Here is a 72089-nt window from a genome sequence, read left to right on the forward strand (position 1 = left end):
TCAACATTCTCAAACTAAACACATAGAGATTCGACATCACTTCATTTGGGAGCTTGTTAAATATGGTACTCTCACTCTTGAGTTTATTCACACTAATGATCAGAATGCTGATTTGTTCACCAAACCTCTTAATAGCAAATGGTTTGAATTCCTTCGCCAAAACATTGGTGTTATCTCTATGGATTGATCTCTTCTTCTCATCCTCCTTCCTCTTGCATTTGCATCTAGTTTTATGTTTTACCTTATTTAACATGTTTTTGTTTGTTTGTTTCAGTTTTGCTTTATTTTTGTTTTTCAAAAAAAATTAAAAAAAAAATAATTGAAAAATCAGAAAAATATAAAAACAGTGTGTGTTTGTGTACATTAGTACTTGTATACTTTGGATGGTCATTGAAACAAAGTTTTCTAAATCTTGTATCTCTTGTAGCTTAGATGAGCATCTCTATGCACAACTAAGCAAGTGACTTTGTGGCTCGTGTGTGTGATGAGTAAAATTAAGTAATCTTTTATACTTAACACTTATATCACTCTTTTTGAAGAAAAGAACTAAAAAATCCTAAGAGAAAGGCATAACCACTGTTACCCTCCAATCATGAAATGACATCTGTATGCTTCGACATAGCAAAAGTGCAATGTCAAAAGCTTAACATGATTGAGTATTTCTTTTCTCTCTCTTATATGCCCATGTATGATATGCTCAAAAGAAAAAAATATGCAAAGAAAAATAAAAGCAAAAAGAATCAAAATGTTTTATATATGATTGCAAGCGTGTCTTCTAGGAGATGTGGGAGTTATAGGATGTACCTCAAAGGCGATAATCACCATCAATTAGTTATGATTGTATGGGAGTTAAATTGATTTTCTCATATCTCAAATCATCATAACATGTAGACACTTATGCAATCTTGCGATATTTTCACACACAACAAGCAAAATTCTTTGCAACTTTTGATACATGTGCAAGTACAATGTGATTTGGCCATCATAAGGAATACATGTGTTAATGTATACTCACTAAACGGTCTTAACTTGTTTTTGAAATATAAAATTGGTTAGACTTGTTTAGTGTGTGTGTGTGTGTGTGTGTGTGTGTGTGTGTGTGTGTGTTTTGGATCCAAATACTTGACATTTTTTTGTTGAGAGATGTTTTTGAAAGCTTGAAATGTTAGTTAGATCTTTGGTTGAGTAGCTTGCTTGATTACATTCATTTTTGTATTTTTCTCTTCTTTGAAAAACTATTTTTACAAATCTCGACAGCTTTCGATAGCTAGCTATCCATCGAGATCTTTGATCTTCCTTTCTCGACAAAAGTTAACACAATCTCAATCATCGAAGCTTTCTTGAATTTATCTTGATAGCTGCTTGACAAATTCTCGATCCATCGAGAAAGTTTCTGTCTACTCGATAAATGCTAGATAGCTGTTCGATCCATCGAGGTTCTTTGGCCATCGACAGATTCTCGACAACACCTAAACAGATTTATTTGTCAAGAATTAGTGCTCGACAGATTCTCGATAGCTCTTGATCCATCGAGCTTCGGTTTTCTATATATAGTTTATGTGCGAATTTTTTTTTTTTTTTTCATTTCTCTCCAATCTCTCTCAACAAAAACACTATTTTCTCTCTCCCAAACATTTCTCACTCAACCTCTTCACCTTCCCCACTTGTTTTTCGGCCCAAACCTTGTGTTCTTCATCTGGTATGATCTCTTTTCTCTCTTTTATCATGCATTTCATTCATTTAGACCTAGGTTTTTTGGGTTTTTGAAAATTTTTGGGGTTTTCAAAATTGATGAGGTTTTTGTGAAATTTTTGGGTTGGCTTATGTTTAAATGATCCTATTTACTCATAGATTTGGATTGGACTAAGCCCATGATGATTATTTTGTTGCATGTCAGATGTTCATACATTTTTCATGCATACGTACCTTTCTTTTAATTTTTGTTATTGATTGGTACTTTTCTACGTGTCTCTCTCTTTCTCTCGGATAGTCTGCGCATGGCACCCAAGCGCAAAACTACTCCGTCTTGGAACCCTTTTCGTTTCGGGGCATCTTCTTTTTCTGATACTACTCATTTTCATGTCAAGTTCCGTAATAATAAAGCCCGTCATGACTTTTAGGAGAACTTCTCCAAACGTGGCATTCGTTCGAAACGTCACATTATTCTATCAGATATTTCCGATACTGATCTATCGACTATCATTCATAGGCAAGGATGGGAGTCACTTTGTGAGATCCCAGTGAGTTGTCCCACCGTGATCATACAGGAGTTCTACTCCAATATGCATGGTTTTGATTCGTTTGTACCTCATTTCATCACTTCTATTCGAGGTACTCGTATTGTAGTCACTCCGGAGCTTATCTCTGATGTGCTACACGTCCCGAGTGTATCGCATCCTGATTACCCCGGTTGCCATCGTTTGCAGACTGCGTCCAAAGATGAACTCTCATCTCTCTTTTGCAAGACACCTTCATCTTGGGGTAACCATCAAAACACCCCTTACTCGAGCTTTGCAAAAGGTCCGAGGTTCCTTAACATAGTGATGACATTTGTTCTTTATCCCTTGTCTCATTATAACTCTATTATTGAGCTTTGTGCTCACTTTTTACTTTCCCTCATTGAGGACCTTACTATAGACTTTCCCTCTCATTTCATTCTCTCTCTCGTGGATGTTTATAGAGATATGACAATCTGTGATAAGCTTATTTTTCCTTCTGCTATCATGAGGATCATTTGCCATGCGTCTGTCTCCTATCCAGAGTTTGCTCACTTCTCTATCATGGGTGCCATCAACAACACGTCCATTAGACAGAGCAAGACCCAGCTTCAACCAAAGCGGCCCGAGACGGTAACTTCTCCAGTCTCTTCCGCTCCTTTTTCTTCCGCGAGTGGTGTGACCCTTGAAGCGGTCATGGCGCAGCTTTAGTGCATGGATGCTCGCCTTGACACTCTCAGTGATGAGTTATGTTAGGTGAACACATGTGTCAGTCGTATTACACAACGACAGGCTCGCCTTGGTGGCTTCATAGAGTATCCTTCTCCTTCTCCCGAGGCATTTGAGGACGAGGACAATGATGGTGACTTCGATGGTGATGATGATGATAAGGATGAGGATGCTTTTTCTTCCGGTGACAAGGAGATGACTGCTTCAGTGACTTGCCCTTTGTCATTTGTGACAAAAAGAGGGTGTGATTTTGGGTATGAGAGTAGTCATGTACTCAAAGGGAGAGTTAGTATAGGAGATTTTTGTTAGGGGGAGTGTTTTTTTTTTTTTTTTTTTTTTTTTTAAAGTGATGTAGTGAGGACTTTTTATATCTTTTCTCTTCTTTCTCTTTTAGATACATTATTTTTGTACATCGGTCTTGTGACTACTTAGTGGTAGCAAACCTTATATTTATTTGATATATATATTTGATGAGGTTGTTATTACATTTTTTCACCTATCTCTTCATGTGTTGTTTCTTTTCTCTCTTTATGCACATGCTTCTTATTTATTGTATGCAATCTTTTATATCTGTTTCACACTAAGATAACGTTATGAGTTTTGTTTAAAGTGTTTCAAAAATGTAGGTTGTCAAGGTCTTCCATGCCATGAACTCTCTTCTTGCAAAGTTTTTTAAGAGTTTGTGTTAGGATAGATTTTATTGTATTCAACAAATGAATATGAGTTGAGTAATTTATGACTTCTCTCATATTTTATTTGTTTGTTGTGGTTTTGTCACGGTTGCCAAAGAGAGAGATTGTTAGGACATATGTGGAACATGTTTAGAACATATATCATTTAAAATTGGCTAACCCTTTGACAAAACGCACTTTACTTGTAATTTGGTTGATCTAGGATGTGTTTAATACTTCAAGGAACAAGAATTTAAGTTCAAGTATTGAAACCATGCAAATATGTCCAAGAATTAAGTGAAGAAGTGTTGTTCTTTAAAACTTGACAGATATCTCGACAGATGTATCTATCGAGATATAAAATGTGAAGCTCGACAGCTGTATTTATCGAGAATTACAAAAATCAGTTTTTCAAATCTGATTTCACACATATCCATTTGTATTTATATAGGGTTTTTTTTTTTTACAACACTAGACATATATAAGGATTATTTTAAAGACCATCTCATTTGATGAAACTTGATGCAAAAGTTTTATGCAAGCATATTGTGACTGGAGACATATGCCTTAATTCATCTTTCTCTTGAAGAAGCTACTGCGTTTGTACATTGTAGGGTTTTGTAATCAAGAAACTTCTTGATTTTCATCGTGTGGATAAACTAAAGAACTTTGCGGCCAACATCCTTCTCAAGTTGGTGTATTAGTCACATGCTTGGATCCGTGCATCGATTGGTTAGTTACGTACTGGGAGCCGTGCATTGAAAAAGAGAGATTGTCATTACATTACAAGTCCAATTATGTATTGGGTTAAGGGTTCAAATGTAGGTTGGTATAAGGTACTGAGATTCCTTTACTTGTAACCGCTTGCTTTGATTATAGTGGATTCTCGGGAGTAGTGACCTTAAATTCACCTGGTGGGATTTTTATCTTGGTGATTTTCCCCATTCGTAAACAAATCACCCATGTCAAATTTAATTTCTGTTGCGTTTAGTTTATTTGGTGATTTGTTTGTGCTACCATACTTATTGCATGTAATTGAATCTAATCAATTAACTTGACTAATTAATTGCTTAATTTACCAAAAAGGTCAATACATTCTTGATCTATCATGTAGGTAGGGGGTAGTAGGTGGGAGTGGAGCTTCCTAGAAGCTTCATTAAATATCTCAAATCCCCAAAATATTCATTTATTTACAAAAGAGCTTAAATCTGAATTTTTAAAAAAAATAAACAGTCTAATCCCCTTTATTTATCTTTAAATCACAATATTAAATTCATAACATTGATATAGACGGTTAACAACACAATCAAGCAACAATCATTCTCTAACATCCGAAGTTACATTAATTCCACACATATACTCCTTTCAGAATTTCGAGCAAACTATATGTTGATTCAATCATTCTAACGATATGAAACGCAGAGGAGTTTTGGTCCATAAAAATGTTATATCCTGCATGTGATTCAGAATAAGTTCATAGATAAAACAGAATAAGTAACAAGAAGAAGGACAAGACGAACGAGAAGAAGAGGAACAACATACTTACTGGATATATTCGACATTAATTTTTGCTTTCGGAGAGTGTGAGATGGCTGCAAAAGCATTACTCGACATGAGGAGGGTAGAAGGGCACGGCGATTGTGGGCAGTAATCCACCACCTTAACATCAATGGTACCGTCCTTACATGGTTTGTTATTTCCACTTAAGCACCTCAGCCTATAACGCCTCCCACAAGCAGCACCATTATCCCACAATCCCTCACTCACTGCCACAAAAAGATTTCCCGGAGGGAACTGCTCTTGTTGATTTCCGTTGCACCTTGTAGCTGTATTAAGATATTCTAATGAGCATTTTAATTAGCTGTACTACAAAGCAAACTAGGCATTACGCGCATGCTTTGACCTAAAGGAAATGCAAAAAGTATTGCCTATTCAATACTCCTAAAAGTTTATCCCTGCGAGTTACCAAAAAGAAAAAAAATTTTAAGTTCTAAAATCTTTTCCCATTATGTACTACTTGAGATCGATGTATGGAGCATCAAGAGCCTAGTAACTTATTAGTGGCTTTATTTGCTCTTCTTTATGAGTGAACCAAAATTGAAGTCTCTCTCTTGTTATTGCAACTATCGAATTATATTATATGAAAAATATATATATGAGCAAAAACTGCGTAGTATACTTACGCATATATGGAGGACCATAAGAAGCAGCTGTGCATATGTCCCCAAGAACTCGGCTTATTAAGCCAAACACAATTGCCATGATCACCAAGTGCCTCATATATAATTAGCAAAGGAAAACATCAAATAAGTTTTGCTCTACAATACATTTGCTTCGTGTCAAATTTATATAGCTGGGATCTTACAATTAATTAAATAATTTTCCATGTACCTTTATAAATAGACCCCACCCTCTTTTGTTCAAAATATACTGATAATAATTGCTTTCTAAAAAGAATTATATTGAAGTAGTGAATCATTGCCCTCTTAGCTGTAAAATTGGCCACTCATCATAATGTCTCATTTGTTTAATTTGAAGGAGATTTAAAATCTGTGATTGACAGATCTGCAGTACCATTCTTCCATTATCCCAAATTTTCTATTGAAAGTTACGCCCTATTGCCCTTTACTTCTTTTTCTTTTTTTCTTTCTTTTCTTTTTACCTTTTTTTTCTTAGATAGAATTTTTATTCCACCTTAATTTAAGTGTAGATTGTTGGGTGCACTGCATCATGGTCTAGCTCACACTTTATCTTAGCTTATTAAATAAGCTTATTGAAAAATTGGCAAGAAGTCAGCAAAGCAAATTGAATTTGCTGGAGAAGCTTGTTCGAAAGAGAAGAATTGGGTTCATCTTTTCCTCTCTAATTATGTACAAAATTTCAACAGCATTTATGAAGGGATGTACAAAAGTCAAGCCACATAAATGAATATGTGATGTTAAACCTGTGAGACACGTTGGAAGGAAGAAAGAAAAGAAAAGGCAAAAGGCAAGGGTCATTCGACTAAAGGAGAGCTGAAGAAAAGAAATTGGTTGAAACAAAGTCAAGATAAGTTAGCTTGTATTTATTGTGACTTGATGTGGAGAGTATGAAAGGGAGAAAAGAAGGAAAAGATGAAGAAATAAAAGGAGAGGCCATTCGGCCATTTGAAAAAGTGAAGAGAAGAAGTGAAGTTCCAAAGTGTGAGGACTGGTGCAGTCTTGAAGACCTGCATGAGTGAGAGCAAGCAAAAGAGAAGAGAAAAATAGAGAGGGTAAGAGAAAATACACAGTGAAGAAGAGAACTGTGAGTGAAAAGAAAAAGAGAGTTTTTCTTTATTCAAATTGTATCTCTAAGTGTTGTAATCTCTACTTAATATAGTGAAATTATTCAGAATTTTTCCCGTGATTTTTCCCTTCAAGGAGAAAGGGTTTCCACATAAATCTTTGTGTTCTTGTATGGTTGTGCTTCTGCTATGCTTGCTGAAATTTATTCACAGTTATAAAGAATTTTTCCTAACATATATGTGTGTGAAGCTCTCTCTTAAAGACTTAAACTTCAGTCCTTACCCCCCACACCCGACAAACACTTATATTTGTAGAATGACCATTACACTAAGGGTGTGCGATGGTTTTACTTCTTCTTAAAAATCCCCATTTTACTTAGAAATTATGCTTTGTATTCAATGACCTTAATTAATTTGCTCACAACTTAGCTTATTAGGCTTCTTTTGTAAATGGGATGGGCCTGTAGTCATTTCTTCTTTTCTTAATTGGTTCTCTTACCCATTATTTAGAGATGGACATGGGTCCTCTCCCTCTCCTTTCTTTTAATATAATCCTTATTTATTTGTTTAAAAAAAATTATTTATACACTATTTTTCCTATCTCTTGCAAGGTCTCTAAAATATTAAATCAATAGAAACTCAACAAAATTGAAATCACAAATTGTTTAACAAAAATATTGTAAATGTGTAGCATGATCAACTTCCCCTAACAACTTGAGACTTTAATTTTTGTAAATCAATATCCTAAATGGTAGATTGTCAAAATTAGTCACCTAATCTCCCACATGACTACACACTAAATAATCTATATCTCTCTTAACACCAAAAATTAGATTACAACTTTACTTGTTCCATGCATTTCCTTTTCTTTCTTCTTCTTCTTCTTCTTTTTTTTTTTTTTTTTGAAACCAAGTAAAGAGATTTTTTTTTTTTTTTTTTAATACCAAGTAAAGAGGTTTAAACTGAACACATCACAAAATTAGGAGTTTGTCTTGCTGACACAGTGAGCATCATTTTTGTTTTTAATTTTTATGTTTGAATGATGATATTTGATTCACTATATGAAATTAATATTGGTTTTGTTAATATTAAATAAATTTTATTTAATTGATTTTTTGATTGTATAAGGACATACTTAAATTTATTCCTTAGGAGTTTGTGAGAGACTACAACCTCAGCCCACTAAAGGTTTCATTGGCCAAATCCATGTGAATGAGTGAAATCGCGTTATTGTCTCAAAATGGTAATTAGAATAATGCTACCGTTCCCCCTAAATGCAGGGTTTTACATTTGAAGTTGCCACTTATTTTAATTAAAGAAAAAATAATAATAATAAGAAACCCACAATGAAAAATAAATTAGACCTTTTATTAATTGAATTGAAAATTTACATTTGATAGAAAGATAAAAAGAAATACATTGCATTGGTCCTAAATACAGTCTAAGATTATACATGAGTTTGATTCCTAGTTACATTCTAGGCGCAAATACTATTTTACTCCTTACATTTTGGGGTCACAGTCAATTTAATCCCTACATTTTTGTAGTAGTCAATTTAATATCTGCTATTTTCAACTTACAATTAACTTGGTCTCTACCGTTAACTCACTAACAGAAAATACCTACGTGGCAAAATAGTTTGTGTTGTTGGCACACAATAGCTATAATAATAATATAAAATCATATAATTAAACATTAAAAGAGCCACCTAAGCATTTTAATGAAGAAAAAAAAAACCATATCAATTTTTATAAGGCGTAAATGCACTTTTAGTCCTTACATTTTGGCTTTTTTCTATTTTGGTCCTTATATTTTTATTTTACCACTTTTAGTCTCTAAACTAATTAACGCGTGACATTTAAATCCTTATCGTCACCCAACTAACAGAAAAAACTGACGTGACTGACAGCAGAATTTAAAATATTATTAAAAATCCATCTAGTACTTATCCCTCATGCCACATGAGCTTGCCGCCCTTTTAGTTCACACTAATTTATATATAAAAAAAGCCACGTCGGATAAAATAAAAAAAAATTATAACCTTCTTATTTTTTAAAAAAGAAAAGAAAAGAATTAAATTAATTTTGTTTCTTCTCTTTTTTTTTTGGGAAGAATATGAAGAACCCAGAAACTTCTAACCCGTCAATCCCTCCAACCTTCAAAAATTTAAAACACCTTCAACAAACCCAAAGTCCTTACATAATTAGAATCTCTCATGCTCATTACAAACCCAAATTTACCCAAAATAACAATTGGAATCTCTCAAGCTCTCTCTCTACGGGCTGACTGAAGGTGGGCACTCTCTTTAAATCCATTACTGAAATGACGAAGCCTTTGGTGGTGAGGTTTGTGAAGTCGGGTGTCATGGGTTTGATCTGGGTTTGAGATAGAAAGAGGCTGAGATTGACTTGATCTGGGTTGGAGAGATGCTGTGATCAGTTGCTAACGGCGGTATGGCCGGCGACAGCGCGACGCAGGGCTAGTGACAGTGAAGCTCGGTGGTGGAGTCGAATTTGATCGGTCCGATCTCGAAGATTTTTCGATGCGAGACGTCTCGGTCTGCCACGTGGCGAATGTGGTGAGAGAAGGGAGGGACCTTGAGAGCTGTGGTGGAGGTCACTGTTCAATGGAGGTCTAGGTTTGGAGGTTTCAGATTGTTAGGTTTTGCTGATGGGTTTCGGATCTGGGATTCGAGTTTGGTTGTTCAAATCTATGATTTGGCGGTTTCGGATCTAGTTTGGGTTGGGTTTTGTGTTTGGTTTCTCTGGTTCAACACTTCAGCATTTCGATTTTGCTTCCACTAGAATTGATTACTCATACCTTTGGTTTAGGATTTGGGTTTAGTTATTGGGTTTTCTTCATTTGAGCTTGTTTGTACTAGGAGTTTGTGTAGATGGAGGTAAGCGAATTGGGTTGTTGCTGGTTTTGCTGAAGATGGATTGATGGGTTTGTGTCTGTATTCTTACTGGATTTGTCTGCATTTGTGTTTGTGGTTGTGCTCTTGCTTAATCTTGTGTTTCTTTTCTAAGAAAAAAAAAAAAAAAAAGAGAAAATGTCAAATTAAGGAAAATGTTCTTATTCTTAAATCTGGATTTGTGATCTTATTGGTCTTAAATTTTAAGGCACTCTTACATCTCAATTCATGTGATTTTTTGTTTTTAAATTTTTTTATTTAGTTAAAATTAATAAATTATTATTTTTAATTTAAATGCTAATATGATATTTTTTAATGTTAAAATAGATTTTTTTTTAATTATTATTTTAATGAGTCGTTAGTCACATCAATTTTTTATGTTAATTAGGTGATAGTAAGGACTTAAATATCACGTATTAATTAGTTTAGAGACTAAAAATTATAAAATAAAAATGTAAAAACCAAAATAAAAATAAAAAAAATCAAAATGTAGAGATTAAAAATGTATTTATGTTTTTTTATAAAATATATGAAAAAATTAATTGAAAGAAAAAATTAAAGAAAATGAATTTTTAAAAATCCTTAATTTCTTTTATTTTCTTTGGTATTCTTCCACTTTCTTAAGTACCATTGCCCAGCAAGAAACACAACAATATATCTGTGATTTGCACTGTGCACACACACTAAAAACAATAGACTGAAGACAATAGGATAACAAAAATTGTTTTTCTCTAGTTCACACTTTGCCCACATGGGAATCCCGCTGTTCTAACTCAAAACGCCGCTGTCACCACCACCATGCTACCACGACAACCACCACCATCAGATCACAGTAGCACCCAACACATCCTGGCTCCGTTTGCATCAGATCAGCCAAAACAATAGTAGAGAGGACTATATGCGGCTGCTGTGTTGTGAGGAGGGCTAAGGCGTTGAAGAAGAAGAAGATTGTATTAATAATCTATATTATTCTAGCTGAATGTACCCATCAGCCATTGTTAGTTGATTTTGCTAATAAATGCTTGCTAATAAATGCTCAATTAGCTTCTTCTATATATATGACAAAGAAAAATATATGCTTCTTGTTTGGATCTGTGTATGATTTTGATAACGGTGTGAATGTTTGATTAGTGTCTAGTTTCAGATTATTTTGTTGTTTTCTGGGTAATGTGTTCAGCAGCTAAGAAAGTGCGAGAATACAAATAGATATTTAGATTTTTTTTTTTTTTAATTTCTTTCAATTAATTTTTTCAGAATTTTTTTTTCAATTTGACATGGCTTTTTATTTTTCATTAATATGTTTAGGTGGCTTTTTTAATGTTAATTACATGATTTTATATTGTTATTATAATTATGTGTGCGCCAACAATGTAAATTGTTTTACCACATAGGCATTTTCCGTTAATGGGTTAACGGTAAGAACCAAATTAATTGCAAGTTGAAAATAACAGTGACCGCTACTAAAATATAAGGACCAAATTAACCGTGACCCTAAAATGTAAAGACCAAAATAGTATTTTCACCTACATTCTAAAACATGAAAATTACATGGATAAAGCTAGATCTATGAACCATTGATCTAAGATCAGAAGTCAAGTTACAAAGTAAGAACATTCACCTTGTCCGATGGACCGATCTTCAAGAATGCAGCAGCCATGGATTCATGTCATGCAATCAAAACATCCAAACATGTCAAAGAAATAAGAAAATAGCTTGTTATTGTGTGAAAACAAATAGAATGATTAGGGTTTTTGGAAGAGAGAGAGAGTTTTAAGCATGTGAGTTTATTTCATATACCCTAGGTAAATCTAGCATGTTCGAAGGTTCATCCCCTATCATCAATCACAAACAACATAGTATATCATAGATCTAAATTTCTAGGATCTAAACTACTCGGTTATAAGTTTATACCCTCATGCGATATTGGATTTCAAGGGTGGCTTTGAACATTCTTGAGGCTTAAATTGTGTGCAACATGTTCTTCCTTCAAGCTTAGAATTTAGGTAGCACTTTGAGTTGATTTGATTCCTTAATTTAGATCAAGGCTATTGGATGGGATGGGTGGCACCTCCTTGGACTGTATCTTGGATGGACTGCACCTCATTGGATTAGATTGGATAAAACCTCCTTTTGTTTTTTTAGTTTTCTTGCTCTTCGTGTTCTTCAAAATTTTGGGCAGAGTGGTAGCAAATCATCGAATTAGGAAGCAATCTTTGATTTGGTTACTATTGAGAAGCTCATGAATTGATTGAAATGATTAGCAACCACCTTTGTGGCTTTCTCCAAGAACTTTCAAAGGATTTCAATGTGCTTTGTGAATAAAGGGGTCTCCTCAATTTATAGAAGGAATAGAAGGCCTTGGGGAAGAGTTAGGACTGTGCAATATAAGTTGGAATTAAAAAAAAAAATTGCATGAAAAACAAATTTGGCGGGAACTTGGGCTTTGAATTCGGCCTCTAAGTGCCAATAGGCACTCGGCGCCCTCATCCAAGTGCTGATTCGGCACTTGGACCCAGTTTTCGCCTCTATTGTTAATTCAAGTTTTGACAAATATTTTTCCCTTGTAGATGAGTATTTAAACTAATTTTTTTACTTTAATCCTAAATTTTATCCTCATAAAGCATTAGCATTAGGGGTTGTAAACCCACCCCCCCCCCCCCCCCCCAAATTGTTATTTTATAACCCACAAACACTAAGACTCACCTTTACTCGGGCTTATAAGAGCACCCACAACAGATGTTGCAAAAAAAATATATCATTTTACTACACCAAAAGCCTACTTTATTATTTTATCACATTATTTTACAATATCTCATTTATCAGATATTCTATCATTCAATTTTATACATTAAAATAATATTTACTACACATTAAAATAATATATTATCTCCTCCTTGTCATCACCATCAATAACAACAACGACACATCAACCACTGCCACAACAACACCGACCAGCCACCACCAGCACAACCACCACTTCGCCACTACGCATGCCCAGCAAGGTAGCAACCACCACCACCCCACCATCACACACATCCCAGCAAGGTAGAAACCACCAACAAAACAGGGGAAAAAAAAAAAACCAATCATCAAGCACAACCACCACCTAAATGCCAAACCACCACTGATTCAGCACCAATTCAAATAAACAAATAGCCACCAATTCAAACAGACGAACACAGCCATCGATTCATCATTTCATCAAACAAACACCAACAACAACCTTCACCGATCTAGCCACCGTTTCAAACAGACAAACACCAACAATAACCATCACCGATCCAGCCACCAAGTAACCACAAAACCACAAACCAATCAAAACCCACTCACCTCTGCCGTGAGTCTATGACCCACCTCGCCACAACCCAGGTTGCCACGACCCACCTCACAACGACCCACCTCACCGCGACCCACCACGCCACCATACCCACGACCCACACCGTCACCTGACCCACACATAGAGCCCACGCCAGAATATACCCAGATCGGAACCCATCCTTCACTAGAGAGAGGGCGATTAGACAGAGAAGGAGGAGAGAGAGCAGGATCCGGAGAAGTGATAAAGTGGCTCAAAGTGGGATGAGAGGAAGGAGAAAAGAGGATGGGCACTAACAGAGATGGAGTGGCGGAGAAAGAAAAAAGAAAAAGAAAGAGAGAGAAGAAAGAAAGTCAAGAAGGATGAGAGAGAATGAAGAAAAAACTTTCTTTTTTTTAGCATTCTCATCCATACCATTGCAAAATGCAACGGTACTGTTCATATGTGGCAAAAATTATGAGATTTAGAACATCTGATAAAGGGGGTTTTTTGGTGTTTGGGGTGCCAAATATTTGACATCTAGTGTGGATGCTCTAAACCTAAAAAATTTTACAACTCTCCTACAATGATCTCTTACTTCTAGAACTCACTGTTCATGTGCTCTAAACATAAATTCTTATAATTTATTCAAATCTCTCTTTCTATCTGTCTCTCTTTCTCTCTCTCTCTCTCTCTCTCTCTCTCTCTCTCTCTCTCTCTCTCTCTCCTCCGTTGCTTTAGTTCTCTCTCTTGACCTCTGTTGCTTCTCTCTCTTGGCCAAACAAAAATCTCTCTCTAGTAGGTGCTGGCAGCTTTGAGGACAAAAGGTGAAGGCGTGGTGGGCTTGAATCAGTGGTTAAAGGTGTAAATAGGCTTGTTACTAGGGGTTTGTTTGATTTTCGATTGCTGGGGGTTTTGTGGGTCATTTGGTTGACAGAGGTGGTGGTGGTAATAGGTTGGGGTTTTGTGGATCATTTAATTAGGTTGTGGGTTTTATTGTGTGGTGGTGTTGGGTGGCTGTGGCAATGGTGGGTTTGATGAGTGTAGGTGTAGGTGTGGCTAGGTTTGTGACTGATGTGGTGGTGGTGGTGGTGGTGGGGGGTTGCTATGGTGGTAGGGGTGGGTTTCACATTGGGTTAGCTGTTGTGGCAGTGGATTTTTGCTGTGGGTCAAGTTCAAGGTAGTGGTAGAGGGTTGTTGTGGTGGTGGGGGTGGGTTTCACTATGGGTTTGCGATGGTGGCTTGTTTCCTGCAATTTGTTTTAGTTTCTGTTGCTGGGGGGTTTTGGGTTTGTTCACGGTGATGATGGTGGTGGTAGGTGGTTTTTGGGTTTTATTTGGGTATTGGCTCACAGTGGGCTTGCTACTTGGTTCTTGGGTCACGGTGGGTTTGTTGTGATGGTGGGTTTGCTGCTTTGTTCTTGGTTGGTTTTTTTTTTTTTTTTTTAATTGGCTGGGTTGGTGATGGTTAAATAATGGGTTTTGGTGTGGTGTTGCCTTTGTCATTGGTGGCGGTATGGTTGAGAGAATGAGGCAGTGATAGAAAGTGACAGAAATTAGAGATAGAAGAGAGATAGATAATTTTAAATTATTTTATTGTATAATTTATATTATTTTAATGTGTTGTATGTTAAAATAAAATTTGGAATGTTGGATGTATTGTAAAATGGTATTGTATAATAGATAAATTAGCTTTTAAGAGTGTAAAATGGGATATTATTTAGAAGTCTAGATGCTAATGCTCTTTTAAAGTCCAAATTCATTTTGTAGAATATTATTCACTTTTAAACACATAATTAATTAGATATAATTTATAGTTTTGTTAATCTCATGGACTTTATAATTATCTCACACTCTTAAAGTTTATTGCATGCATGCATTCTTACAATGATTTTCATGAAAGTCCTATCAATTTATGCCATGCAATCAATTATTTTTAATCTTTTTACATACCAATTATAATTGATTAGTGATAATCACGTGTTTAACCTTGATTCACTGAAAATTGCAAGTTAACCATCAAAACTTTATCCAATTATAACTTTTGATCCGCAAGCCGGATTTGTGTGTGCTCGATATATCATTTTGATAGTTACAACTTACAACTTCAAGATTTAAAAATGATGCATTAAAAGATCATACAGTCAAAATTATGATTTTTCCCTTAAGTTGCAAAATGATCAAAAACTCTGTTTGTTTCGTTAAAAAACTTTTAGTAAAAATAACTTTTCACATTTTTCAGTGTTTGATAGGAAAAAAAAAAAACTAGAATCGCCAAAAAATAGATTGTTATGCTAACTCAAACTCATATTTTTACAATTTAAACCACTTTACACACTTTTTCACCCACACAAATTTCAAAAAATTATAAAAAAAAACTACAAAAATCTCATCTCAAACTGCTCTACCGAACAACCCCTCTAGAGTATCTACAACCTCAAGAGTCAAGAGCCGCCTAAAAATTTAATAAGGTATTAGTTGTGGATTCTATCGTTCTTTTAGTAATTATTAATTAAATCACAAAAAGTAATGATACTGCCACTTTTTAGATGGAACACGTAAGAACACTTTTATATTCAAATGCTCTACCACTTTCTAGCTAGCTAGGTTTTATTTTTTAAGATGACATGCTTAGCATTAGTATCAGGAAATGCTACTCTATCCTATTTTACTATTTCAAAAAGTTACTTTATCAATTATACTATACTATTTTACAACACACCTAAAATCCCAAAATTCTATTTTAGCATACTACACATTAAAATAATAAAAAGTAAAATAAAAATAATATAAAAATATTCTCACTACAACCATGACTCAGTAAGCCAAAATATCTGCCGGCGATTTGTACTTATTGTGATTAACTAATTTTGTCGGTGATTTATTACTCTCTTTTTGCTTTTCTTTTTTTGCAAGTCCAAAATCGATGATTTTGATTTTCCCATTGTCAAACATGAGGATATTCTGAAGCTTCAAGTCATAGTGAACAAACCCTTTAATCAAATAGAAGAAGCCAACAAGATTTGTAACCCTCCACAACCAAATCTGTCTCACTCCCTGTCTCTGCTATCTCGGATTCTCTCTCTCATCTCAACCATGGCCAAACCCATGGTCTTGTTGGTTTCTAGGGGTGACAAAACCATCATCGATCTCCGTAACCCATGCCAATCTCCACCAAACCCATCACCAATCTCCGACCCAAACACTAGCGATCTCCAACCCAAATACTGGCGATCTTCCTTTAAGCACTGATCATAGCACCAAAAAAAAAAAAAGAGAGAAGGAGAGAGCAGATGGAGAAACAAAGAAGGAAGAGAGAGAAGAGAATTGAAATAATGAGATAGAGGAGAGAGAAATTTCGGGGGAAAAATGTGGAATAAAATATTATTATTATTTTTAGAATACTGCTACTGTAGCAGTATTGCAAAAAAATTTGCAATAGTTGGGTTTAGAATTCCCTAATGCAGAGCACTTTGGAGCTTAAAATGCCAAAATTCTTCTTACATTTAGCATTAACATTCTCCAATGTTGATGCTAGAGCATTCACATTAAAGATGTGAAAAATGCTAAATCATAATTTTAGCTCTTATCCCTGTAAAATATCATCCACATCAAGTATGCTATTCTTAAAATTTTTGACATCTTTGTTACAGTAGAGTGTCATCTTTGACACCCTACTGTAGCAAGTTGCTGGAATTTTTTACTATATTTTTTCTTTTTCTCTCTCTCTCTTATTGGATAAAAAAAAGGAATTATAAATAGTAAATAAATAATATTTTAATGAACTGTGGTAAAAAAATAAATAAAACTTTTAATGTTGAGTGTATTATAAAGTAAAGTGTTAAAATAGATGAAGTAATGTTTTGAGATGCTAAATGCTATATTTTTTGACATGTTTGATGAGAATGCTCTACATGTGCATTTTTTTGTTAAAAGGCTTTATTCTATCCAATGCGTTATAGGAAGCCGCCATGCCCTGCATGAATATTCATGTGAAAATTTACTAGTCCAACCTAGTTAAGTAATCTAGTCATAACATTATGTATTAATTATTTACTGATTATTATCCTTTTCTTACCCCCTAAATCTTGTTTCACACTTTTTCTTGTACATTTATACATATTTCTTATAAAATTTTGTTTTAAAAACATAATTTTACAATTAATTCACGTGACAGTGTATGTTTGATAAATATACAATAGCCCGTACATAATAATCACTGCTCTTAATTTTACATGATTGATCACGAGTGAGACATAACTTTTTAACTTTTCGAAGCCATGGGTTTATCATGTAATTTAGGAGAGGTTTGTGATCGTTAGGCCGATGCATGCAATGATCACAGAGCAATCCATTGTTTTTTGGATAAGTTTAGCAATCCATTCTTTCATTCACCATAGTTAAGTTGGAAACGTGGCTGATTCTCACGGTCTAGAAGAAAAGATTGGCAATGTGGCTTAGGCCCAAAAACGGAGAAAAAGCTTTACAAGGGCCCAAAAGCACAGAGCGATCCATTCTTTTTTTGGAAATAGGTAACTAAGCTCATGAAAGCCATCATCAGTTTTGATGGTCCTATTTCTTTGGATCCTCTGTCCATACTAATAGCGTCAAATATATCTTTCGGTGATTGGAGAACAGATACATCTTCCAAACCTAATGCAGTTAGCGGGCCGATAACATTACAACTCTTAAGTTCTCATAAGATCCATAAGATTTTGCGTTCCCAATGTCTAGCCAGCTTCTTGTAATTAGCTTATGTATTGGACAAGGACTACTCACATCAGGTGCTCAAAGAAGTTTGAACACCTACGATAGAAAAATTAATAAAAATAAAAAGAAGAGTGGACCCATCACTTAATGACCCTCTAAAGTTGAACAACAACAAAATTTAACTTGGGCCTGTGAAGGCTGAAAGTGTCCGGTCTATTGGCCCAATCAGATCTCTCCTATTGTCTTTCTCTACCAAACTCAAAACCCATTTTCGGCCTTTTAGTATTGTGTGTACGCAGTGTGTGATAGTATCAATAGACACTGCCTCACACACACATACATAAAACTCAAAGAAAATAAATTTTTATAGGTTTACACTTTACATTGTACTAGTAAGGTAAACTTACATTATAAACACACAAATTATGATAAATATTGTATACATTTTCCCAAAAAAAAAAAAAAAAAAATTTGTACAGAATGATGAATATTCCTATATTCCATTGCATACTAGTTTGAAATGTGTGTGGGTTCTTTTTTTTAGCACACAGGAAATAAAGATCCTGGGCCCAATACTTATTGTTTTAAGAGACTGGATTTGGTTCATCACAACTAAATTGGGCTGATTTCGAACTAGGTGGTGCACAAAGCACGAATCCTACAACACATACATGCTAACAGGCAAGAAATATATGCATTGAACAACAAGAAACAGTAAAAGAACGAAATTGATCAAGAACGAACAAGAAATAAAGCATTAGGGATCTTAAAATAATGCAAAATACTTTATTACTTTCTTAATTGTGCAATACACTATGCTCACTAAGACGTGTTACAATGTCCAAATAAGTTCAAAAAACACAGACTTAGATGGCTCTTCAGGCCTCAAAGACTTGCAAAGTTTGAATCTCTTTGAATCTAAGTGTGTTCTCTAGTGGTTGTTTGAGGATACCAGGCGGTATTTCCCTATTTTTTCTCCCTTTTTTTGAATTCTAACAAAGTTTTCTTAGTGATTTTTACTCTAATTCACTATTGTTGAATGTCTTTCACTGTTAGCTACTTCCCCTTTTATAGTGCCATCCCAGGATTTTTAGGATACCATTGATTCTCTCTATTTGCTCTTCAGGGTACCAAAACCAATGTTGTGTCAGCAAAATTGGTGGTTGGTCCCTTCCTCATTTTTTATTATTTCCTCCTTTTGAGATTTTCTCTTCAAAAGACTCTAGTTGACCTTCCCGTTCTGGGGTGTCCTAGAGAGCTGACATTTGGTCTTTCTTCTTTCAAAACTTCTAGATTCCACCTTTTCAGACCTAACTCTTAGCTGCTTTTCCTTTTGTCATTTTTTCCAAATGAGCTGATTCCTTCTTACCAGGCTAAAAGATCCCCAGCCACATTCCCTTATGATTCTTCTTCCTAGGTTCCCCGAGGTACCAGACCTTTACTCATGAGTTATTGGTTCTTAAGCCTTCTGACCCCTTTCTACATCATTGGGTGGCTGATAGGGAAATATCTATTCTATTTCTTTGTGTTTCTTGGTATCCACCCTGAACTTTCTTAATCCCAACCTGGATTTGCTGCATGTCCCGAGGATCTCAGACTCCTAGAAATTCCCTAGTATCCTAGCCTAGTTATTTTCCCGGGCTCCCCAGCGATTTTCTGACCTTTGAGGGCTAGGGTGGGCTTTTTTCCTTCCTTTATTTTATAGGGCTGAAACTTGCCCACTCATGGATTTGGGTCTTTCCTTATGGACCCTTAATGGGTTTGGACCTCTCCTTTTTCTTATTGGAAGCTCAAATGCTTTATTTTTCCTAGGTTTCAATCATTTGCTTTGTTTTGGGCCTTGGTATAACATTGTGATTTTTTGGACCTCAACAACATGTCAAAGAAATGAGATTTTAAAGATACATGTCAACAAATTACACTACTCAACGTGAGAGAAGATCACTAAAATGTGCTCGTTTTCGGTTTACTCTTTTTTATCTGCTGTCTAGTGGAACTTGAGAAATGACTCTCGTTCTTTTTCTTGTGCTTAAATTCATAGGCCAAAAGTGCTCAAATCTGCAATTGGAGTAATTTTCTTCCAGATAATTATTATTCAACGGAGCACTGTCCAACCATGCTAAACAAGGTATGAAAGGAATGTACTCGTGCACTCCTTCCTCAGAATCTAGAATAACTCCGATCTTCTTCCATTCTTTCAACCTCATTATACAAATGAATTTCTTTCACTACTCCTTGGCTCTGCAAAACAATCAACAAAAAAGATTGGAGAAAACTCTCTCCTTCGTGGCCAAGAATTTATTTCAATCATAACATGCCCCCAAGAATTTTCATCTAGGTAATCATGGAGCACCAAAATGACCACCTCTGTCAATGAAATATATAGGCTCACTTGGTATCCTATATATTTCAATGACACAGATGGTCATTTTGGTGCTCCATGATTACCTATAAAATTCTTGGGGGCATGTTATAATCGAAATAAATTCTTGGCCACAAAAGAAAGCATTTTCTCCCATCTTTTTTGATGAGGATTTGATTGTTTTGCAGAGCCAAGGAGAAGAGAAAGAAATTCATTTGTATAATATGGAGGGCACGAGTACATTCCTTTCAGACCTTGTTTAGCATGGTTGGACGACAGTGCCCCATTGAATAATGGAGTAATTATCTAGAAGAAAATTACTCCAATAGCGGATTTGAACACTTTTGGCCTATGTATTTAATTTCTCAAAAAAAGAAAAAGAAAAAGAAAAAGAAAAAGAACCAGAGCCATTTCTCAGGTGCCATCAGAGAGTAGATCAAAAAGGGTAAATCCGAAAACCTGTAAGTTTTAGTGATCTTCTCTAAGGTTGAGTAGTGTAATATGTTGATACGTGTCTTAAAAATCTCATTTTGTTACATGTCAAACTAGTATGCAATGAAAATGAGGAATATTGCATTATTCTGTGCAAGTTTGAATTAAATTTGTTCTTTTCCTTTTGTTTTGTGTGTGCTGTTTTAAGGTATAATAACTTAAAAAAAAAAATAAAAAAGTTAAGCTGAACCTCTTTTTATATATAAATATTAATTAAATAATATAAAAAATATTATAACTAGTATAATGTATTGATAAGTGTGATCGTATGTTATATAGGGTACTTGACAATCAAGTATGGGTACTCAACAATCAAGTCAAAGTCATACAAAGAAGGATAGTGCTAGTGGAAGCAAGAATGACAAGGCAAAGGCCAAGGCCTAGTGCTAGTGAGAAGAAAACTAACCTTTTGGTTTGATATTTTGTTTAGTTTGATATTTTGTTTAGTGATACCTGTCCTTTAAGGATAGCGATGGGCCAGTAATTTTTATATATACTGTTGTAAAAGTGTAATTATTGATTTATTGAATGCCGTAATTCATGGTAGCTGAGGAGAACAATTTACTATTTGTAAAGTTTTTGATTTGGTATTTAATCTCTTAATGTAATATTGAAGTGATCGAATAAATTAATATTATCTATATTAGTTGAGGGAAATGATAGTCTCCAATTTATACAACTTGTAGTGACTTAGTACAAGCCATGAATTTATATAACTTGTAGTGATGGGCCAATACACATTTTTTAAAGCTTAATGTATGAATCGAAGGGATCAAATAAGGTAATTTTGACTTGTGCATAGGTTAATTGAAAAAAGGCCACAAAGTATTGTAATTAGAGTAATTGGGCATATATATATATATATATATTTTTTTTTTTTTTTTTTTTTTGAGAAAGAGTAATTGGGCATATGAACCATTGTAACTATGGATTGTTACATTAGTACTTTCAGCTATAAACTTTCTCTTGAACTCATAGAATGCCATTAATTTCATATAAGTTGAACATTACATATATATTTCTAAGATTGAGTCTAGATCCTCAAATTTTCTCATAAATTTTTTCACAATTACTTAATTGGTTTGTGCTTAAAGAACTAAAATAAAACACAATAACAACAATTGACTGAGTTGGTGGCTTTGGTGGATTGGGTAGAGTTGGTGGTGGATTGGGTAGAGTCTGTTGTGGAAAAATTTTCATTTGATCAAAACTAGTTTTGAGTATGCTATATAGTTGTTTGATGAAATGCCTGAAAGAGATACAGCCAGCATTCTAATAGGTTTTGGTTGCTTGCCGTGATTTTAGATGGGTTTGCAATTTCTTGATGATAATTTTAGGGGTTGGGGTTTATGTGAGCTTGATTGTTTCGTATAAATTAATGGAAATTGCAAATGAAACAAACATTAAATTTGGAACTTGAAATTACAGTAAAAAAAAAAATTTAGCTACAAAATTAGTTGCAATTTTAATCTACAACCTTATTCAATTTTTTTTTTTATTAGATGTGAATTTTGAAAAATCCTTCATTGAATTACAATTTCTTCTTATATCCTTCATACTTGCAAAATTTCTAGAAAATTAAAGATCAATGCCTATCTCATTAATAAATTGTTTTAATTGCAAGTTTTTGTAGTTTAAAATTATGCATTTAAAAAAAAAATGTTACAAATCATATAGTAAATAATATTCGATTAACACAAAATTTGACATATGTATTAAGAGTATAAAAAAATGCAACTCAACGATTATATTTTCAAAATATGTAATAATGTTTATTTTATCAAGGTTGTAATCTTAAGCAACAACAAAATTTGTAGCTAAAATTTGTCAATTACAGTGTGTATATATATATATATATATATATATCATATGAGGTGATTTTGTTCTCTAGTATGGCATCAGGTCATTCTGTTAATGAATTGCAAAAGAAAATTTGAAAAAGCAATGGTTAGATTCTTGTTCGTATTGGCAATCTAAAGAGCTTAGTGGTTAGATTATTGTTCGTATTGACAATCTAAAGAGCTTAACACAATCTTTCGCCTGGCGGAAAATAGGCTAACTGGAAATAATAATCCAGAGAGCCTCTCTGATTGCCAGGAACTTCAGTCACTTGATCTCTGTCTTATAACAATTTGTTTGATCCAATATCAAAGCAGATATTTGCATTGAAAAATCTTACAAAGGTGTTGCTACTTTGAGTACTTTCCAATAATCTCCTTGGCTTTGATATAGGTTAATACTCAGTAGCAATAGGCTCGGGGCACTATTCCATCGGAGATTGAAAACTTAAAAAGTTTGAATTCTTTCATGACATGTGACACAAAGTTTTCCTTTATTGAATTTGGTGGTGCAAAGTATTAGGTTTAGGGTGTTCATTTGTTTCGTTTTGATTTCTAAGTTGTGAATAATCCTTTTTTTTTTTTTTTTTTTTTTTTTTTTTGGTTGCGTAGAATTTTCAACTGGGTGGTGTTAGGATGAAGAGAAAGGTACCTTACGTTCTGAGGACTACGATACGAAAAGTGAAAGAAACCATGAACAGATTAGAGAGCCAACAAATTTGGGATCAGATATGATGGAAGTGATGATTTGATAAAAACGCTTACTTACCAATAAAATGATATATTAATTACAATAAAAATATAAATATAAAAAAAACAATGTCAAACTGAGGTACAGAAATCTCGCTCTTTTTAAGAAGATTCAAGCCCTCTGCATTTGGCAAAGCCTAGAAACTGATGCAGCAGAAATTCCACCAAAACTCGTTATATAGCTCGGACCAACTCTGCATAAGTAGTTGAACTCAAAACTCCACCAAAATAAACACCTTTCTTTGGCCTGAAATCTCTCAAGTATTTAGGAGTATTATTAAATTCAAGCTCTCACACAATACTATTTACTTTAACTATTTATCTTCATTCACTCTTGATATGAAATTAGTCCGTAGCATAGCCATACATATAGTCTTTTAATCCTTCTCATAACCTACATGTTATTTATTATTTTTGATAACTCTTCTAAATTTATTTAATTTAACTTACATACATATTAACTATTTCTTTAACAAATTCCATGATAACTCATCCCTTATTAATCTTCAGTTGGTTTAAGATTTTACGTAATTTTAATTTAAAATGCACTAACAAGTTTGATAGGCAAACGTAAAAGGATTTCAGGAAGGAGATCGACAGATATTGTGGCCATGTCCAAGGTTAAGAAGAATAGGAACTAATTGGGTTTTTTGAGAACAGAAGAGACAGAATGAGGAACGAGGTTGCTTGTTTTATTTGGGAACGATATTTATGATGTAGGATTGGATTTTTATCCTTTATTTTAGTAAAAAAGAGTCAACCATTTTTATTAAACTTATTTTTTTGTTCAAATAAATCTAAAATTATGTAAAAGTACAATTATATTTATCCAATGTTGAATTTGGATATTAATAAATTAGTTTATTTCTAAGAATATATAATAAGTCAAGAACCACAACTTTTCTTTTCTTTTTTTCTTTTCTTTTTTTTTAGAAAGAACCACAACTGTTCTCATAAATCTTTTCACAACTATTTAGTAAGTTATTAATGAAAGATGATACAGTGATTTTTTATTATATAATTCGGTAATTGGAAAATGGGGGATTTGAACCCTAAACATCTTAGTTGGAAATATTAAGAGGTGCTAGTTAAATTACAAGACTCTTATCAAATACTAACAAAGAAGTGTTATTAACACGACAATGTGAAAATCAATAACAATATATCATCCAAACCACATAATTAGACTAGTAGTATGTTGATTCAAAGAGAGAGAGAGAGAGAGAGAGAGAGAGAGAGAGAGAGAGAGAGAGAGAGACTAGTAGCATGCCTATGCAATGTTATGTTCATTGTAGACACCCAGCCAATATAACTTAAGTCTTTATTCCCAATAATAACAAACAAGGGACCCATTACTAATATTATGGCCAAACAATACATAAAAATTCAAAAAATTTCAAATTATTAATTAAATAAAAAGGTCTAATTATGCATACAAGGTAAGAAGTTGGTAGAGTTGTTTATCTAAAATTCTTCTCAAAATCAAGAGCAAAGTTGATCCTATATCATTGTGCAATTTTTGCACTCCGATTGCTAACTATAAAAAGTGCGATGATCCCCTGTTAAAAACACGACCAAGTATCAAGAGAAATACTCATAAAAATCACTATCATAATATTTTAGACTAAATGGAGTTTTTCCATTAAAAACGAAGGATTCTTTTGAATATTATACTTTCTTTTTCTTCGCCACTATTTTTTTTTCCATTGGATTTTTCTTTTTCTTTTTTTCTTTTTTTTCCAAGGTTTAACGAGGCATAATCTCCTTACTTAGTATTGATGTCATATAGTCTTGTGGAAATGGCTACTCTCCTCGATCTGCTGTCAGTGCCTAATAACGAACCTCCAAGCTGAGGAAAGCAACTGGAAAATTTTAGCCTTTAACAGTAAATTAGTCTGAAAATGTTGAAGGTACCAGATGATGTGAGAGAGAGAGAGAGATCAAAAGAATATAGTTGCGTAATTAGAAGAAACGTCCATGACAACGCTGGAAGAAATTGGGTCCAGGGTGACAAAATTGAACACAGCTTCCCCTCAGCCATTTCAGTCTAACATAACATTCTTTTAACTAAAATTTATATAATTTTCAAATTGTAACCTCTGAAAAGGAAAACCAATTCCATTTAAAATGACTTCCAAAAACATCAGTTCTAACCTCACACAAACAAGGCTCCCTGAACTGAGTAGCAAACAAAAACCAATTGGAGAAAAAATAAAAACACAAGATAATTTAACCCAGTGTATTAAAAATAAAAAAAAAAAGCCTGTGTCGGTTCTTCTCTTCCTCCTTTGTTCCAAGAGAGAAATAAAGTGAGAATTTTCGCTACTTTCAGAAAAAACTCCTATGCTTCCTCGTTATCCTCTACCAGTATCCTCTTGCATGCTTCGTAGCACATGAAAGAAATCCCAGCGGCAGGAACCAGTTTCATGCAGCTAGGACCAAGCCCTCTATACAAACCTTGGATCCCTTCTTGCTCAAGTATGCTTGCAAGTGCATGGAGGACATTCTTGTATACCTGTCTTCCACTGAGAGCCCCTACCTGCATGTGCTTGCGAGCCACCTCAAGTGGGAAAGTTGCGCTACTCGAAATAGCCCCAGCAGCTGACCCAATTAAAAGGGTTTCAATGTTCCCAATCTTCTCTTGCTTGAAAATTTTACGATAGGCTTTCCTTAGTGTGTCATAGGCATAGTAATTGGTGGCAGCATATGGAATTACCCCGATAAGACTAGGTGTAAGGCCTCTGTACAGTTCTGCAGGCCCCTCCTCTCTCACTATTTTTAAAAATGCATCAAATAGACCATTGTAAACACCCCTCTGCATAACAGACCACTAAATTAACAACTACATTCATACTGGAGATAGAAAAACAATTTCTAGTTTAGATCTGTGTACCTCTATGGTCAGTCGGGTCTTGAGTAACTCAAGAGGATATGTGCATATAGTTGAGCTAACTCCAGCACAGGCTCCAGCAACTAATGATGCAGGAATTGGCAGTTTGGGCTGTTCCCCAGGTTTGGGTGACAAGTTCTTGTTGACTGTATCATAAGCAAAAAGCTGGCAAACACACAGTATTACAAACATTTAGATATAAAGGAAAAAAAATAACGTCTTTGGAAATTTATCATACCCTTCATATTCATATATAAGGGCAGGTTTAAGTCCTAATTTACTTCTCCCAATTGGATTACTGAAGTACCACAGAAGGATGAGCTATTTACAATTGGTTTTCACTCAACAAATCCAGGAAATACCAATTCAGAAATAAGAGAAAAAAAGGGGAGAACGCCCGCCCACCCGCCCGCGGGGGGGGGGGGGAAAGGGTACAACAGGCTGTTATTAATTGAAAAACTAATAGTAATGGTAAAATAACTAATAGAATAGTAATTGAAAAACTTATGCTTCTAGGAGGTGTGTCAGTGTTCAACTGCAACCACCCATGGTTTCTACCCTCAGAAGTGCACTATGCAATCATCTTCTTTAGATTGAAAATGATGTTTACCATACAAAAAGAAATTAACAGTTTTCACTGAACAACCCAAGCTTGTTCTTGAGGACCGTGTGATGTCCTGCCAAAAGCATCACACTATAAATTAGGAGAATTGATTTTCAGAATGACAAACACAATTAATTCCCCAGTGAGGAGAATTTGGATAATTAGAATGAAATGAAGAATTACTTCTCCAGATTGGTAATGTAGAAGGGTTTGGTCACAGCTATAGGGACAACATTATTAGGGCAGAGGTGCCTGGGTTTTGCAATTCATCAGTTAAAAAAAAAAGGTGTGAATTGAGTCCAAAACAAATTGGCACCCTAATTTTTTTTTTAAAAGAAGTTAGTTTTCGAAACTACCACCATTGAGCTATGAGATAGCAGAACATCTAATGATGAAGGAATTGGCATGGTTTGTTCATGGGGTTTGAGAAAGGCAGGCAGGATGGCAACCAGTTCTTCTGTTCTGTGTAATTAAAACTACAGCAGGATAAGCGCATCAAGAAGTCAAATTTGGATTACAGAAGCAAAACTAAAATAAGGTCCGCTAAGTCCAAATTCTGTTTATTTATGAAAAACTGTCAAAGATATGCATGCCACAGGAGCTGAAAGAGCACACAAGGCAACTTTCAAATCAACAATGACCTTCAAATGTCAAACATAAAGTAGATAATTTTTTATTTTGATTAGTAAGAAACACACACATCCAGTAAGTTTTGAACCCATGATCTCACCTTCAACATGATTTTTATAAGTGCCGTTTGAGCCAAAGCTTTTATATATATATATATATATATATATATATATATAACATAAAAGCATCAAATTCATTTAAAATAGCTGGGAAAGCAAGGATGATATTAAAATTTTACTGAGAACACATGCAATTATAAACATTCATAATTTCCTATACAGCCAGGACTTGCAAAAAACGTAGAACTTGTTTCAAAGTGAATATAAGTTAACCTTATGATATATTAACTATGAAAGTATCATAACAGGCAGCTTTAGACATAAAACATCTTTTGAAAAGATAAAGATATTTTAAAAAATAAATGATAAATGGTGGGAACTTAAAGCTTTTTTTAATTATTTTTTTAATAAGTTTTGGTTCCATGGGAAGGGGGAAAGGGGAAAAGGAGGGACTCAAACTAATGACCTCTGCTTCATGAGGTGTGGCCCCCAACCAACTGTGCTACCCCAGGGTTAATGAAGCTCTTTTGATGCATACAGAAATGTGCATGATGTGATGAAAAATATATGAAATGAACAAGTTTACAAAAACACCACATCTTGTGAAAGCACGTTAAGCGAAATGAAAGCATAAGTGAATTAGAGATATCATCAAGCAATAGCAAGTTAATATGTTGAAGATAATTGATTGCTTATCAAGAACTGAGGAGCTGATCATTTGACAATAATTGATATAGTGTCAATGTATAACACTTTGAATAATCCCAAATTGACCGAAAAATCATTACATGCTTCTTGTAAGTGATCAAATGCAATAAGGATTTGGTAACACTATTTGTTTTGTGTTCTTTTATTTTAAAACATATCATTTATAAAAATAAAAAAATTTAAAAAAATAAAAAAAACCTGAAACTACCAAACCAGTCACCACCTCTAGCAATAAGTGGATAAGCAACTACCAAAAGAAAAAGGGCGATCAATGCAGTTCCCGAATCCAGTCATCTTATTTTCATGTTCTGAGTTATACAAAAAAAATTATGATATCAAGGAAGAGTTAAAGTAAAAATAAGCAACCTAACCAACGGGAATCCATGTCTAAATCAAACTAAGTAAACCAACAAATGAACACAGCAAAATGCAAACCAAAGAATCAATCAAGCACCACAAAATAAAAAAATAAAAAAATAAAAAATTGTAAAACATAGCTCTAAAATTAAAAGGTACCCAATTAGAATCAGTACCTCTATGGCCTTGCTAGGCGCAACCCGAATGACATTAACCAAATTACCCCTAAACAAACCCTGCCACCCATCAGTCTTTATAATATCATTGAACACCTCAGTAGTAGAATGTCCACTACTCCCCACCATCAAATGAGTCCTTATAGTCTCCAATGGCGCCACGGCGGTCCTCGATATTGCCCCAGCTATAGCGCCACTTATCAACCGCCTAAGTGAAGGGTTTGACACCTTAACTTTCAATTTGAGGCCACCCTTCTTCTTATTCTTCTCAAGCTCCACCACCTCTTCCTTGACAATCCGAAATCCTTCAATGGATGACATGTACTTGGCGTACATATCACTGTGCGGCACTTTCACGCCGCCATTGTCTCGGGAATCCGATGGATTCGGCGAAACGCCGAAACCCATTCCGACCTGACCAACGCTGGCGAATAAGCCTCCTGGGTGAAAATAAGTAGACCCATCTTGGAGATTCCATGGACTTGGAGAACCCAAATCACAAACAGAGAAAAACCCATCTCGTTTATCATCAAACAGTTGGATTCCTTTCTTCCTACCCATTTATAATCAGAAAATTGTTGGTTTGCTTTGCCTTTTTTGTCTGGGGTTTAGTAACCAACAGCAGCAGCTAAAGCCATTGTTTTCATGAGCTTAAGCGTTTGCTAGCAGGGAAAGATTCGATTTTGGCCAAATGGGTATTCAAAAATTCCATTTTTTTTTTTTTCTCAATTTTGAGAGAGAAATTGATAAAAACAAAAAGGGTATAAAGCAATGAAAGAGGATTTTTGAAGAAATGGGTTATGTTATTGGTTTGGAGACAAAGAAAAAGAGAGAAAGGGAGAGTGAGATGGAAGGGAAATCAAAGTCTCAGGTAGGAGGAAAAACTAGAACAAACAAGTAGAGAGAGAGAGGGTAGGTGAGTGATGAAAACTGTGTCTCTCTCTCTCTCTCTGTTTTGTGTTAATGTTATTAGGTTTTTATATATTATTATAGCCTATAGAAGAAGAGTGTCGTTTTAGGTTGCTTTTAACTTTGCTTTGTTTTTCCTGTCTCTCTTGGGTGGGTGGGGGGAGGGGAGGGGGGAGAGAAAGGCGAGGGGTGGCGATTAGGTTGTTGAGGTTATTGTGGAATAAAGCAAAGGAATATATTGTCACTATTTACAAATAAAATTCACACAAGATTTCAGTATTGTATTGTATTGTATATTTGTATTCAACATGATAATACATATTTGAAGCAAAAAAAAAATGATAATACATATAGATATATGGGTTTTTTGGACTATGGAGATTTCGTTGATTAGGTAAAATAATGAATAAAATATTATTATTTTAGATCATATTACATATATCATATATTATCACTTTTCAATTTGACCCTTTTGAATGTGGATATAATAAATATATTTTATTTTGATATATTTAGTTAGTTTTGTTAAATATTATTACATAATTGATTAAGTTAATCATTAATTGAATATATTCCAAATTTCTAATAAGTATATCTTTTTATATATGTAATTATGTGTATATATATATATATATATATTTTAAATTTTATAAAGTCTTTATGTATCTTTTTTATATATGTTATGATATTATTTTAAAGAGAAATGCTATGTTCACAACATTTTCACAACAAATCATAGGTGGCAAGCTATTAGTTGTTGTTATGAGTGGGCAAAAAAGTAATTTAAATTGTGAATTCAAATTAAAACTAATAACAACTTATCACTTATGATTTATTGTGAAAATGTTGTAAATGTAACATCTCTCTATTTTAAAATATCAATTCCCGTTTTGACAATTATAGTTGTTACTGCAATTTTTTTTTTTTTTTTCATTTTTGGAAATTTGGTCGTAAATTTCTTTATTTGGAAGGAAGCTATTGGTTTGCAATGCAGATATAAACAATTTTTGCATTTGCCTTCCCTGATGTCTCATGGACATGATTTGAGACTAGATTCAGACTACAAACTGGCCAAAGCTGTCCTACCAAAAGTTTACCCAATGTTCATTTTTTCTGTAATAATTAATTATTTTTAAATTTTAAATGTTACTTCCTGATTGACTTTTTTTTTCTGATTATAAGAACAATTGACAAAATTGATTTTTAATTATGAGTTTGATGACAACATTGATATTTTAGTACAGAAAAGTAAAGATTATTAGATTAATAAAATTTAATGTTCTCTTCATTTCTACTTTTTTTTTTTTTTTTTGAAGGCTCTTCATTTCTACTTTCAAGTAATTGCCTACTTGGTTTTGTAACGGAAAGACGGAGTGGGAAATAAATATTTTCATCTTGAATTTGTCAAGAAAATTAGGGAAGAGAAGTAGCAAAACTAAATTTTCTTCTTTCTTTATTTTTAAAAACTTTGTTAAGGACATAATTTTTTTCTACAATTTGTTGAAATGATAAGTTGTGAATGATGGATAGTCAATGGATTCCAATTAACTCAACTAGGAAGGTATTTTGAAATTTGGAGCTCAAACTCTGCCTACACTACAAATGAGTTGGTATTTTAATCTAATGATAAAAATAAATCATTATATATCTAATGCCATGGATAAAAAATTTATTGTCTCTAAATTTAAAAAATAAAAAAATAATAAAAAATAAAAAAGAGAAAAGAAAAGAGAAAGAAGAGGTTTAGACAATTACGTTTTCTTTTTGTTTTTTTTAGAATACTAAGTATTTTAACACACACACATACAGGAAGAGAAGAGAAAGTCTTAAAAAAACTAACAGTAGTGTATATCTAAAAAAGCTCAACTCTTGGATACACAGTACAAGATTAAACCTCTTTAACTCACATTCATTTTTCAATGTGGGATTCACCCACTATTTTTTCTTTTTGAGAATACTAAGTATTTTAATACACACACATATGAGAAGAAGGAAGAATGTCTTAAAGAAACTGACAGTAGTGTATATCTAAAAGGACCTAACTCCTAAATACACAGTACATAGACCTTCTATTGACATCACTTTCATTTTTCACAACTTATAACGCACCACTTAAATAAGTTACAGTAATTTATTCTATTTTATTAAAACTTGAAAAATAATTTGACCCTATTGTTTCCTTTTCTTTCTTCAAATCAAACCGAATGTCCATTGTGTTAAACAGATAATGTATTTTTTAATTCCACACTCCACAGCCCATTGCCAGTTGTAAGAGTTAATTAATGGATAGAAAATGGATTTTTCTTTTTCTTTTTTTTTGAGAAACAACAAAAATGAAATTGAGAGCTCCTAAATCAAGAGGGAACTAAGTTAAAATGTTTAGACCACAAGATATAGAAGATGTTATTATTTTTGGGACACATTATAGGATCTCTTATTTTATAATAAGACTTTTTTTTTAAAGACTATAATCAGATAATTTATTTGTGAACTCCATAGTTTTTAGTAACTTATTTGCACAATATTTATATTATACTATGTTTTATATATTTATTGGTAACTTTTATGTAAAATGTGCGACCAAAAAAATAGTTAGAAACTAACTTATTTTCAAAATAACTAATTTTATTAAATTTAAAAAACAATAATAAAATAAAACAAAATAACTAAGATAAAAAGCTAAAAGCTAAAACTTTTTCCAAACAGACATATCGCATAAATTTTACAATTTTCGTGCTAACATTATAACTTTCAAGAAAGAGAAGCACAATATTAGAGTTAGACTACAAATTCTTTGTAAGCGATTAAAATCAATCATAATTAAGGTCACTCACAATAACTTGTAGCTATTTGGGTAGCCAATATTTTTCAAAGAATTTTGATAGAAACAAATTTTTAAAACAAACATTATAATTTGGTGCTAGCTTATTCAGGTTGGGGTAATATGGTTCCTATAGTTTTAACTTTCAAATCCCCCACATACCCCCATTTCCCTGACCAAATTTTGGAGCCCACTGCAAGCTATGGTGAAAATAATTACATTTACAGTGACTCAAAAAAAAATGACAAAAGCAAAGTCAAACAATTTTATTTATATGGGACTTGCAAACTAGCCATACCTATTTGTCTAGGTTTTTAGGTAACCGATTCTTTTACTACAACAGAAAAGGTATACTAATGAAATTGAAAGTTAAGTATTGACAAACCTCCTTCGATTCAATCCCAAAATCTTACTGTTATGATGGCTACTGCTGAATGTTAGGTTTGCCAACAGCTAATGCATATTCTTTAGGGACTCTCAAAAAATGCTGTTTTTTTTTTTTTTTTTTTTTTTTTTTTTTTTTTTTTTTTTATATGAGAGGGATTTTGCATTTTAAGTTCCAGTTTTTTATTGGATGATACAGTACGTGTGTTTAAATTAAATGTCATAGCTGATCCAAGACAAAGAGAAGCACATGCTTATAGCAGTTCAACAACCAACAGCAATATTAAAGACATCTATGATCTATGTCAATGAAAGTCAAGTAAAATTTATCCTAGATATGTGCATTTTCGAAGAGGACGTGAAACAAAAAGAGTATTGACTATGACTCATTCTTGTGAGTTGTGACATTCAATACATGTCAAATCTAGTTCAAAGCTCAACCTGAACATTAATTCCGTTTATTAGTTTCCGTAGGAAATTTTTTTTTTTTTTAATTAATAATAGTAGGAAAACTTGAATCTATGAGGTAATATGAGATGACAATCATAACTTTTTTTTTAATGATTTAATTGGTTTAGACCCAATTTTGAGAGCCTTCTTATGTGGAAAGGAAAACAGAGAGTCCACCTATAAATTTTTTATAAAAAAACTAATTATTGACCCACAATTTTAAAAATTTTCTTATAAAGGATCTTAGGTCAACAAACATACTAGGTTTCCCATATATTCAAATAAATAAACGTACCAAGTTTCTTCCGTATATTATAAAAATTAATCTTTGTTGTGCATGACTAGCTGCGGACATCCATAATTCCATATACACAGTCACTTAAAATCATATCTTGAAAACTAAAACGAAAAAGAATTTCAACATTATAAACGTGATTTCAACTGATGTGATGCATGGGTGTTAAAATCATATTTTGAAAACTAAAATGAAAAACAATTTCGTCATTATAAACACGTTTTCAACTGATGTGATGCATTAGTGTGTAATATTCAGGATCTATTATAGCACTCTAACTTTTCTTTTCAAAAAAAAAAATATTATAGCACTCTAAGAGCAACCACATTAGAGATGCTATTTTTTTTTGCTATTTGGCACCACAAAAAGTTACTTTATCTATTTTATCTACTCATTTTACAAAACATCCAACAGAAGTAGAACTATTTTAGTTTTCAACACAATAAAATAATATAAATATCACAATAAAATAATATATCTACTATAATAAAATAATATATCCATTACAATAAACAACAATTACAACCATCGCAACCATTACCGCTGCCACCACTACCCCCACCGCTGCCGCCACCGCCACCGCCACCACCACCAAGTTTCTTCCATATATTATAAAAATTAATCTTTGTTGTGCACGACTAGCTGCAGACATCCATATACACAGTCACTTAAAATCATATCTTGAAAACTAAAACGAAAAACTATTTCAACATTATAAACGTGATTTCAACTTATGTGATGCATGGGTGTTAAAATTGAAAACCAAGGATGGACCCACGATAGGGCGAAGGGCCCTCCCCCACCCCCCCTCTTGAAAAAAATATAGACTGTATACTTTAAGAAGTCATCCTTTGTAATATTGATGGAGTCTTGACTCTTAAATTTGAAAAAAAAGATGGTCAAATAATAACAAATGAGATAAAAATAAATATAAAAAATAAAAAGAATAAAAAAACTAGAAATTGGCAATAAAAAAGTAAAGCCTGTGGGACTGGGAACTATGAATCAAATGTGTGTAATGGTTAGTAATAAATGTTATTAATTGATAACACTTGTTTGTTGATTTATTTTATGAATTATTAAGTATTTTTAGAAAATAATTTATTAACATTAATGTTGTTGTAGCGGGGTATGTTTGTTTGGTTTATTTTTTGGACTAAATTTTGAAACTATAGAGCTATATAATATGGAAATAATGAAACTTTTATTTGAATGGTTGATGATGGGAAAATTATCTATAATATTTGATTTTTTTAAAGAGAAAAAATTACAAATAATTTGAAGTTGATAATGAAGTATTGCCTCTAATGTTGATGTCCCAATTCATGAAAATTTCAAACAAAATTCCAAAAAATTACCACCAATTAAATCGATATCAATCCAAATTGTGAAAATATGAGATTATAATGTTAATAAATAGGATGGAATTCAACAAAGCTTGAGTAGATGTTAGTTTTGATTTTCATAAACTTTTTTGTGTTTATACTTTGCCCCTCAACTTCGAATCATGGTTCCGTCCTTGTTGAAAACTAAAATGAAAAACAATTTCATCATTATAAACACGATTTCAACTTATGTGATGCATGGGTGTGTAATAATCAGGATCTATTATAACATTCTAAGAGCAACCGCATCAACTTTTCTAAAAGATTCCGTCTATTTTATACAAAAACTTACTTTTTTTATTTTACACTGTCATTTTTAAAAAACATCCACATCAGTTCATCTATTATATACCATATTTTTATGAGTTGAAGAGAGAGAGAGAGAGAGAGAGAGAGAGAGTAAGTGGAAGAGAGAATGTGAGGGGAGAGAAAAAAAAAATACTAAAATACTGTAAAATAAACAATTTTACACAATTTTACACCTATGCATTTATACACAATTTTATACCCACTGATGTGGGTGTTTTTTTGGTCAAAATGTGTAAAATAAACTACTTTTTATATTTTGCAAGACTTTGCAAGAAGTAATGTGGTTGCTCTAAGAACTTTAAGTATTGAACGTTAGCTAGATGTCATGCTGACCTTAACATTCTCTTTCATTTTTGAAGACCTTCTCATTCTTTAGTTCAACATCAGCATGCTGTTTGGCACATTCCCTTTTTCTTTTATCTTTTTTTCTTAAGTCAAATTTGTCTTTGGCAAGTGTAAATTAACAGTAAAAATTGAAAAAAAGTTCAGCTCCGATTTTCAGTTTAACAGCACCGTCTATTATGGATCTAGGGTCCCAGTTTACGTTTAAACCAATCGCACCACTCAAGAGTCAAGTCTAAATCAATCTCCATCGCAACCAGTAACCACGGAGGACATAAGATAAGAAACACGCAGTTTGATGATATAAAAGAGAGGACAAAACCATCCAAACATTCCAAAACAAGGAGGTGATAACAGTAAACTTGGAAACAAATTTGAATTTGAATAGTAAGGAGGAAGTAGTTTACAAAAATTCCTAGAATAAATATGATGACAGCTAGTTAACTTCACAAAACAGTAAGCCAATCTAAGAAACACCACTATAATGTCCATGATAGGACCAACTTAACAGCAAGTGCACCAAAGCTAAACTGCAGAACATTTCACTTCAGTTCTGCTCCTCATATTCTAAAGCTGCTTCCTCTTGAGCTGCAGCCATCAACTCGTCAAACTTCTCTGACTTCACCAGCAATATTTCAATCTACCAAACAAGATGACACTAATGTCAGAAAATTACAGGTGTTACTATCTCATAAATGAATTAAAGTGTAGTTTGGTGACAACGTGATATCTCTATTTCACAAATTTTTATAAAGTAAAATACATTTTTCAATTCTTGAGTGTGTTCAACAAGTTTGCAATAAAATCTGTGAAATGCATATTGCATTCTCATTCTAATTTTTCTTACATGTGAGCCCCATTTAGATTTTGAGGCCAAATAGCTCTTTTGCACATGGTTTTTTTTTTCCTCTCTCTTTGTTTCTCTCTGGGTTTCCTACACCTCTGTTCGATTTGAGCCAAAACCCCAAACCACATGCATATCTTGTGGGGTCTTTTCAATCAGCATTTCATTAGAGAGCCACTTGATGAGTATAACAACAAATACGAAGGCCAAGGCCAAGGCCAAAGTAAAAGCATACATGGCCAAACTTGCTCCAAACCAACCCAAAAAGAGGGAGGGTGAAAGAGAAATTGTGTCATAGAGAGAGAGAGAGAGAGAGGCAAAAAGAGAGAACTAGAGAGAGGGCAATAAATTGCAAAGAGAGAGGCAAAAAGAGAGAACTAGAGAAAATGAGAAAGAAGATGAATTAGTAGGGATATTTTTAGGATAAAATGAGAGAGAGAGAGAGAGAGTAGATAAGAACTGGGTAAGCTCTAAACCCACACAATCCAAGTTTTAACCTGACTAAACTCAACCCCTATCTCTTTGAGTCAAATCCAAGCCCAATGAGATCCAAATGCATTTTAAATTAATTCATTACCAAACACAATACATTCAGCATAATTACTTTTTAATGAGATTTTTCATCATAATGTCAAATGCAAATTTTTTAATGACATACATTCTGCCATAATGCATTAATTAGAATACATTTACTAGACTTCATTCTACTTAAATGCATTTTGACAGTAGAGTTACCAAATACAACCTATGACGATTGACTAGAAAAGAGATGAAGCAACCCTCCTACCAATATGCTACATCCAAGCCCAAACCTCTAGACACGGAGTGGTCGCTTTATGAGAAGACAACATGTGCAGCTATGAATGAGAATAAGACCACAATTGCCAATCATTTTTTTTTTTTGGTTTGACAATTGCCAATCATTATGTCATTAACACCCTCTTTTGGAATCATAGCAATCCAATTAGTTGACTAAACCATATGTGACATTGCTTGGAATGTAACTGAATTATCACATACTCCAAGCAAGTCAATAGCAAGGATTAGCCATAAAGATCTTATGGGTTGGCAATGAAGGAATGGATGACCTCATATTGTGTGGATCTATTCTGTCATGCAATATTACTAGTGTATCTAACAATATATTTTAAAGTTTTCTGGCATATATTATAGTCACAATATACCTTCGCTTTTTGAATGGGTCGCCCTCCTGCATCCTCCCTCATGTCAACAGTGGAAGTCATGATCTCTGTATATGTTATATTTTTACCATAATTAGATTAAGTATACTAAGTGAAATTTAAAGAAAAAGGATTAGTGGAATAGGTAAAAGAATCTCACTCTTCTCAACTGCCAATCCATTGTTTTTAAGGATCTCAGCAATGGTAACCACCGTAGCAATAGCTGTAGATATAATATAAAAGTCAATCATTTCAAAGACAAAATTTCCAACATTACAAACAATGAGTGTATTTCCCCACTTATGTGATTAAAAAATTACACTAACTCTGCACAATAAATACAAACAGTGAGAACCTTCTACTATTTTTCAAGTACAATAGTCAACCCATGCTTCAAATGACCATCTTACAGATGGTAGAGCTGGTATATATTAAACCATACAAACTGAAATAAAGAATCTAACATATGTCAAAGTTTAACAGAACATAGTAAACATGATAATTTAATTCCTAACTTGCATTTAGCAAACTCAACCAATTCCAGTTATCAGCAAGAAAAGGACTGAATTCTAAAATATTAAATGCAAAAGTAGAGAGAAGACATATTCTTCCGACATGTAAAAGGTATCAATTATCAAAATCAAAACAATGAAATTCATATCATTTTGCTAGAAGTATATAATTATAATATGAAACAAGCAAAGGTTAACAAAGAGAATACCCATTCCAAGAGCAGAGAGTTCCACATCATTGTGCTGCTGCATGTACCTCTGCAACGACAATTAACAATTACAAAATTATTTAAAAAGGAACACTGAAATACACAAGAACAAGCACCAAACCACCACTACATAAACCAGCCCCCTGTTATATCAAATCCACACATACATACAATGAACATACAGAAAGTTCAAATACATATGAAATATAATTTGGGTATTTCTTTTTTTCGAAAGATTAATCTGCACATGCTATATCAACTATCAACTAGTCCTGCAATAATTAAATTCTTCTTTAAATGGTTCCTAGCTTTAGAAATAAATTAAGCCCAACACATTACACAACTATATTTCCCATTTCCAACTTTCACAATCTCAGAAACACAAAATCATAACACCCTTTTTTTTCCTGCAACATACACACACACACAAACTAATATTTCCTCTTATATATTTTATATTTTCAAAGCACAATAAGAAAAATCAAAACAATGGTCTATGCTTCAGTTGATTAATCAGAAATCAGAAAACGAATATGAAAAAGAGAGAGAGAAACGCTACAGAGGGAAAGAAATCAGAAATCTTCTCTTATATGTTCTTCTATTCTATTATTTCCTTGTCCACAATTGCATGTTTTCTCAGCAACCAAACAGAAACATTAGAGAGGGAGAGAGAGTTACCTTGGCAAGATTGACGTAGAAGAAGAGGGGCTTTTTAGTGTTGGAGACTTGGATGCGGTTCTTCTTGTTAGATGAATCGATGATGTTGAGGTTGTTCACTGCCTCCGTGATTCCCTCCATTCTCTCTCTCTCTCTGGTTTCGTATGGATTTTTTAGCTTTCTAGAGAGAGAAAAACCCTAACCCTAACCCCTAATACCAACTCTAACTCGCTTGCTCTCTCTCTCTCTCTCTCTCTCTCTCTCTCTATTATTATATCGCTGAAGAGACTGGGACGAAGAAGAAGGGTTTTAAAAAAAGCTCACAAGCAAAAACCCTTGGAACACCTCAGCTCTGGGTTCGAGGGTTTTTCATATAGATTACGACGCCGTTTTCTAATACATCATATTAGCAACACGGTCTCGTTTTTGTGCCTTTTCCATTGAAATTTCATTGGTTTTTTTTTTTTTTTTTTTTAATAACTAAAAAAATGGGCTCACGAAGGGTAGTCCCTACTTCTACCACCACTCATATCTTTGCTATTGTATTATAATGTGGGATCACTTAAGTATTAATCGGATTCACAGCTTATAAATGTGATGGGTCACATGGGCATCCAACCACTAAGCCACCTCTTCAAGTGACTCAAATTTTATTGGATTATGCCCTCTCTAGCAAGTAAGTTGTATCCACAAACATTGTCACCAACTCACTGCTCATCACATGCGTCTTAGAAGAATTGATGTTGATCGTTGGGTTAGGTTTTCAATCGAATTTGATTTATTTGTGCTAGAAAAACACAAATCCAACACATAGTAGTTCTCAAAATCAATCAAACTCAACTTATTGGGATTGAGTAGAGTTGTGGATTGAAATTATTTTGTTGAGCCTGAGAAAAATATGGCAATTTCATAGTTATCTATTATTAAATAAATTATTATAATTTATACATTTGGACAACATTTCCAACTTCATTAAAACTAAATCTTAAAATACCAAAATAAAGTGAATTAACAAATGAAATTAAGGCTCATAATCCAAAATATATATTTTTTTGAAGTATTATTAATAATGAGTTTGGTCAGGTCAAATTATTGATTAATGTGAATCTTTTAAAAACTGAATATTTCATTAGAAAAATGACAGTGTGAGAGAAGCCTTATTTTATTTTTTGTATTTACACAAACCTCAAGAGTGAAAATTCCTAACAATGACAATATTTTGGGGCATTGAGGTTGGTGTAATTTATCCAAGAATAAATTACTTAAAACTTTGAAAAGTGAAAATTGATTTGCTAAAACATAAGAGTGCATGAGTAATTTTTTATATCCCCATGTATATTAAATATATGATTATTTTCTTGTTCTTTTTTTATTGCAATATGATTATTTTCTTTAATGCACATTTTTATTTTCAAGATATGTTATTAATATTTTGCAGGATTGTCTTTTTTTTTTTTCTTTTTTGGCTCACAATAAAATGGGGGAGGGTTTTTTTATTATTTATTTATAATTTGATAGTTAGATGAGAGGGGATTTAAACCCATGTTCTCTTCTATAGGAATATTAGGTAATACCTCTGAGCAAGGCTCTTGGCAACAACAACCAAAAAAAAAAAAAAAATTAAGTTCTAACATTTTTGGACAATATGATTTTTTTTTTCCAATTATTTTTTTTCTTAATTTTAAAAATTATTTTAGAAATTCACTTGTTAAAATTTTGGAATTATATATAAGTGTAATTACAAAAATGAATTACGAGGGGAAAATGAAATTTTTGACATAGAAATATTTACACAAATCTCAAGAGTGAAAATTCCTAACAATGACAATATTTTGGGGCATTGAGGTTGGTGTAATTTATCCAAAAATAAATTACTTAAAATTTTGAAAAGTGAAAATTGATTTGCTAAAACATAAGAGTGCATGAGTAAATTTTTTATAGAATTTTTTACTTAGGAATATTGGGTAATACCACTGAGCAAGGCTCTTGACAACAAAAATATGTTTTAAGTTCTAACATTTTTGAACAATATGATTTTTTTCCAATGATTTTTTTCTTAATTTTAAAAATTATTTTAGAAATTCCCTTGTTAAAATTTAAAATTTTGGAATTTTCTATAAGTGTAATTACAAAAATGAATTATGGGGGGAAAATGAAAAAAATTGACATAGAAATATTTGAGTGAACCGCAGAAAACCAACCTAAACTATGTGATACTTATACTACATCCCAAACTTTGAAATCTTGTAATCAGCAACACAGTTATAATAAATATGTCAATAAAAAAAAAAATATATATATATATATATATATGTCAATAGGTACTTTACCATCCAATTAAGTGCTTCAAGTTAATCATATGACTATATGAGTTGCACATGACTCTAAATGACTCTCAAAAGGCAAAATGATATATTTGCTTTTCAATTACAAAATAATTAAAACTATAATTCTTGTTGCACATCGATGCCTAGCGTCCATAAGTTTGAAATTGTGTCTTCAACTCACATTTCATTTTTAGTTGTTTATTTGCACACCTGTGTGTCCATACAATATGCAACAATCGCTGCTCTAACTAAAATGACCTCACCATTTCAAAAAAATTTAGTTTTAATAAAACTTCCCCAAACTCATTCTTCCTAGAAAAGCCAACACATTGCTTTTTGATGTGGCAAAGTCTTCAATATTTTTAAATTTTATAAATAAGGTATAGCAACAAGTAACAACATCCGGGAATATTCTAAGAATCTACCTGTTGGTGAGGACTGAGGATATTGCATACATTATCAAGCTGTCGCCAATACTTCCAAGGAGGAAGAATTATCTCATACATTATACACCTATGCATGCATAGGATTTCTAGTGCTAACTGTATTTGGTCTGAATATAACAGGGCTCTCAATAGGGTAAATTATTGAGTAAAATTTAGATACAGTTCTGTAGGTGCAATTCATCAAATTTAAGCATATAATTACATTATATTGAATTATCCTTGAAAACTATAACATCGTGCTTTATTGATTATTACAACCATGGGTTTCAATATAATTGAGAATTCTAATGAACACACACCTAAGGAACTGTATCTTAATTTTGTCCTTCACAAAATTCCCAATTCCTGGTGACCAATCTCTAAAACTTTGCTTCAGTATCAATACAAATGGTAGTTCAGCCTTGATATTCATGTCAACATATTAAGAGCCTGTTCTAAGTAAACAGCAAAAGCCTAAATTAAGCATCATTAAAAATTCAGTGCTAATACAGCATGGTAAAATTCGAATTGCATACAATGACAAAATAGAAAGATGAATAATTCATAACTTAATTTTTAGTCCACCATCATACCAAATAATAATATCTAAGACACCAAAGAATAACAAACTTGTTTCTTTTGAAGTACCGTAAGCACTATGCATAAGTAGTTTCTATATGCTCTTGACAGAATTCATCACAATACTACACAATAATGACAACATCAGACAACATACAAAAAGAACATACAAAAGGGTTTTCTCTCAGGTCTTGCTCCATCAAACTCCCATACAGAACATAACTTAGATCCTGTAGACAACATTTTTTTCTTTTATCGTGGGGGGAATCTGTAGAAGATTTTGACACCTGAATTTCTTGTTATGTACACAGCAAGCTTCAATAAGAGAGATGGCATATACCACAAGAAAATGGTCTGGAAATGAACTAACAGTTAATGCCACATTGACCATTCGCGGCAGCCCTTGCTGAGCTAGAGATGAAGGGGTCGATCCGCACCCATAATAAGGAGAATATGGAAGCAAGAAGTATAGACCAGACAATGACAATTGTTGGGGTACGATTTTGCCTACCCAACAAACCCTTCAAGAATGGATACAGATGGGCAATGACCCATATGGCAAAGAACAGCTTGCCGAAAAGAGGACCCCAGGACTGGTAACCACTGTTTATGGCATATGAAACACCAGCAACAATACCGACCAAGTTGATAATAAGGACTGTGGTTGGAGGGATGAGAAGTGATGTCCATTTGAACACATAAAGCTCCGCAAAGTCCCCATCTTCATCAGATGCCTTCGAAGTGACAGTGAAGTTAGTGTCAATCCCAGCAAGCACCTTCAAGAGCCCTTGGAAGACTGCAAAGAGATGAGCTGATGTACCACCAATGACCCAGAATTGTTCATTCCTCCACCAGTCATCTATACTGACCCCACTCCACCTAAGCTCAAGAATTCCAGTAGCAGCAATGGAGACAAAGAGGAGAATAAACCACATGCTAGCAAAATTACTTATCTGCATAAAATAGGCAACAGAACAAACAAAATTTTAACTTCAAAAATTATCTCCCCCCAAGTCAGCGGATGCAGATATACCAGAAATAAACAAATGTGATGCTTTGAAAGATTCATCTCACAAATTTGTTATTAGGTTGAGCCATCACTTACCTCAGGAATGATGAATTTGTTAGTGAGAAGGCAAAAGGCAGGAAGCATACAGTACGCAATAAGTGGGATTGAGGTAAGGGGATACACAATAGTATTTATGTATGCCAGTCTCTCCAAAGGCTTCAGTCTCCCATTGTAGCCATACCACAAGGGGCAATGCCTACTCAGCAAAATCTCAATTGATCCCAAGGCCCATCGAAGAACCTGGTTCAACCGATCAGAAAGATTGATTGGAGCAGACCCCTTAAATGCCGGGCGGGGAGGCATGCAATAGATTGAGATCCAACCACGAGCATGCATCTTAAACCCAGTTAAAATATCTTCTGTGACAGAACCATAGATCCATCCAATCTGACAGTAAAACAAAAGGCCTAATTAAATAATGCATAAGCACAACAACATCAAATCAGTATCTGACTGCTAGGTTGTATATTGATATACTTACCTCTTTTCCCCATTCAGTCTTGTCTTCATATCCACAGCTGATAACATGGATTGCTTCCTTTAAAAGGGTCGCAGGGTTGGTTGAAGGTGGAATGCCTCCTTGTTCCATGAAGGTGGCTGCAATAAAAACTGGAGACTGACCAAAACGCTTCTCTAAGCTCTTCTGAGACATAAGAAGCGATCTCTCATCATCATACCCTGCACAACAAAGGGAATGTGGTCGTGGAGTTAATATTACAAAGCAAGGATTATTGGATTGACAATATTTTTTGTCAAATTAGGGAAAATAGCTTCTAAAGAAAACTGACCTTCAACACCCTCCTCAATGTCTTCCATATTGAAAATGGGAATAGTGGATTCAGTTCTTTTTACTGCCCTCTTCTTGTCAATGTATTTCTTATTGCCATTCTTTCCCTTCTTTCTAGAACCACAACAGCTCTTGACAATAATGTTTGGTTCCAAATCTTCCTCGGTTAAAACTGGATCATACCCGTATAGAGCTTGCCTGTTGAAACAGCAACCAGTTCCCACATAGACAGGACCCTGGATGCCATCCAGCCCTTTCAAGTTGATCTGCAAAATACAACGAATACAAGATTATACTTAAACCAAGCACAAGCACAGTAAAACACTATGAAGAAAGAATTTGCGATCAAACATCCAGTGGAACCTACATCGAAGAAGACGATATTGCGGTTAGCATATCGATCATGCAAGTCAATGCCATCAAAACGCTGTGGGAACTGTACATAACATGTCTTCTTTCCATAAGCAGGATCCATCATGAAACACATGGCTTCTTTAAGAGCTTTGCTGTTATTAAAGTAGTGATCACAGTCAACGTTCAGGAGATATGCACCATTGGTTAGGACAGCAGAAACTCGGATCTGAAAAACATTAGATATAACCAAGTCAGAAAACATGGATTAAACATCCTTCCTATCACAACAAACCTCCATATCCATCAGGCAACCAATCACATCACTGGCAAACTATGGTACAGAGTGGTGGGATGAATATTTACTAAAGATGTAAGAGAAATCTTTTTCATTTAGTTTGTTCTCCATTTTGATTAACATCAGCATCTACGACATAGCATATGAGCCAAGTTGAAATTGGTCAATGGAACAATGAGGCTCATACTTAAATAAAATTTCTTATGGGCTTATTTAGCCTCCATATGTATGCAATCTATTTGCAACATCCAACCAATGGACAGTTTCTGTAAATGTCTAAGGCAGTCCATAAACAGCTAAAATTAAAAATTATATGATAATTAATTTTTTTTTTCTAATTTATGATAATTGAAATCTAGTGTAGTCATAAGAGTTACAAATCACAAGCCGGCACCACCTTCAAAGGAATAATTTGATGGTTGTAGATGACTAACCATCAAATTTGTACTTCCTCCCATACAAATGAGCAGAGGGCAAGGTCATAAGTTCTAAACCTATTAGGGTGCATGTATAATTTACTAATCAAAATGTGTACTGTAACCATCAAATCACTACATTTAAGGCCTGCAGTAGACATACCAATGCATTCATTGCTCCAGCCTTCTTGTGATGCTGGAAGCCAGGTCGCTTTTCACGAGAAACATAAACAAGTCGTGGTAGCTCATTCCCATCAGTATCAAGCCCGCCACTGTGGCCTAAGAACACCTGTTCTTCCAGTCAATAGAAAATTAAATCACAGCAAGAATATAAATAAGTCCAAAAATAAATCACCAGGAAAAAATTATGATACCTGAATCATTCCTGGATGATCCCTAGGATTGTTTCCAGGCCATGGAGTGCCATCTTGCATTGTCCAACCTTCTTCTGGTGTCTTTTGTGCTTTGGCCACTAGGGCATTGATTCGTATCTTGAATTCTTCATATTCTCTCTGTGAAACAAAATGGTTTGTAATGTCAAAAAAAGTGAAGTTAGTATAATCTTCCTATTTAAACCATCTACATTCTAACACAAGGCATAAAGGCAAAACTCCAAAATGGCATTTTCTTTTGACCCAAATTTTTTTTTCTCTTTATCATTCAGGAAAGACAAAAATTTCAGGGTAGCAAACATTCTCCATAATTTCTCTAGAATTTCCTTATACAGTGTCCGAAGGCCTTAATATCTGTTGTGGGCTACTCAAATTTTGCTCCAGAATACAAATGATGAGTAAATAATATATGAATTTAATATACACTCACACACATGGCCCATGGGAAGGAGCCATTTGAGCTAGCACAAATTCTCCTTTTAAAAAGTGTTAGTCGTTATCACCTTTTGAACAACTTTTAGGGCCCGTTTGGACGGAAGGGGGAAGGAGGGGGAGTGGAGGAGAGGGGAGTAGAGTAGAGTTGGCTGAAAATAAACTAATTTTGGGCCAAATCTACTCTACTCTACTCTATTCCCTCTCCTTCCCCCACAATCCAAACAGACCATTAAGCTTGAGAGATGTTTCAAATTTCACATTGATCTCAACAGCAATTTTTATCATTTAAAAAAAAACAATTGACAGCTTCAAAAGCCCAACACCACAGTAATCATAGAGTTTGCATATCAACCATGCACCCCGTAATATGATAAGGAAAATGAAGTTATTTCCAGCAAGTTATCACAAAAATAGAAAGATATAGATCCAACATGGCAGCACGCACTCACCTTCATCGCCCGGCGTTCTTTCACAAATGAAGGTTGTATTTTGTCTTTCAAGTAATCAATTTTCTGGCAAAAGTAAAACTCAGGGGCCCTAGGCTCAATGTTGTGCTTCTTGCAAAAGGGCACCCACTTCCTTGCAAACTCCGCAGTTTCAGAAAGGGATTCAAAGGTCAACATTGCTGAACCATCATCTGATACATAGCAAGAGACCTTGTCAACAGGGTAATCCACAGCAAGTATGGACAAAACGGTGTTTGCTGTTACAAGAGGAGGCTCTTTTAGGGGATCCACTGTACTAACAAAAATGTCTACAGGAGCCAGCTGCGATGGTTCCCCTTCCCTATCATATCTGTGCAACATAAATAATGATTAACAACAAAAACAGACTACTTCCTCATGTTCAAACACCATCATAACTAGAATGAAGTTAACTAACCTCAATGTAAGCCTGTCAAGATAGGTCTCACGGTTAATTGGAAACCATTTTGGGAACTGATCCAGAAGCCAGGATAGAGCAAACCAGATCTCACAGATAATTGATGTTAGCCACAACGGGTACGCGTCATTCACTGGGTGAGTAACACGGTATTGTAAGAAGAAGCCCAAAATAATAAGCCGCAATATGATGACGACACGATAAGGTGTCAGGTGCGAGGAAGCGATGGGCACCACGCGACTCAAAGGTTGCCGAGCATCATCAGCCCTGTGACGAATGAAACTATCAGCTCACCAAAAAAGAAAAAATCACACAAAATAATGTTAACCAACTACATTGGCAGAAGAAGCCACTCCATTGTCAATCTACAGAATCAAAATGCATAAATCCATGCTTCAACATTATGTCACTGACTAACTGAGCATTAAACATAACGGAATAATATTATATATATTTAGTAAATATTAAGTAATTGATGGAGGGAAAATTTGAGGGGTACAGGCTATTAACAAATATGATAACAAAGACCAATATAGGATCTTAAAATTAATTTCATGCATTAAAAATATAGGAAACTTGATTCAGATACTACTCAAGCCAAAAGAAAAGGCCATAAATACAATGTGGTGTCAAAAATTATCAATCAGTATTCAGTAGTCAAAACCATGCATCAGTGAAATTTTAACAGTAAATAAAGAAGTCATAACAGCCAAGAGAGCATGAGAAATAAAGCTTTTGAAAAAACGGGATTCTAACATTTGCAGTTCTTCTCCATTGGAACCAGTTCTTTCCAGGTCTCCCTTCCCTTCAGTGTATCTACTGGTCATCTGCATCATGTTTTTATCCTGTTTGAGTTTCCAACCTTCAACCCTTTCCTTCCAGTCAACATTTCCAAGGCCATAAGAATTCAAGTCCTTTGATGGGTCCACTATTCTCACCGCAACTGTAGAAACAGATGATATTTGATGAAGTCCATACAAGTGATATACAAGCTTGTTTGAGGATTTCTAAATAAATAAACTAAAGTTACTTGTCTACCTGGCTGTCTTGGGTCAATATAAGGAAGCGAATGAACATTCTTTTCTGAGGGGCCCAAAGGACCTGATGTTGTTCGCACAGATTGGTTGTCAGGTGTAACACATGGAATTTCACCAGACATCTAAAAACATATTTACATTTTAGTAAAGTGAAGGTTCCAAAACTATATCACTGGCATGATCAATTTCAAAAAGCATGTTAGACATGAACGTTTTAATTGTATTTGCAAACTTGTAACAATTAGTGCAAGTGACTAATCCGGTATATTTTTTACATGCAAGGATTCCATCTATGTTTCTCCTTTACAATTATGATATTTTACGTAAGTTCTAAGATAAATTTCCAAAATAATATAGATGAAATTTAACCACGGAAACCTTAGGATGCAAATCCAGAAATTATGCATCAGAGATGTGAATGTAGAAAAGAGTCAGGGATTGTTTGAATTGCCTACCGGCTGCCCATTGGTGAGGAGGGGAATTGGTTGTTGAGATTCATGTCTTGAGGAAGAAGAGTGTTCAGCATCTTCCCCCTGCCACTGGCGTCTTGCCTTGCTATTTCCTTGGGTGTAATTGAATTCATTATCTAGATCATCAACATCATCCTCATCATCATCTCCATCCACTCGAGGACTCCCTGAAATACAGACCTTATCAACTTTCATTCCAAAACCTACAACCATAAATTAACAATGGACTCGGGGCAAGCTAACCTTTGTGCCTCTTATATCTAGTCTTGCACTGGGGACAAGCTTGGTTCCCATCTTTCCGCTCATAGTCATAACAAGGCCGGCAAACAGGGAAGGCACATTCATTGCAAGCAACAAAGACGTCACCAGTAGCTGTAAGGCCAACTGAATCCCCACAGATCTGACATATTTGTCCATTCAAATTCTTTAAGGGCTTGGGCTGCATTGTACAAAAACAATGTGAAAATCAGAATTACAGAAAAGAAAAATAAGCCAAAAGAGGGTAATGTACAACACAAAGCAACTATAGCAACTTTACAATCTAGTTATGATTAATTAACTAGCTCTATTTTCAATAATAGTTTCTGATGATGAAAATGCAATGGCACACCATTTGCCACAGCAACTCACAATGGTATTCCGTATTCATTGCTTAATTCAGAATACTATTTCGAAAAAGAAATGGTTACGACTGGATAATCACATTCATGTTTCACAGAACAAAATTCATGTAAACCACATAAATATATCCTCCTCCCAGATCAACACAGCTAGAGTAGATCTTGGATATGTAGCTGAAAGAGTGAATCAGTGAGTGAAAGTCTAACAAAATAAAGACAAGAGTCTCGTGGGTAATGGGTGATCTCATCTAAGATTAGCAAAAATGGAGTTAAATTCCACTGAATCTGAACTATGAAGATATCAGCTTGAACACTCACAAATCAAATCAAAGTACTGTCAATATTTTGAAACCAGCCAGCCCATAATAAGTCTTACTGAATATCAAAAACATCAATTAATTAAATTTTCACCCAAATAAATTCAGCTATCAAAACATCAAATTTAGTCTTATCTAACAGAAATCAAAACAGCGTTCAAATTTAGAAACCCACATGACAAATCCACAAAACTAACCAAAAATGCCACTACCCATTAGAGAAAAAGCATCGACTTTGAGCTTCCACTCACTTCTACACAGTCAACACCCACATCCACACACACACACACACACAACCACAGTGCAGTAAATGGATTAGACTAATAAGGGAGTGAAAATCGGATATGGGTAAGTAGAAAAATCACTGACCCCACTATCGGAATCGTGGCGAATCCGGACCAGCTCGTTCCTCTTGTGTGATCCAGCGACCATTCCCGCATTAGCTTCCATGTTGTTTGTTTCCTCAAAATGCTATTTTTTTTGTTTTCAAAAATCAGTACATAAAGACAGATCCGTAGTGTTGTGGGTTTGAGAGAGAGCCAAAAGCTGTGAATTCTTCGCCCATTCAAGACTCCATTCCTCTCTCTCTCTTCGCTTTCTCAAAGTCCCAGCCCCTATCATTTTGTTTTTTTTTTGTTTGTAAAGCTTACTTTAGCAAACAGGAAAACTTTTTCTTTTTTTTACCAGAGATAAAGCTAAAAAAGAAACCGTAATACTTCCCCTTAAGTATAAAAAGTATACCAATACCGGTAAATAATAGAAAAAATAAATTAAATAGTAAAAACAATTAATTTTTTAAGTTAACATCAAACGCTTATTTTATTGTCTTTTTTTCTCTCTTTGATTTTTTTTTTTTAAATAATAATCCACTAGCTAGACTTGTTGCATGTATACCTAAGAGCATCAACAGTAGAGTTATTTTTTTAGTTATTTAGCATCACAAAAAGCTATTTTATTTATTTTACCTATTCATTTTACAAAATATCCAACAGTAGTGGATCTATTTTAGCTTTCAACATAATAAAATAATATAAACATCACAATAAAATAATATATCTACTACAATAAATAATATATCAAAAAGCCACCAAACCAGAGCTATCCCAGCCCCGAAGAAGACATATATGTGTTCGCCTACGTCGCATCCAAGCTCATTTTGGTGCAGCCTCCACAAGAACTCGAGTCACGACAACAGAAGCCACCACAATGTGCTGTTTTCGTAGAATCGGCTCAACATGCGTAGATCTGCAATGAAGAACTCACTGGTTCGAATCGAAGGCATGAAAGGAGAGTGGGTGAAGAGAGCCTTGACAGCTCTGATCCGCCCATCCTCGCATCAGCTTCATCGACGATCCAACTTTGAGCCCACGCTAAGCTGAATCTTCGTCATGTCCAAGGCTAACGATCTCTAATTTGGTTCGCACAAGTTGGTTCTTGTTTTTCCGGGCAGAAAGAGAAAAGAAATAAAGAATAAAAAAATAAGTAAAGAAGTATTATTTTAATATGTGTAGGAGTTAAAAAAATATTTTAAAGTTTTAGCTTCACCTTAAGTACGAAAGCCAAAAGTAGCTTTGTAAAGAAACTTGAAGCTAAAAAATTTTAGCTTTACATACATTGATGTAGAGCATTTTTTTTGTATTTTGATGAAACTAAAAATAGCAATATAACTTTTTAGCACCACCAAATATCAAAATGTGACTACATTGGTGGAGTCAAAGCCACATTTTTTTTTTTTTGCTCTATAGCTACAGTGCACGACTACTTTTCTCAATGCACTGTAACTCATAGGTAAACAAAAATATTATCTTTTTTTTTTTTGGGTAAAAGGGATATCATTAAAAAACAACTAAACAGAGCTACAAGAAATAAGGCAGAGCCTGTAAAAAAAAGTTTCTTCGCAATCAACCTCTAAGCTAGCAAAAATGTCCACAAGCAAACTGGAATGGATAACAAGATCCAGAGATTGTTGAAAACCTATCTTAGCTAATCTATCAGCACACATGTTAGCTTCACAGTAGATGTGTCTAAAGCAAAGGCAAGGAATTCTGCTAGCCAAGTGCCTGCAGTCATTAAACAGCAGGGAAATTACAGAATTTTCATAACAGGGATTGTTGAGGGCATCAACTAAGGCCTTCGAGTCAAGTTCAATAATAACGCCACTAAGATTCATCTGGTTGCACAAAAAGAGCCCATCACGGAGTCCTCAGATTTCTGCCGCAAAGCTGCTTGTTTTCCCGATCCTTCTAGAAAATCCTACCACCCAATTGCCTCTATCGTCTCTCACCACTCCACCTGCCCCAGCTGAGTTCAACATATCATTGGCAGCACCATCTATATTTAGCTTTAACCATCCCTCACCAGGTCTCTCCCACCTGACCTACTTGATCACTAACCTTCTACTGTTCCTCGGGTGGTTTACATAGTGAAGGAATTCTGTGGCTTGCATGGTTATCATTTTAGCTAAGGTTAGGTTAACACCCCTGTTTTTGAACACCACTTGATTTCGTTGCTTCCAGATCAACCAAATGGCGAAGGGGAAAAGGATGTTCCATTGTAAGCCCCTTTGAGTCTGATTAACCTTGGCCGTGGCATTGGACTTCAACCAGTTCCTAAGGTCTTGCGTGAAGAAGTTGGAGTTGGAATGACACACTCCGAGTTGATACCGCACTGCCCTGACCATGTGGCAGTCACAAAGGGCATGGGCAACAGATTCTGCTACATCGTTGCATAAGGGGCAAGTGGTATCAACAGGCATGCCTCTTCTTGCCAGTGACTCTCTAACACCAATGCTACTATGCATGCACCTCTAGATAAAATACTGAATTCTAGGCAAGGTGTGAATACTCCAAATCCACTTTCTCGAGAAGACTTCAGCTCCCAACAAATTATTGGTTAACAAATATGCACTTTTCATGTCAAAGCCCCCTTTAGGAGAGTATTTCCAAGCCATTTGATCACTATTTCTAGAAAACAACGGGATAGGCACAGCTTGGATAGCTTCTTTGAGGTCAGGAGGGAAAACAAAAGGAAGACTAGCCCAATTCCACCCAAATGTAGTCCTTACCTCTTTGAGCTTCAGATTAGACGATTCCAGAGTGAGTGGGCCTTGGATGGAAGCTCTGATGGGCCCACGGTCTAACCAACAATCAGTCCAAAAACTTCAGTTGCTTTCCTGGCCTGGAATCCACTTGACACCTTGCCTGAAAATATCTTCACCCTTGGTCAGACCTTTCCACGTGGGAGATTTAGGAAGCCTAGAAGTATTTCTTGAATTGATCCTCTAGTGAGTGCAATATTTATGTCTGAGCACTTTAGCCCACAGGGAATCCTTTTCTACATGGAACCGCCAGTTTAACTTTGCAAGAAGGGTCGTGTTTCTGCCCTTGGCAGATTGAAGACCCAGGCCTCTTAATTCTTTGGGTTTAGTAACCTCCCCCCAGTTCACCTAGTGCATTTTCTTTACCTGATTCGTAGATCCCCACAGGAAATTCCTGTTGACTCGATCTATGCCATTTAAGATCCTATTGGGCAGAAAGGAATTTTGCATAACGTAGCTTGGTATGGCAGTGGAGGAGGCTTGAATTAGGACCAGCCTACCAACCATGGAAAGTAGATTGGCCTTTCAACCCGTAAGCTTTTTCTTCACTCTATCAAGCACGAAGTCAAAATCGTGCCTCTTGGTCCCTGGGTGTTTTAATGGGAAGCCCAAATACTTGCCTAGGTTGGGAGTTGGGTTGAAACCGAGCAGATTAGCCATACTATCCCTTTGGTCCGGCTCCGCATTTGGTGAGAAGAACACCCTAGACTTGGTGACACTAACCTTCAGCCCAGACTTGGAGCAAAACTCCTGGAGTACAGAGTTAATGATATTACAGTTATCCACATTGACAGTCGCAAAAAGGACCAAATTATCTGCAAAAAACAGATGTGAGAAAGCAAGCCCATTCCTCGAAGCTTTGATAGGCTTCCAAGCTTTAATGGTACACTTCTCTTCTATAAGGTGACCCAAATACTCCATACATAAGATAAACAGGTAAGGGGAAAGAGGGTCCCCTTGCTTAATGCCTCTTGAAGGAGTGAAGGGCTCAAGACAACCCCTATTGAAGAGAAAAGAGGACGAAACTGAGGATATGCAACTCATGATAAGGTCAATGAGATTGGCAGGGAAGTTATAATTGATAAGCATCTCTCTAATGAAACTTCACTCAATCTTATCGTAAGCCTTCTCCAGGTCTATCTTGATGGCCATAGTTCCCTTGCTTCCTTTCATTCTTCCTATGGTATGAATGAGCTCCTGGACAATAATGGCATTGTCCGCCCCTCTCCTCCCCGAAAAGAAAGCAACTTGAAAAGGAGAGATAAGTGAATCCAGGTGGGGCCTGATCCGAGTGACTAAAACCTTAGAAATCACTTTATAGATTAAGTTACAAAGGCTAATTAGCCTATAATTGCCAATGGTTTCAGGCCCCTGAATTTTCGAAATTAGCACTATGTGGGTTTTGTTTAGATACTCTGGAATCTTCTTGGTAAGGAAAGCTTTCTCAACTTCATCTCTCACTGAGCTACCCACAATCATCCAAAACCTCTGAAAGAACCTTGCATGCAAACCATCCAACCCAGGAGCTTTATAAGGTTGCATTGACCACAGAGCTTCCTTAATTTCCTCGGGAGTAACCATGACAGCTAGAAAGTAACTTACTTCCTCTGATAGTTGCGCTTGCCATTGACTGGTGGGGTGAGGGGTCCACTTAACCTCAACCTGAGAGGTAGTATAGAGATCCATGAAACCTCTTCTGAAATAATCCATAACCTCCCTTTCCTTTGTGATCCACACCCCACCCCCTTGGTCTTTGACCGAAGCAATCAAATTCCTTTTTCTTTTGGCTAAGGTGGAGACATAGTAGAATGAGGTGTTACGATCCCCCAATATTGTCCAATTCAGTCTGGACTTCAGCATCCAAAGGTCTCGTTCATGATCCAGAACTTCCTCAAGGTCTTTTTGGAGTTGACTCTCCAGATTAATAAGGTCGGGTCTCAAATTGTTGGCCAATGCTTTTTGCTCACCGTATAATCTTGCCATTATTCTTCTCTTCTTGTTAAAGATGTTACCAAAGTGGTTCCTGTTCCACAAGGTAGCCTCCTTAGAGAAGCACTTGATGGAATCAGCTAAATTCATGTTTCGGCTCTAAGCTTGAGAGATAACCCTGGGGAAGATAATATCTGACAACCAAAATTGTTGGAACCTGAAAGGTCTCGTGGGGTGCAATGTTCTATTTGGAAAAGCTTCCAGAAGGATCGGACAGTGATCGAAATGGCATCTGGGGAGGTGGGTAATTTTCGCATCCGGATAGAGCATGCACCAATTAGGATTCATAAAAAAACCTGTCTATTCTTTCCAGGATAAGATTGGAGAAGTCCCTCTTGTTAGTCCAAGTGTACCTCGGACCCAAGAACCCTAAATCTACCATACTGCATCTGTCAGGACAGTCTTTAAAGGCGAGGGATCAGAACTGGCCACGAATGCTCTGTGGAGGAAATGAAGCCATGAACGCTCTCTAGAAAGGACGAAGCAGAACTGGCCCAAAGCAACAAATAGGTAAAAGATATTCATCATGTAGACTTCAATGAAGGCACTAGGGAAGAACCTTGGCCGAATAGGGACCCTAGTCCGAATGCTCAAGGCAAGAAATCTTTTAGGGACAAACTTGTTGGGGAAATATCGGGTGCTTTTGCAAAAGCATTTGATTTAATTGACCAATTAGAGGAGGATCCCAATTCGGATGACGACGAGGTTGACGTTGGGGATTTAACTCGGGTAGGAGTGGTTGCAATGAAACTAACCAAGGAGACTAAAAGACGTATCAGAGGACCCTGGTCAAAAGCCATTATCATCAAGCTAGTGGGAAGAACAGTTGGGTTTAGCTACCTACAGAGCAAACTAATTCAACTTTGGAAGCCGTTAGATAAAATGGACTGCATAGATCTTACCTATGGCTTCTTCCTTGTCAGATTTTATTCAAAGGAGGACTTGGACAACGTGATTAAGAAGGGGCCCTAGTTCATAGGAGACCATTTTCTCTCCTTGAGAGCGTGGGAACCATTCTTCAAACCTTCTACGGCGAATGTGTCTCTTGTTGCTGTTTGGGTCAGGTTGAATGAGCTCCTTATCGAGCTTTATGAACTGAAGGTGCTGAAACAAATAGGCGAGAACATCGGAAAGGTCTTGAGGATTAATTCCCACACTACCATGGAGGCTAGAGGGAAGTATGCAAGACTATGCATCCAAGTTGATTTAAACAAACTGTTAGTCAATACCGTGATCATTGGTCTATTTAAGCAAGGAGTGACGTACGAAGGTATACAACGGTTGTGTTTTTCTTGTGGTAGAGTCGGACACAAAGCGGATAGTTGCATCTACACCATCTAGGAGGGGAAGAACCCCATGGCTGCGACGGAGGAAGGTCAGGAGACCCAGCCACATAAACATCGTGCCAAGCACGAAGCCAGTCGTACCTCTACCAGTGGTGGCACGCCAAATGTGTGTGAGGAAGGGGATCCTGAAGGACAATACGGTCCTTGGATGGTAGTGCACAAGAAGAGAAACGGTTTTAAAGGGGCTACACCTGGCAAAAAGCTGGAAGGGACAAGTGTACATACATGGAACTCCCCACTCCCACAAGTGTCCAATATATTTTTATTGGCTGTAGAGCCACAAACGCTCTAATAATTTTATTAAATTGTTGGGTTCACGTTACTTTTTAATAAAAAATATATTTTTCACTTTTTCTTGTCTCTCTGCTTCTCTTTCTTTTTTTCTTTTTCTTTTTCTTTTTTCCTCTTCCCGTTACAGACTTACAATCACTCTCTCTTTTTTCCCAAGCTCTTCATCTTCGGTTATCTCTCCTCCATCTCCCCTGCCTAGCTCCGACCGTCTTTCTTCCTCAACTCGCCGTGGGTGGTGACGTTGAGTAACAAAGAAGAGAGCGACCTAACATGGAAATCGTGGTGACAATCCCAGCTACATAGAAAACCATGATCAAACCCAGAACCTACAACATCAACAAAAACTCAATGAAGAAAGTCACCAATCCACAAAGCATCAAAGCCAACAAACTCCCCAACATCAAAGACGTGAACCCCGTTGGTGTTATCTACGCAACCACCACCTCCGTCGACGATCGTCTCAACGCCAACGCCGTGGCCGACCTAGTCGTGGTCATCGGTGCCAGAGAGTCATCAGAGAATGGGATTGGCGTCGACAGAGATCGTAGAATATTAAGAACCAGAGCTGATAACTTGTGGAAAACCTTAGATTGCTAATCTTGATGTTGCCTTCTCATCATGGTGGTTTGGTGTTTGAATTTTTTTTTTTCCCATGGGTTTGGTGGCTGTGGTGGTGGTGGTGGTGGTTGTGGTGGTGGGATGGTGGCTATTGTAGTGGTTTGGTTTTTTTTGTTTGTTTGTGAGTTTGGTTATGATTGTGGGTTGCGGTTAAAATGGTGGTTTCATAGCTGTGGTTGTGGTCGTTGTGGTTTTGGTGGTTGTGGCTATGTTAGGTGGTGGTTTTATTTTATTATATTTTTTTTTCCTTCTTGCGATGGGTTGTGGTTGAGGTTTTTGCTATCGGAGTGGGGGTGGGGGGGGCTTGTAGCTGGGTGAAAAGTTTTTGTGGTTAATATTTTTTTTTTTTATTTAATAATTTTTTTATATTATTTTAATCAAATAGCTAAAAATATAGATCCATTAATGTTGGATGTATTGAAAAGTGAGGAGGTAAAATAAATAAAGTAACTTTTTGTGAAGTTATATTGCTAAATTTATAGCTCTACCAAATTGGATGCTCTATCCCATCGCGGCTCCGCCCCATTGCTAACCAAGTTACTCAACAACGGCTCCTTCCCAATCTAGCTTTATTTTAAAAATATTTTCTTTTTTGCTTTTCTTTTAACCAAAATATCAGATATTCAAATTCCACCTTAGTTTTTTTTATTTTATTTTATTTTTTTTATTTTTTTTACAAATGTCTCAACCTTGAGAATCTGACTATTTTCTCGAGTGTATACAATTTCACCATCTCACTCACCAAGTTATTATATAGAGGAATTCTGTAAGGGTGGCCTCAAGATGCTAGCAAGAAGTTTCAAACTCATGATTTTATGGATATCATGAGACCTTAGAAACTACTAATAGTCTGTTTGGATGTTTAAAAAAGGAGGAGGAGTAGAGTAAAGGGAGAGAGAGTAATTCAATTACCTTATTTGGAAGTTTTTAAGAAATGAGGGGAAGGGTTTGGAAGGGTTTAGAGGAGTTTCAACTACATCTAACCCCTCATTTTTAATTCCCCCAAATTGGAGAGATTTGGAAGGAGAGTAGATGATAATAGTTTAATTTTGCATATTTATATCATTATTAGAAAGCATTAACATACTTATTTTGAGCTAATTCATGCATTTTGTAGTTGATTTTGGAATAATGCTGAATAATCAATTTTGTGCTTAATTGAATTTGTCTTTTGTAGGATAATGAAATTAAATAAGTGGATTTATGCAAAGAAGAAAGCTAATGGACTTTAATTTTACAAGGGTCATGATGAAGTCAAAGAAGGTCAACCCAATTAAATTCAAGTCCAATTGGAGTAAGGAATCAAAGGAAATTTGCACTTAATCCAAGTCCAATTCGGATTAGGATTCCAGCTTGCACACCAGTTAGTATTTGGAGTATAACTTTCGGTGCAGATATCCAATCGAGATGATTCAAGTTGTGCTGGAAAGCTAACTTAAAGGACTACAACTTTTTAGTTTACCAAAAGTCCGAATTCTGAAGTTAAAGGGGCCAAAAACGTCGGTTAAGTGAAGCCTAAAAACCTGGGATTTTCTCCAAACGGAAATTCAACTTATAATAGGATTCCTTGACCTATTTAAAGGCTCTTTAGAGAAAAATTCAGAGGAGAGCTGCTGTAGAACATAATTTAGGTTTTCTTAAAGTTTCTTTACAGTTTTTAGAATTTTATTTGTGTTATGACTTGCTAGAAGCCTTGCTAAGGCAAGGGGTGAAACCTAACCGTTTATTGGTATGTTCTTAACAATTATTTATTGGTTTTAATGCTTATGTTTTTATGTTTTTTTATTGTTTTACTCATCTAGAAAAGTGTTTAGTTCTGTATAATCTTTTGATTTATCGTAGACTTCGGGCACGTTAAAGGCTTAGTATTCCCTACGAATTAATTCACTAGTTTTATTTTGCCTAAAATCAATCAATTGCATGAAACTACCTTAGACAATTAATTCTTGAGTTTTTATTGTTAAATCATCCGACTAAAATCATCATTCGTATGAATTTTAGTTGAGTTATAAAATAAATATTGTTAAGACTACTAATAGATGTGTTGTGTGTGGATCCCTAAACCTTAGCACCTTAATATATTGTTATTTTCACTCAATTTAAATTACCTTTACCAAACTACCAAAAATCTCTTTAGTTAAACTTTATTATTTTAGTTTTATTCTCTTGTAGTTTGCTAATCAATTCCCTTTTCCCTGTGGATTCGATTTCGGACTTTCCGAGTTATTATTTCGTGACAATCCTGCACTTGGGAGCATTATTTAAGTCGCAGCAGTAGAGTAGATAAATTATTGACCAAATGAATTCCTCAATTTACCCTTTCTAAATTAACAAAATTACAAATCGATTATATAAATAATCTTTGTTTGTTTCTTGAGAAAATTTTAGGTGAATGAAAAAAAAAATTGAATCTCATTGTTATTTAGCTTTCTCAGCTTCGTCACCTTTTCGCCGATTCTCTTTGTGCTATTGCAGATGTTAGATTCATAAGCTTAGCCATCGCTCTCTCTTTGTTTGCTTTGATTGAAGCTACACTATTTTAGATTTGTGCTTTTGTGTAAAAGGTGTTTGGATTCTAAGATTATGTTCAGATTTGGCCGGAGAACATGGCGTTGTTGTCATTGGTGTCGACTTCAACAAGAGTCGGAGGAGGCTCCGATCAACCTTCGCAGCCGCAGCAGAGGAGGATCATGTGGCTGACTTTGATTTGAGTCAGAAAAGAGAAATCAAATCTAAATAGAAAGAAAAGAAAGGAAGGTTCAATCTAACGAGGTTGACTTTGATTTGAAGGAACCCAGAAAAGCAACCAAAGAAAAAAAAAAACAAACAAACAAACCCAGATCAGATAAAAGCAACGTCAATGACTCAAGCTCTAATGGTTTCTTTCTTTTCTCTTTTTTCTTTTTTCTTTTTTCTTTTTCTTTTTTTTTTTTTTTTTGCTAAACCCAGATCACATGCACAGACCCTCTCTCTCTCTCTCTCTCTCTCTCTCTCTCTCTCTCTCTCTCTCTCTCTCCATGGCCGAATCTAAACCAACTCTCTTGATTTGCTCGCATAGACCCAGTGTTTTTGGTTCTCTTTCTCATGTCCGTAATTCTTTTTTTTTTGATACAATCATGTCCATAATTTTGAGTTAAATTTCATTTTTTATTTCTATTTCTAGAGAATGATTTCGTGGTGTTGATAATGGACATTTTGAAAAATAATTTGGGGGTTTTGATTTGTGGAAGTGTTGGATTAAGTGAGAATTTTAGGTCAATGCATTGTAGAGGCTTTGGTTTAAAAAATTATCTGATTTGTGGTTGCAGATTTGATAAAATTAGGAATTGATTGTTCAATTTTTTTTTTGGGTGTATTGTGTGTTTGGTTGCCAAGAAATTGAACGAAAAAATTCACTAACATATTTAAGATTTGGACGAATGATAATCAGGTTCAAGACTTTACAAAATTTATAAATTAATCATAGACTAATGTTGTAAGTCCATTTTCAAATAGGGGTAAATTTGTCTATTTAAATCATTTCCTCTCCTCTCTATCCTAATTTTTAAAACATTCAAACAAGAGGAAGGGCTAATTACTCCTTTCCCCTTTACTAATATTAAAAACATCCAAACAATGTAGAGGATAACCATTCCCCTCTACTCTCCTCCCTCTTTAAACTTCCAAACAGGCCACAAGTCAACCACTAGAATTTAAATTCCACCTTAGCTTTTTTTTTTTTTTTTAAGGGGAAAACCATGGAACTTATTTGATTGAAATAAGCCTAAAGAATCAGCTTGAAGTACATTTTGAAACTGTGATGAAACTTCCTCCATCCATACTAAAAAATCTGGTATGCGTACAGCATATCTAGCCAGATTATGAGCTAAAGTATTACATTCCCTTTTTGTATGAGAGTAACATAATTCATCAAAATGGTGTGACAATTTTTTTGCATCCTCAATCAGTAAATCCAGTGGGACCAGCAGCCTTTCCTCCTCCATTAATCCTTTAATAACACTCAAAGAATCACCTTCCAGGACAACACGTTTTACTCCTACCTCCAGTGCAAACGAGAGAGCCCAACCTGCAGCTAACGCCTCAATCTCGTTACTGCAAAGCTATTAATGTATCAACTTTGAGCAAGATGCAATTACCCGGCCTCTTTGATCTCTAATCACAACACCTACACCTGTTTTCTTTTCATGTGGAAAAACCGCACCATCAAAATTAATTTTGTAAAGTTCTAATGGTGGCGGTCTCTAACGATTCTCAGAGCTACAAACCTGCTGCACCTAAGTAGCTAGGATGACTTGCCTGCCTTGGTAGTCTTCCAACCAAACTTTTGAGAGGTGGGCAAGCTGGTAGCTAGTTAAGGCGAACCCGGTTCCGTTGATTCCATATTGTCCAGGCTGTGACAGCGAAGAGCTTGAGTTGACATTTATTTTTTATTTGCCATGATAAGAGCTATTTGAAGTCCACAAATTGCATTGAACCCCTGCTGCTCCATAGCTCCACATTTGTCCACACCGAATCTAGTTCTATGCATGACCACAAAGTGTGCAAGGGAGTTTTAGCAGAAGCGTGGCATCTGACACAGAGAGGGTCCGAAGATATTTTGTGACGAAACAGAGCATTCTTTGTGGGCATGGCTTCACGACAAGCACGCCACAACAGGGTTTTAACCTTTGGTGGAACCTTCATAGACCATATCTCCTTCCATACTTGCTTGTCTTCGTTTGTCGCCTCCCTTGATTCCACATTCAACTCTTCCTCCCCCTTCAGAAATCTATACTCAGTTTTGCAACTATATCTTCCATCACAAGAGTGTGGCCAGAATAAGATATCCTCAGCTGCTTCTTGGCTTAAGGGAATATTCTTTATAAGTATATCTACCATTGCCTACTCCTTGGGTCGATTAAGATATCCACCGTAGCATTTTCAAAATCTGCCAAGGGACAAGAAAACACATATGGAGGGTGCTTCCTCAGTAGCTAGTGGTCTTGCCAAATTCTAATTTTTTTCCCATCACCCATTTTCCACCTAGCCCCCCTCTGAATAACATCCCTCCTTACAAGTATACTCCTCAAAGCATAAGATCCCATCCTTGAATCCTTTGCCTCCATAATGGTTGAATTAGGAAAAAACCAGGCCTTGAAAACTTTGTAGAAAAGGGAATCTTGGTTATGCAAAAGGCGCCACGCTTGCTTTTCTAATAGAGAGTCATTGAATTTGGCCAAATCTCTAAAGCCCATACCACCTACATCTTTAGACTTGGTCAACTCATCCCATTTAACCCAATGGATCTTCCTTCAGTCAGCTCTTTGACCCCACCAAATTTTTTTTATCATAGCTTCAATCTCATTACATAGACCCATTGGAATTTTGAAGCATCCTATTGTATAAGTGGGAATGACTTGGACGACTAATTTTATCAACACCTCTCTACCTGCTTGAGAAAGTAACTTCCCTTCCCATCCTTGGATTTTTCGCCACACCCTCTCCTTGATGTAGTTGAAGCTTGCTTTTTTCCCTTTTCCCATGAAAGATGGCAACCCCAAGTACTTCTCATATTGCATTATTTCTGGTACACCCCACGCTTCTTTGATTTGGTCCTTTATAGCACCATCCATTGCTTTACTAAAGAAAAGTGCAGTCTTGCTCTTATTAATTTTTTTGCTGGAAGCATCTTCATAATCAGTCAACATATCCAACTCCTTGCCACACTCCTCCATTGTAGCCTTGCAAAAAAGGAGACTATTGTCTGCAAAAAGCACATGTGTTAATTTAGGGCTTCTTCTACAAAGGGAGAAGCCATGGATATCCCTATTCCTTTCTGCTTTTTTTATCAGCCCATTCAACCCTTCAATACAAAGCAAGAAAAGGAAAGGGGAGATAGGGTCGCCTTGCCTGATACCCCTTGTTGGGTGAATCATGCCACATGGTTCTCCATTCACCAAAACTGAGTAGGTAACAGTTTTAACACACAACATAATCAAATGTATCCACCCTTCATTGAATCCCATCCTCCTTATAATCCCTTCTAAAAAAGCCCATTCCACCCTATCGTAAGCCTTACTCATGTCAAGTTTTACAGCCATATAGCCATGAGACCCAGAATTATATCTTTGCAAGCATTGTAGGGTTTCAAAAGCCACCATTATATTGTCAGAGATTAGTCTATCTTTTATAAAGGCTGATTGGTGTTTTGTAATGATAGAGGGTAAGACTTTCTTTAAACAGTTGGCTAAAATTTTAGAGAAAATTTTATATAACACGTTACACAAGCTAATAGGACGAAATTGGTGGGCATGTTCAAGAGAGCTATTTTTAGGGATCAAAGTGATAAAAGTGTGATTAAGGGATTGTGGGAATGTACCTGAGTTAAGCCACATCAGGATGGAGGAGGTAACATCGTGGCTAACCGTGCCCCAAAAGTGTTGGTAGAATAATAGTGGCATGCCATTTGGACCCGGTGCTTTTAGTGGAGCCATTTGTTGCAAGGCCACCTCCACTTCATGGCCTTCAATTTTTGGGTTAACAAAACATTCATTTCAGCAGTAATCACATTTGGTACATACTCCAGCAACCTAGAAGCATCCACTTGACCCTTAGAAGTGAAAAGAGATTGATAGTAGCTTACAAGGACTTCAGTAATCTCTTCCATATTTGTTTTCCATGAGCCCCCTTCATCTCTGATCCCTTCTATCAAATATTTCCAGTATCTTTTCGGGGCACAACTATGAACGTAGTTCGAGTTTTTATCTCCTTGCCTTGCCCATAATAGTCTTGACCTCTGTGCCCATATAGTAGCCTCCTTATCACGCCACTCTTCAATTTCTTTTTTTAATTGCCTAACCCTAGTATTGTCACCCCCTTTGGATAGCTTCCTCTTCGGCCTTGAGGAGTAGTTTCCCCAATTTTTCCAGCTCCTTTCGCACATTCCCAAACACATTCTTATTCCACCAACTTAAATCTTTACCACATTTTTCCACTCTATGCAATATCCCTTCCTCAGATTCGGAACCACCCCTATTCCACACGGCTTGGACAATTTCAGAACATCCAAGATTTGACAACCACATTTCTTCAAACCGAAACACTTTCTTTTTTTTAGGAGGATCCAAACCCGAGAACACAATGTGGATCGGGATAAGGTCTGATGAATCACAACGTAAGTGGTCAACCCTCATGTCAGGAAACTTTAAAAACCAATTATTTGTGGCCAAACCTCGATCTAGTCTCTCCCAAATTGAATTACCATTATCAAAATGTCTAGCCCATGTGAATTTGGGTCCAACATAACCCAAATCCATAAATCCACATTCGTCTAAAACTTCTTTGAAAAGCTGCATTTGGTTGTGGGGTCTAAGAGCACCGCCCCCTTTCTCATCTTGTCTAATTATCTCATTAAAATCTCCAAAACATAGCCATGGAATATCATATAGGGAATTGAGATACCTGAGCTTCTCCCACCTTACCTAAGTGACAAAAAGTAGCATTAGCTGTGGGCCAACATGAAAACTAATAATAACAACTTACCACCTTAACCAATGAAAAAGATCAAAATATTGTGTGTGCAGCATTAGTCCATATTAAGCTTTACTCTATCACCAATATATACTGTTTTTATCTTTTTATTAAACCAACCTAAGTGATGACTACTAATCCTATTATATAAATTATAATTTTTAGCTTGTTCATTATTATTTGGTTTGTACACAACTTTTTAAAACTTTATTTTTTAAATTACAGTTGTACTTTTATGAGTTTATCTAACTCATTGTTAGGAATGCTATAAGCATATGGATAATAATTGTTGTATTGAGATTTAGTTATTTAGTTAGTTACAATTCCAAGCATGTTAATCACATTTAGCACATGTTGGAATTATTAATACACATGGGGAATAATAGAACCTAGTTAGTTAGTTAGTTGATTACAATTCCAAGCATGTTAATCACATTTAGCACATGTTGGAATTACTAATGCACATGGGGAATAATAGAACCATTAGGATGAGGCCATGTGGACCAATGAGATTAGAGCTAGTCTCCTATAAATACATGATTGTAATCCAATATGAGGAATGAATGAAGAATAAACCAATTTGTTAGTGCATTTCTCTCTCTTAATCTCTCTCTTTCTCTATGGAGGGTGACTACCTCGAATTTAGTCAATTTCCCTACAATCCCCATCCATTCCCCTATAATTCCCATAAATCTCCATTAGGAACCACCGGGTTCCTAACAAATGGTATCAGAGCCGTTGATCCAGAGACGGGCAATTTTGATGAAAGAAAACTTTTGAAAAAAATACAAGGATTGTTGAATAAAGCTTTAGAAGAATCTAAGGATATTTCAAAGAAGATGAAGGCCTTGGATGAATCTAACATGGCCATGAAGGAGGAGCTCTCAAGATTGCAAGAGGGTCTCGAGAACATGACAGAAGAGGAGTTACAATCTCCTGATTCAATGAAACCCGAAGAACAAATCAAGTTCCAAGAATCTACTACTGTTGTTGCAAGCCTAGATGTTGATTTTTGTGTCAAAGTGGATGATGATATACATGTACATGCTGCCCTTGAAGTTTAGTCGAAAGAATCAACAAAGAAGGTGATGATGATCTTCCAAGAACCCATTCTTGATGCACCAATGGAGGCTTCCATTCAAGAGTCTATGATTCAAGAATTGGCAATCCAAGTGTCAGTGATCCAAGAATCCAAGATACAAGCTCCAAGAATTCTAATGGTTCTAGAATCAAATGAGGTCTTGAGGATACTAGAACATTTCAAGGTTCAAAGAACCAATGAGACCTTGAACATTGAAGAACCATTGAAGGCTCAAGACTTTGAGCAAAGTTTGAAGATCTACAAAGAAGAAACCTTCATGTGCACCGGGCCGCTTGTCAAAGAGAAATGCATGAATATGGTGATCAAAATGTCACTACGGTATTGGTCCATTGGAAGATCTCCTTTGATGAAGATGCTATTTCACAACAACACCTTGTGGGCAAGGTGTTTTCAAGGGGAGGGAAATGTTAGGAATGCTATAAGCATATGGATAATAATTGTTGTATTGAGATTTAGTTATTTAGTTAGTTACAATTCCAAGCATGTTAATCACATTTAGCACATGTTGGAATTATTAATACACATGGGAAATAATAGAACCTAGTTAGTTAGTTAGTTAGTTACAATTCCAAGCATGTTAATCACATTTAGCACATGTTAGAATTACTAATGCACATGGGGAATAATAGAACCATTAGGATGAGGCCATGTGGACCAATGAGATTAGAGCTAGTCTCCTATAAATACATGATTGTAATCCAATATGAGGAATGAATGAAGAATAAACCAATTTGTTAGTGCATTTCTCTCTCTTAATCTCTCTCTTTCTCTATGGAGGGTGACTACCTCGAATTAAGTCAATTTCCCTACAATCCCCATCCATTCCCCTATAATTCCCATAAATCTCCATTAGGAACCACCGGGTTCCTAACACTCATTTTTTAAGTAAAATAATATACCATATAATAAGAGTAAGGTCTTACAAGTCATAATTGTGGTAAAGAGTTATTTTCTCTCTATACCAAGTGACTACTCTTTAATTAAAACTTAGATAAATCATATAATTCTAATATAATTCAGGATGATTTCAAATTATATCCTAAATTTTAAATATATTTTCATTAAAACTGTATTTTTTTTTAAACCGTAACTTATTAACTTAAAGTACAGATATTCACATAATTTGTGTATATATATATATATAAAATAAATAAATAAAAAACCTATCTATATGCAAAATCATCCTTCCAAGTGAAACTATAAAATCTTCTGCATACTATATAAAAATAATAAAACTATATAATAATCAGTCATCTATTTATTGCAGTCATAACATTCACAATAAAATTTATATTATATAAGTTAATTTCTTACTTATATCATATCATATACTTATATTAAAAGTTGTGCTACATGGTGTGGTTGCACAAATTGATGTCCTCGCCTTTTTTTTCCCCTCATTTTTTCTCCTTATGTAATATGATGCACTACATTTTATATTAGTTAATGTCCAAATTATATAGATAAAATTTATATCTTCCATGGTGTGATTGCACCAAATGGCCGCCCTCTCTCTCTCTCTCTCTTTTTTTTTTTTTTTTTTTTTGGGTATCACAATTTTCCCACTTAAATTCTTAACATCGTCTTTAGGACCCACGTTGTAAGGAAATGTCTCCAAGACCGCATAGAATTTTCGGGTTGGTTACAATACCAATTGTAACAACCTAAGGAAAAACACTGATTACATCTGCACTGATACACCAAAATTCGTAGTCAAGTTGCAATTGGTACTCCTCTTAATTTCAGTGTTTTTTTTTTTTTTTTCTTTGTGAAACAAAATTCAAAGTTTCATTCATCGAATAGAAATAGAATTCAAATACAAAGCCTCCATAGCCAATGGAGGAGAGTTCTCTAACCAAATAACTTCATCCGACACTTCTCTAGCATACCTAGCAAGCGAGTGAGCCACTAAATTAGCACTTCTTTTTACACATTTGAGCTCCACCCATCTAAGACCATTGAGTAAGCAGCTAGCATTAGGACTATCCATGGGTCAAGTCGGCTCGGGTTTGGGCCTAACCCGCACTCGACCCAATTGGGTCGGGTTACTGGAAAATTGACCTACACTCACCTAAAATACGGGTCGGACCTGCCGAGTTGGGTCATCGGTTGGGGCGGGTCGGATTCAACGGTTTGGCGATTTTGGACCACATATTGGGCCAAATTTGTAGATTTTCATGGATTTAATTTTTTTAGGTCTTTTTGGCCAATATTATTGGGCTTTCTAAATTACAGGGATTTAAAAAGTTTTTGAATCTTGTCATATCAGATTGGGCCTCGTTTTTACTTCATTTCTTTTAAAATGGGCCTTCAAGAGCTTGAATTTGTCCAAATTAATATTTCCTAGTAGGCCAGTACCCTTTAAAATGGACCTTCAAGCTGCTTGAAGCAATATCAGCCCAAATTTATACTTCCCACTGGGAAGTATAAATTTGGACTGATATTATTTGTTTGCTATTGTGCCCAGGTTTTACTTTGTATTTTTTTTTTTTTTTTTTTGTTCCTAGGTTCCTAAAGCAGTAAAGAACTACTCTATTATCTATAGTTAACAAGTCCATAACTCATAGAATGGAAAGCCTACATAGATGCTAAGTTTTCCTTCCTATAAGCAAGAGTTCATGTATAGTTTAGAAAAGCTATACATCTGTCCAAAAAAGCTTCCAAAAATATATCCAAAAAACTGCCTCCTATACAAAATGTGACCTTCCTTCCTCCTACAATACAAGGGGAAAAAAAAACTATCAACAATATATAAAGACAAACAACAAAAACTAAAGAATAACCAAAAGAGAAGTAACCAATATCAACAAAAATTACAAGGGCAGAACATACCTGGTCAGTGATCATTCATCAATACTAACTGTGGTATAGGTACCACCTTTGCTTAAGTTGGAACTAGAACTTGCTACTGTTGTTGCTTGATTCAAAACTAGAAAAGAAAAAATTGAGGCAATAGATTAAATTTTGCTCAAGTATATGACACATTTAATAACACTTAATAGACAAGAAGTTTGGAAGTTAAACATATTACCTAAGTCATGAAATTCATCCTCTAAGGCCTCCATCTCGTCCTTTGACTTGCGAAAAGAAATTGGGACATGGGCTTGCAACCAGTTTTGAGCACAAACAAGATTTTGGACCATGAGAGGTGAGAGAGAACTTTGAAATGGATCGAGTATGTGCCTTCCGATACTAAATGCCAATTTAGAAGCAACTGTAGAAACACGTACAGCTAGCACATCCCTAGCCATTTTGGATAGCACTTGGTACCTATCTGAATTGGTTTTCCACCACCCCAAAATCTCAAATTTCACATCCCTTCTACTCTTACAATTTTCAGCCAAATATTTTTCAATCTCATTGCTACACCCTATAGACTTCTCAACCTCTAAGAAACACTCATATCGAGAATTAACCATCGCATATGGATCAGTACAACCAATTGTATCACCTTTTATGTATGTTCTCTCACTTTCACTTGGTACTATCACATTTGGTGAATCAACACAAGAGTAATAATCATACAACCTATCCATGGTCTTCCTCACCAAATCAATCATCTCATCAACCACTTCATCCCCATAAATTTTGTAAAAAGAAAACTTCAAAAACCTCATTTTCTTTATTGGATCAAGAACCACAGCCACATACAAAAGTTTATTAATTTTATCCTCTTTCTTCCAATACTTTTCAAATTAGCTTCCATTTTAGTTGCCATATTTTTCAAGAGATGATTTTGAGATTTAATTAAATGAGCAATACTCTCTTGAATCACAAACATCTCATCAAAGAAGGTATTTGAAGTAACATACAAAGAACCAGAGAACTTCTTTGTTGCATTGTAAAAAAGTTTTAGGAAACCCACAAACGTCCTACAATTTTGAAAATCAACCCCACAATGAGATCCCAAACCACCACTATTTTCCCTATTCATAAAGTATGAATAATAGTTATCATCCTCAAAGTCCATTCTTAAGAACACTTTCTCAAATTTTTCAGTAGTATCTAACATGAGGTAGGTAGGGTTCCACCTAGTAGGTACGTCTAGACTTAATAAATACTTGGATTCAATACCTAATCTTTCCATAAAACTCCTATAAGTTTGATTTCTATTTCGTGAGGACTTCACATACCACACCTCTTCACACACCCATGCAATGGACGCATCAATTTCTTTCAAACCATCCCCCACAATTAAATTTAAGATATGTGCACAACACCTCATGTGCAAGAACTCAAGTTCTAAAACAGTCCCCTTCCAATCTTTAGTTACTGTTTGTAAAAATGTAATGGTAGCACCATTAGAGGAAGCATTATCCACTGTCAAGGTGAATATGCCATCAACACCCCACTCACGCAAACATGTCTCAATCTTTCTACCTATAGTCTCCCCCCTATGGTCTTCAACTTGACAAAAATTCAGAATTCTCTTATGCAAATTCCAATCATCATCAATAAAATGACTTGTGAGGGACATATAATTCAGATTTTGAATACTAGTCCATGTGTCCCTAGCTACAGTTTGACAAGATGAGATATCACTAATTTGCAACTTAGGTTGTAAGGTAGTTGAATATCTTTGAAACTCATACCCTTCAACAAACCTAAAAAGCAACTCATCTATTATAATCATTTCAGCGAGTGCCTTCCTAGAAGTGTCAACAGTAAAGGCTATTGGTATAAGTTGAAACCCTTCCTCCCCATTCATCTTGGGTTCAAATGCTAAGGTTTGTTGCCCTTTAAGTGCATATCTATTAGGGTTCTTAACACAGTTTGGCACATGATTCTATAAATTAGTAGTACCATGCCCCTTACTATTAGCACGATAAGTTTTTTTGGCAATAATGGCAAATAGCCTTAAATTAACTCTCACTAATCTTTATTTTTTCAAAATGATCCCAAGCAGTATACTTTTTCCTATTATTACCACAATTAGCAGCCATCTCACTCACCTTGGCTTTACCATTAGGTTTAGGTGGAAGTGCCTCAACATTAGTTGGAGTGGCAACAGGTTCAACTTGGGCAGCGGGTTCAGCTTGGGTAGCGGGTGTTGTTTGGGAAGGGGGTGCATCACTAGAGGGTTTCATAACCTAAGGACATCAAATTTAAGCATTAGCAAACTACCATAACAATGATACTACTAACCCAGTAATAAGAACACACAAATAGGGATTGCAATTTTGCCCCGCCCCTTCCCGCTTCGCCCCACGCAGGTTTTCTCCGCCCTGCAAAGGTGGTAGGGCAAGATTTTAGCCCCGCACCACGAGGCAGGACGGGGATGGGTTTAGACTTTTTAGACCCACCCTACCCCACCTCGCCCCGCTCGTCCCCGTCCCCATCCCTGTCCTCACCCCGCATTACTTAGGGTTATAATTGTAAATTTTTCATATCCTAAAACTCTATTATTTAAACAAACATATCAATATTAGCTTATTTTATTCTACCTAATATGGTTCTCTGCCTTTATTTTGTTATGTGTTATACTATGAAATTTGTTTTTATGATTATCTTGTTAAACGCTTGGATATATTATTTAATTTTTTTCTAAAAATTGATTTGATTTGATGGGATAAATTTAGTTGTAATTTCAAGTATATTTTTATTAATGAAATATGTTTCATTAAAAAAATTGTACTAGTTGTAAGGCAAATTAACAAAAAGTAGAGTTTTACGGGGTGGCGCGGGGCTTCGCAGGGCCCTAAGGGGCGGGAATGAGACAAGACAAAATCATGAGGGGAAGGGACGAAGACCCCATCCTGCGGCCTCGCCCTGCCCCATTGACATCCCTGACACACAAGTGACACAACAACAACAACAGGTCAAAGCAACAATAAAAACTACGACAAAAGTAACAAACAAACAATAACAAGAAGTTAAAAAAGAAACAACAAAAGAGAAATGATACCTCATAGAACTCTTAGTTGTTAGGGATTCGACCTTGAAAAGGAAGCAAAAAAAATAGCCTATTTGAACAACTTTCAACTCTTGTATAAAATTAGGATTTCAAATTTTTAAGCTTGGAAAGCAAAATGAATCAAACAAATGAGCAATAAAATACAATCAGATAAGAAAATAAGAATGTGTTTGGATTTCATCTTTTTAAAATAGGGTTCATCTTCTTTTCTTTTTTCTTTTTTTTACAGTGAAGATACAAGTATATTGATCATAGAAAAAAAAAAAAACAAAAACAAAAACAAAACAAGGAATAAAACAGGCAAATAAGAAAATAAAAATGTGTTTGAATTTCATCTTTTTAAAATAGGGGTTTATCTTCTTCTTCTTTTTTTTACAATGAAGATACAAGTATATTGATCATAGAAAAAAAATAAAACAAGGAATAGAACAGGGTAGATACAAATCACACTCAGAGCACACTAAAATAATAAATCAAACTAACTATAATGTTTGTTTGTAAAGAGTAAACACAAAAATAAACACAAAGCACACTCAGAAAAGTGATAACTCAAATCTTTAAAAATGATAACATAAACAAACATACTCAAATTAGGGGTTCCATCTTTAAAAAGTGATAAATCAAGTCTTTGACCCAACAAATCAAATCAAAAAAATTATGGTTTCATCTTTGAATCCAATCTCTTGGTCAGTTTTGGTCCCTAATCTTTAAGTTTTAAATTATTTGAACAAGATCCCTTAAGTTGCTTTTCATATGATTCTTATTACTTATCAAAAAAAAAAAAATCATTTGAACAAAATGATAAACCCATATCATAAACACAAAATACAGAAAAAGAGGGATGGAAAAGGAAGA

At 35.1% G+C, this 72089-nt stretch overlaps 4 protein-coding genes across 4 annotated transcripts; all 4 read right to left on the bottom strand.

Moving 5' to 3' along the window:
* Positions 1-4870: 4870 nt before the first annotated feature.
* LOC115977913 (EG45-like domain containing protein 2) lies at positions 4871-5915 on the bottom strand. The gene is made up of 3 exons (XM_031099944.1): positions 5800-5915; positions 5163-5442; positions 4871-5068 (listed from the first exon to the last, which is right to left on the bottom strand). The coding sequence occupies exons 1-3, from the start codon at positions 5894-5896 to the stop codon at positions 5062-5064; spliced, it is 384 nt and encodes a 127-aa protein (XP_030955804.1). The 5' UTR covers positions 5897-5915; the 3' UTR covers positions 4871-5061.
* Positions 5916-25331: 19416 nt separating this feature from the next.
* Positions 25332-29694, bottom strand: LOC115974977 (adenine nucleotide transporter BT1, chloroplastic/mitochondrial). Its single transcript, XM_031095580.1, has 3 exons — positions 28666-29694; positions 26135-26296; positions 25332-26056 (listed from the first exon to the last, which is right to left on the bottom strand). The coding sequence occupies exons 1-3, from the start codon at positions 29224-29226 to the stop codon at positions 25583-25585; spliced, it is 1197 nt and encodes a 398-aa protein (XP_030951440.1). The 5' UTR covers positions 29227-29694; the 3' UTR covers positions 25332-25582.
* A 6146-nt stretch (positions 29695-35840) lies between these two features.
* On the bottom strand, positions 35841-39331 carry LOC115974979 (uncharacterized protein At2g34160-like). The gene is made up of 5 exons (XM_031095582.1): positions 38985-39331; positions 38307-38355; positions 37746-37808; positions 37589-37653; positions 35841-36200 (listed from the first exon to the last, which is right to left on the bottom strand). The coding sequence occupies exons 1-5, from the start codon at positions 39102-39104 to the stop codon at positions 36108-36110; spliced, it is 390 nt and encodes a 129-aa protein (XP_030951442.1). The 5' UTR covers positions 39105-39331; the 3' UTR covers positions 35841-36107.
* Positions 39332-42258: 2927 nt separating this feature from the next.
* Positions 42259-50012, bottom strand: LOC115974978 (cellulose synthase A catalytic subunit 1 [UDP-forming]-like). The gene is made up of 14 exons (XM_031095581.1): positions 49738-50012; positions 48675-48870; positions 48417-48598; positions 47963-48083; positions 47681-47867; positions 46925-47191; positions 46492-46837; positions 45590-45727; positions 45379-45504; positions 44518-44730; positions 44152-44416; positions 43845-44041; positions 43400-43750; positions 42259-43247 (listed from the first exon to the last, which is right to left on the bottom strand). Exons 1-14 carry the CDS (start codon positions 49816-49818, stop codon positions 42660-42662), a joined length of 3258 nt encoding a protein of 1085 aa, XP_030951441.1. The 5' UTR covers positions 49819-50012; the 3' UTR covers positions 42259-42659.
* Between the last annotated feature and the right edge of the window lie 22077 nt (positions 50013-72089).

The sequence above is a fragment of the Quercus lobata genome, chromosome 2, assembly GCF_001633185.2.
Source record: "Quercus lobata isolate SW786 chromosome 2, ValleyOak3.0 Primary Assembly, whole genome shotgun sequence".
In the NCBI taxonomy this organism is placed as follows: Eukaryota; Viridiplantae; Streptophyta; class Magnoliopsida; order Fagales; family Fagaceae; genus Quercus; species Quercus lobata.

Coding starts and splice junctions, on each gene's coding strand:
- LOC115977913 (XM_031099944.1), bottom strand. CDS start 5,896: ATGAGGCACTTGGTGATCATGGCAATTGTGTTTGGCTTAATAAGCCGA. Junction 5,443..5,799: donor TTATGGTCCTCCATATATGC/GTAAGTATACTA, acceptor ATCTTAATACAG/CTACAAGGTGCAACGGAAAT.
- LOC115974977 (XM_031095580.1), bottom strand. CDS start 29,226: ATGGGTAGGAAGAAAGGAATCCAACTGTTTGATGATAAACGAGATGGG. Junction 26,297..28,665: donor CGCCTAGCAAGGCCATAGAG/GTACTGATTCTA, acceptor TGTGTTTGCCAG/CTTTTTGCTTATGATACAGT. Junction 26,057..26,134: donor AGACCCGACTGACCATAGAG/GTACACAGATCT, acceptor TCTGTTATGCAG/AGGGGTGTTTACAATGGTCT.
- LOC115974979 (XM_031095582.1), bottom strand. CDS start 39,104: ATGGAGGGAATCACGGAGGCAGTGAACAACCTCAACATCATCGATTCA. Junction 37,809..38,306: donor ACTCTCTGCTCTTGGAATGG/GTATTCTCTTTG, acceptor TTATATCTACAG/CTATTGCTACGGTGGTTACC. Junction 37,654..37,745: donor TGGATTGGCAGTTGAGAAGA/GTGAGATTCTTT, acceptor TAACATATACAG/AGATCATGACTTCCACTGTT.
- LOC115974978 (XM_031095581.1), bottom strand. CDS start 49,818: ATGGAAGCTAATGCGGGAATGGTCGCTGGATCACACAAGAGGAACGAG. Junction 48,084..48,416: donor TCCTCACCAATGGGCAGCCG/GTAGGCAATTCA, acceptor ATATGTTTTTAG/ATGTCTGGTGAAATTCCATG. Junction 44,417..44,517: donor GCAATATCGTCTTCTTCGAT/GTAGGTTCCACT, acceptor TGTATTTTGCAG/ATCAACTTGAAAGGGCTGGA.